At 43.1% G+C, this 65099-nt stretch overlaps 1 protein-coding gene across 2 annotated transcripts; it reads right to left on the bottom strand.

The window, feature by feature from the left end:
* Positions 1–27081: 27081 nt before the first annotated feature.
* SLC35B4 (solute carrier family 35 member B4) lies at positions 27082–62881 on the bottom strand. Of its 2 annotated transcripts, none has more exons than XM_081146749.1 (10): positions 62581–62881; positions 54767–54880; positions 37252–37354; positions 36108–36157; positions 35003–35084; positions 34764–34824; positions 32927–33036; positions 31660–31735; positions 28893–29151; positions 27082–28135 (listed from the first exon to the last, which is right to left on the bottom strand). In XM_081146749.1, the coding sequence occupies exons 1-10, from the start codon at positions 62655–62657 to the stop codon at positions 28078–28080; spliced, it is 990 nt and encodes a 329-aa protein (XP_081002875.1). In that variant the 5' UTR covers positions 62658–62881; the 3' UTR covers positions 27082–28077. The 2 variants fall into 2 exon arrangements, with proteins under 2 accessions (XP_081002875.1, XP_081002874.1); XM_081146748.1 differs by having other exon boundaries at positions 27082–28253; positions 29076–29151.
* Between the last annotated feature and the right edge of the window lie 2218 nt (positions 62882–65099).

The raw sequence follows: 65099 nt of genomic DNA, 5'->3' as shown, positions 1-65099 counted from the left end.
TTGGGATAGGTAGATGCTAGCATGCTGCCATAGTGACCTGGACATCTGTGTTTCAGTTTCTAGAAAGCACCAACTCTTCAAAAGTTCATAAAGATGTATGTATGTGTGTATGTGTGTACATGTGTATGTATGTGAAGGGTGTACCACTTCATTCCAAAAAGGTTGAAGGGCACTTACAGTGGTATATTCAATCCAATCACATAAAACATGGAAGAGTAAGGACATTGGGGGGAAGGGGGAAAAAAGCCATGTCTAATGTATAAAGCGAAAGCTTTCACTGTTAGAGATGGATCACAAAATTAAGCTTCCCAGGGGTCACAGTAAAGAAGAAAACATCAGTTCCACAGTCTTAAGACTCATAGTGACCTCAAGATAAAGTCATATCGTTGGCCCAGAGCAGCACAGTTTTTCTTGGTTAATGAGACTCAGAGACATTTTTTTTTAATTTTTACTTATCGATGGGGGAGAGAGAGAGAAACATCGATTTGCTGTTCCACTTATTTGCACATTCACTGGCTGCTGCTTGTATGAGCCCTGACTGGGGATCGAACCCGCAACCTTGGCGTATGGGGACAGTGCTCTAAGGCACTGAACTACCTGGCCAGGGCCAGGAGACATTTTTCCCCAGTTCTCCCAAAGGGGGCGCTGCATGAACGTGTGGACCAGGCTCCCAGTGCCTTACAGGCCATAAATACAGTCGAGTGGGGCACAGCCATCTTTTGAAATTTCCTTCAATGCAGATTATATAAGACCATGGCCCCCGCCCCACCCCCACCCCACCTGAAAAAGGAATTTTTTGAGAGGCCCTGTCTAAGTGTAGGTAGGGAGGCCCAGTAACATAGTGATTAACCGTGAGAAAGTGCTGTCAGAATTTCTGAGCTGCAGTTCTGATCCAGCCACTTGCCAGGAGTCTGCCCTTAGGCAAGGGCCCCACCTCTTTGTCATTTTGACTGCGGGCCCCTCGGGAGGGACTGATGGAGACGTCATTTCACAGGCGGGGGAGGGGGGAGGGTATGTAGTGAGCCAGGCTGACCCACAGCAGGCAGGTCTCCAGGCTCAAGTCTCCAGCCCACTGTGGTGGGTCTTGGAAGAAAATTAATAATCGAGTGGCGGAAAATGAAAGGGAAAAAAAGTATTCTATCAAGACTGAGTCACATTATTTTACATTTTAATATCTTTAAAAGCGGGGCACATTGAAAAATGGATGGCATGCCACGGCCGCACTGGCAGCATTGTTTTTCTTTCTTGGTGGAATATAAAATGATGGCGTATATTTAATTTATAACAGCTGAGATTCAATAAAACACAGGAATGATCATTCTTCTAAGAGGCCAGCTTTTCCTCGGGGCCGCCGAGGCCTGCTTGGAGGGGTGGAGGCCTGGAAAGTTCTGGCCGTCTAGGCGGGCCGTGCTGTCTGGCTGGGCCCTGTCAGAGGAGGTGTCCAGCGGAAACACGACTGTCCCATCTTAAACCGGCCTTCTTTCCCAAGTCCCTCACAAAGAGGGGAAAGAGCTACAAGTACCAGGAAATGCCTTTGTCAGCGAGGTAGAAGAATTAAACCACAAATAAACATAATGTGCAGCCAGAGGAAGGTAGAGGACAAGTGCCGAGCCTGCCAGGGCCCCCTCCAGTGCCACTTCCCTGGGGTTACGTATTTTTTCACCAAGTGCAGCTCAAAGTGGCTCAGGCAAGGTCACGCCCTCCTGCGTGCATTTAAGGGGAAGAGCCTGCAGTCGTATATTTTATTTATTAACATGTGAAAAGCTCCAGGGTTTTGATTAGCCCAGGCAGTTGATGGCGTGAGAGGTGAGTTCACAATCTGATGAGGCGAGTTCCAGGGCATGTTAAATTAGAACCCCAGACACTAAAGCTCCACATCTCATTTTCACCCTAGTTCATGAGGTTCTCTTGAAAACTCTATTACCCTAATGCACGCATCTCACTCCCTAACTCCCGTAAGAAGTAGTGCTTCCTACCGATTGTGAAGTCAAAAATGTTCTCGATTGCCACTGTGGAATATTTAAATTGTGTATTTACTGGGTCATTGAGCTTAGGAACAGGGATACAGTCTGTCTTCCCCCAACCCCGAAATTGTAATCCTTGAAAATTGTAGCAAAATTCCTGATCTGTCCAGGAATTGTGCCAAGGAAAGATCACCACATTTACCTAAGTGGTAACTCCACTGGCCTGTTGTTGGCTCAGGTCCTTAGAAACCCGCTAATGTGTAATTCGGGAAGCCAGATGAAAGAAGGAAGCAGAAAAGCAAGAGAGGCGAGGGAACTCGAAGTCCAGGGACGCTGGCTGGTTGCAATGCACCAGCGTTAATAAGGCGACCGTCACATGTGCAGTTAAGCTTCCACGAGCGCGTGTGCACCTCCTGCAGCTCGGGCGCAGGCTCTTCCCGAGATGACCGCGTGGCCCACCCCCTCACCGTCCAGGCCTCCCCATCGACCGTCACTCTGTCTGTCTGGGGGCCCCATCCCACTCCACCCAGTACTCATGCCCCTCCCCGGCTTTATTTGTCTCCAGAGCACGTTTCGCCATCTAACGTTATTTTAGTTATTTATCCTGTTTACTCCGTATGGCCCCTTAATGAAAATGGAAGCCCTGGGAGGGCAGAGACAACCACGATTCTGCATTTGCAGTTTGCTATTTATTACCTTGCGTGTGTGTGTGTGTGTGTGTTTAATAGCTCATATCGTTTGCCGTTGAGCTTGGTGAAAATGCTACAGTCGCCTGCTGCCTTCTGAGATTTGCTTTTGACGCTCAACGGCATGTTTCGGAGGTTCGTCTTTGCTGACAGGCGGAGCTGCAGCTCGGTCCTCCCTTTCCCACCTGCCCCTTTCGTCAGCGGCGGTGTTGGTGTGTCAGCGGGCACGCGGACCAGCTGTGGGCACAGCCAGGAGGGGAGTTGCTGGTCGCAGGGCAGCCCCGCTGGCAGCTTTAAGAGGCAGAGCCTAGTGGCTTTCCGCGTGGGGCCGCGCCGATTCACACGCGGGAGCGCTGCGGGAAAGGCCCCTTGTAACAGACCCCCGTCCGCGCTTGCTGTTTCCTGACTTTTCATGCCCGAGGGATGTAACGTGATGCATCGCTCCGGTTTCTAGGTGCACTGACTTCCCCAATTATCAGGGACACTGAGCATCCTTTCGTGGAGTGGCCGGTGGGCGTTTTTAGTCTGTGAAACACTGTGTCGTCTTTGCCTATTGTCCATCGGGTTGCTTGTCCTTGCCTTTTGGGTCAGGAGCTCTTTATAAAAGCCGGATATTAGCCCTCGGTCCGTTACATGAGTATTACAGACACGTTCTCCCAGCTTGTAGCCTGTCTGCTCCTTTCTGCTTCCCTCCCCCTTTCCCCCGGAATCTCTGTGTTTGGAGCAGGACAGGAACCCACCCGTGTCCTCCCAACCCGTCGCATCACTGTGTGGAAATTCCCAGCAGACTCCAATTTCTAATATTCCTCCATAACCTTCACTAACCGAGCACACAACTTATGGGTAAATAGCATAATTTAAGGTCATCTGACAGCAGCTATAATGCTCAGCAAATTTTAATGCCCTTTGTTGGAATTATCTGCGCAAATGGTATCCTGAGAGTCAGAGTTTTCATTTTATTTTTATTTCCTCCTTCACCCAAGCTCTTAGTGCCACACGGAGTTTAACCTTAAATCCCCAGAGATTCTTGTCCTCGGGTTGGGTCTAGACTCTCTCTCAGTCCACGACGCCAGACCTGGCGCGGCGGAGCGTGCCTAACGAGTTAAGAAATACTTGCCTAGTGAGTTACGCGAAGCACAGATCCACAAAAACCGGCCACGAATCTTTAAGAGTCTGAAACTGTTCGTAGCCTCTGGACCAATAAATCTGCTTCTCAGGATGCGTTTATTCTAAGAAAGAAATGCGATCGGTGCGGACAGATTGATATGCGAGGATGTTCACACAACCATCATTTATACTAAAGTAAGTTCGGAAACGTTAATTGTTAAGTGCTCAACAATAATGAATCTGTGCTAACAGCCGGGGAACATTCACATAATAGAATGTCGTGAAGTCATTAAAATTCACGTTTTCAAAGAACGTAAGAAATTCACACAAAACATTGTTAACCAAATAAAACAGAACGTAGAGTGTATATTTAGCGGGATCCTAAATTTGGCATATGGTCTGCAGGCACAGAGGAAACCGGAAAGCAACATACCAGTGTTTTTCAGCAGCATCTCTGGGTGGTTGGAATCGCCAGTGAGTACGATTATCACCCCGTTGGACCGCAAGGGCCTTGGAATTGGTACGAAGCTTTTTCAGCTTGACATTTCCATGGGTTAGCACAGTGCCTGTGAATCGTGGTCCTCCACAATTAGCTGGAAAAAATTCACATAAAAATAGTCAGAATTCTCATCCTTCCCAGCCTGTCATCAATAGCTCGTCACTGACCGTGCATTCTAACATGTCATTTCGCGTCATATATCCCTGCCTGCAAAGCTGGTGGTTGGCAGGCCACGTCCACAAAGGGCACTCTGGGCGCTTCTCACGGCCCCGCTGCGCGCCCGCAGCCACAGCCAGGCGTGATCGTGGAACCTGCGCCCTAGGGGGGCGCGGGAGCTGGGTGCGCGGCGGCCACGGGGGGCGCGTCCGTCGTCGTTTGACCGGGAACGGCTGTGCTTTTACTCGCCCTTCACGGGGGCTGCCACGCACAAGGCACTAAGCACCCCTGAGCTCCGTGACGTCTTCCACACGTCACCCGCGGTGGCTACATTTTGGCAAATTAAGGACGATTCGGCATCTTGTCTGTACTTACGAGCTTGCTTTGCGCGCATGTTCGTCTGGCTTGTCCGTTTGTAGCTTTCCGTTTACGTCCCACGTGAGTGACATCACGTGGCTCTTGCCCTTTCCTGCCTGCCTGGTTTCGCCGAGCCTGACGCTCTCGAGGTGCACCCACGGTGCCACAAACGGCGGCCCCGGCGTATGGCCGAGTGGCACCCCATTGCGTGCATGTCACCACTTCCTTCTCCAGTCGTTCGTCAAAGGACACTTCAGTTGCCTCCATGTCTTGGCCCCGTGAGTCATGCCGCGACGAACACAGGGGCGCGTGTATCTTTGCAAATAAATGTTTTCAAGTGTTTCGGGCGGACGCCCGGGAGAGGGGTTGCTGGGCCCTACGGTAGCTCTAGCCTCAATGTTTTGAGGAACCGCCCCAGTTTCCCACAGTGGCTGCACCAGCTCCCATCCGCACCCGCAGCGAACGAGGGTCCCCTTTCCCGCACGACCTCGCCGGCGCGCGTCATTGCCTGTGCCGTTGACGACAGCCACCGAACAGGCGTGAGGCGGCGCCTCAGAGTGGTTTGCACTCGCGCTTCCCTAACGGCCAGCGACGCCGAGCGTCCTGTCACGCATCTGTTGGCCACCCGTGTGTCTTCCTCGGAAAAGTGTCTATTCGGGTCCCAGCCCATTTTCAAAAAATCAGGTCGTCTGTTTTTCTGTTCTTGAGTTGTACGAGTTCTTTCTACTGGACAGCAGCGTGGTCACCGGGGGGGGACGGGGGCCCAACGCTTGGGGAAGGAAGGAGACTGGCTTCTGGCTGGTGAGCACACAGCGGCCTGTACGGGTGTATTATCGAGCTGTGCACCTGAAATTTATATAACGTTACTAACCAGTGTTACCCCGATGAGTCTAATAAAAAATTTTAAAATAGGATCATCCCATCTAGAGGTTAAAAAAAAAACAAACATTTTTTAGAAAAAGCGTGATTCAGGAATTTGGATATTAAGAAATATTCCGATCGTGTCATACTCCCCACTGGCTGCCAAGGTCCGACCTGGTATGTAAAGTGTGTGGCTCCAGGGGCGGCGACTGTGGGGCCCGATCCCATGTCTCCCTGGGCTGTCGAGTTGCAGGGCCACAAGGCCCCCTGCAACGAGGGCCCTCGGGTGCCCTGGCGGGAGCGACGGAGGGGACTCTGGGAAAGAGGAAATGTGTTCCAGCTTCCCCAGGACGGGGGGTCTGGAAGAAGTGCGGTGGCTCTGAGACAGGATGCTCTGGGACTGGCAGGAATTCCTGTGGCCCCTCAAGAGGGAGAAATCCTCCTTCGGGGTCTAGAGTCAAGAGACAGGCGCGATGCAGCAGCAGAGGCCAGGGCGCCCCCGCCCCCTGTGGAGGTGGGGGGGCTGCCTGGCAGATGGGGGCTGGAAATCAGTTCTTTAAATCACTTTTTTTCCTATCAATGATACGTGGAATCCCTTCACACTCCAGTTTGTGGCCCAAAATTCGCACCCACTACACTCACGCTCTCCAGGGTGGTGGGGAGTGTGGGCTCCGAGCTCGGAATGCTAAGCTGGGGTTCCCAGAGACGTTGGGGAAAAAACCCAAAGGCAGGAAGCCTTTTGTCTTCCAGCACGTGACAGCCAGGTGCTAATCTTAGCATTGACAAAATACCGCCTGCCGCTGTCACCTGCCCGGTTTCCTGCTGCCCCCCCCCCCCCACGCCAGCCGTGGTGACAGGTGCACCCAGGGGCCCCTTTGCCTAACTAACAGCCCTCTGCAGCGGGTGATGGGCGACGAGAAGGCTCCCTGGTCTGCGCTCTTCCCGTGTCCCCCGCGGGAAGGCACGTGCCTCTGTGCCCAGAGCGGACAGGACGCCGCGGGGGACCCACGCACAGCCTTGGGGGGTAATTTACCCGCAAACGTGGGCGTGTTCCCGTAAACCGCAGCCGACCGTGTGGTTACAGGGTTAAGAAAGTGAGTTGCCCGCCTTGCCAGTCCCGCTGTTTTCGTCCCTGGTGACATGTGTTATTGCGCGTCGGGTGATGAAAGATTGTAATTGGCTGTTGACACTGATTGAAGGAAAGAGATGTGGGGTTTTTGTGTTTTTATAAAAAAAAAAGAGAATTAGTTAACTTGGTGAGGGAGGCGACACCATTCAAGTCTGCGGCTCTCACAGCTGCGGAACAGAAGTGAACCGTCGAAGAGTGTTTTCATCTCTCCCTTCCCACCTGTTTTCCTCCTTTTGATGACAACGCTCCCTAAACTTAACAGATTTAAAACGGGCCTGCCAAAGAAAGAGGGTGTGGAGGGGGGGAGGCTGGGGAGCCTTCAAAAGAGAAAGAAAAACTGCAGCTTTCGGGGTTCATTTACACAGAGACACTGCGTGTCTCAATATACTGAAGGGCAGTGGAAACCTGCGGCCCAAGAGCTCTTAGGGTCCCTTTGCACCCACAGAATTAAAACGTGGGCCCAAGAATTAGGAGGTGTAGACGTCAGTAGATTCGTACCATTATCGGCTAGCAAAAGTTTTGTGCCTTGTTCCCACAGCTTTAAATGCTGCTGGTCTGGAGGTTCTCCTAGGTTCCCAGGGGGGCGCGCTCCCCCCACGGGGGCAGCAGAGGTTCGGCTGAGGGGCCGGTGGAGCCGGACGGCCGCCTGGTCACTGAAGCAACAGGCCAGGAGGAGAACTGCTGCTGCTGCTGCTGGGGGGCGATGCGCCTGATTCTCAACGGGACACAGGGGTCCTGCCACCACAGGGCCTGGTGCCGGTGGGACAGGCTCAGACGCTCCAGGGATGAAGGTCGGAGTCATTCCACGAGGTAAAGATTCCTGGTCAGGGGAGCAGCTGGCAGAGGGCAGAGGGCAGAGGGCCACAGCGCGGGGAGGGGAGTGAGTGCTGAGCGCCAGCCATGGCCTCTGATGGCCTCACGAGCAGTCGCTCAAATGGGGACTATTAAGGCGCCTGCACATTTCGCTCCCTGCGTTGTTATGAATCTATTAGCGTGTTAACGTTAGCAAATGAGCTTGATTGTCAGCAACAACCCTCCCTCCCCCCTTTTCACTTTCTGTAAGATGTGTGGCTGGTGAACTTGCAGTTTCGGGCTCCAGGCTGCAGGCTATCGAAGGGGATTGCGCCTGGACTAGAGACGGGTGCGGGACCCGGAGCGAGGGAGCGTGTCCACCTGTCGGAGACGCGCCGCATCATCGTAGGCAGAAGCCTGCGGCTTCGCTCTGCAAGCAGAAGCTCCACTGGGCTCCGCTGAGGAATTAAAGGGTTTTATTCGGATATGATTTGCAAATCAGAGGACGTAGCTTTCAGGATGAGCAGAAGACAGGCTCTGAGGTGGGGAAGGTAAGACAAAGGTTTTCAACGTGAGAATTGCAAGGAGCTGATGGTCACAGGCGCGGGTTGCTAGGGAATCAGGACGGTAAACGCACATGGTTCATGTTCCGGTTGGTGGGGACCGGTGGCCTTCTCGGGCTGGCTGACGCGGTGATCAGCACTCGGGTGGGGAGAGAGGAAAAAGAGCAGTTTCAGCTGATTCGTGGTCAGCAGGGAGAGTCGCGGGATATGGGGGGCGGGATGACAGGGCAGGACAGCGCCTCGGTTTTCCTGGGAGTCTGCAGAATAAACTAGTTAGACAAGCCTTGTGGTGAGAGACAATGGAGTCAGGTGGACCGATTCCGGTTTTAAAGCACAAACAGCCTGGTCACTTAAGCAGGGTCAGAGCCCAAACTGCAGAAGGGTCTAGATCTTCAGCCACAAGATTAGGGTATTAGAATCCTCAACTGACTGGCTCGCCTGAAGGTTGAATGTCGCTGTTGAGTCGTCAGCCCAAAGGCTCTGGGAACCCACAGGGCCCAGAAGCCTCGCCAGCGGGGCTCTGAGAGAGGCTCCCCGGTGGCATGTACCCACGTGAGTGGAAGGCGGAAACGACGGTGGGCAGACGCGTGGCCTTTTGCAAATGTGCCACCTTTCGGCAGCTTTCACGTGCTTTCCGTGATCACTCCCTTGGGTGGCTGAGCCGCCCCAAGCTGCCTGCCTCGTGAAAAAGAAACCGTTAGGCTAAGTTGCTGTAGTTTGGGTTTCCATTACATGCCATTAAGTTTAATCCTGATGAAACCTGCATCAGAGGGATGACAGTTCACGTTTTCATTTTCCGACAGAATTGCATACGCAGACACATCTGCAGAGACAAATGTTTTCTAGAAGCAAAGTTTGAGCAACACTGCAACGGCGATTCCTGCTCGGAGGGGGCATCTCGGGCCACCCAGTGGGTAATGGATAACGCATTAAACTCCGTTTGTGCCGAGGACACTGAATCATCGAAAGTGACAGCTCCCGTAATGATATCTTTGTCTAATGGTTGTAGGCTTCTTATCAAAGTATAATTCAGGGATGGCATTTATGCGGGTAGCGGAGATAACATAATTTAAATGCTTTCTGAGGCAGAAGGTGGGGAGACTAAAAGGACAGTTAACTTGGATGTTAAACATCCTGTAAATTACAGCTGCTTAAGCGAGTCGTTGATAAGCTTTGCGATTTGATTAGCTGAGCTTCTGTACCATCTATCTGATGCTGTTCGTTAACCGGAAAGTCGTGGGCTTCAGACCCCGGGAACCATCGGTAACGTCTGATGAGGACATTTAAGACCCAGAGCGGTTTCAGAGTCCGGTTGGGCTCCCTCCTGGATTTTGTTTTCTTCTTGCTTGTGTCAGACTACAGAACAGGTCACAAGCTCTTAGAGGAAAGGTAGAGACTAGGATAGGAATTCGAAGAGACACGTATAAAATGGTAAAAAGCAACAACGGACAGGGCCAAGGCTCACTGTTGACACCGAGCGTGTGTTCACACCCAACAGGAGACGGGGCGCAGGCGGGTCGTAAAGGCTCTGAGATTTTGGAGGCGCCGCGGCCGAGACAGCGTGGATTCTGGAATCGGTCTTCACGGGTTCAAATCCCGGTTCCAACACACATGAGTAACGAGGCACGTTAGCTCCCCTGCGCCTATTTTCTTAACTGTGAAACGATAATGTTCTCATGTCAGTGATTCACCGTAGGATTAAATAGATGGCCATGCCAGCCGAGCAGAGCACCCACACGTGGTGAGTATATGCTTACCGTAGCTCCTATGTCCCCATTTAATTGCTGAAATGAAGCCCATTAGTTTAACAATGTTTAAAGGTCCCAGGAAATCGATACAGACGAGTGGCCTGCATGAGAGGAATGCATTCATGCAGAAAACTTCATTCGAAGCCATCACAGGAAATAACAAAACTCCAGCCACTGTCCTCGCAGCTCCCTTGGCCGTGGATCGCATCTGTGCGCCAAGGAGTCACGTGCGGCACTGAAGCCAGATGCTAAATCCTGCAAGTGCTGATTAAGAAACCCTCAGACATGAATATAACGTTAATGATGGGATGGCTTTATTAGGTTAATTTGCAGATAAAGAACCTCACTGAAAAGCTTTGAGTATTAAACACTTTCAGGGCCAGGTGTGCTTTCTTCTTTCTTTTCAAGAGGACTTGCGACATCAGTGCACACTCCACCCGTCCGTCTGGACTCATTTCTCATCGTGGCTTCAGTGCTGAATGGAAGACAGGGACAGAGACATGGGATTTTTTCCTGACATCCGTCCACGTGCCTGAGCCCTTATTGATGAGGGACCTCTCGGGCTGAGATATTGCCGTGACCTGCGGTTGTGTTTGCAGCTGGCGTTGCAGTCACAGGGCTGCTGATGAGATTATACGACTTGCTAAAGAACTGAACTAAACCGTGTTAGCCTCCCAGAGGGTTCTTTACTTTTTTTTAGGCACGCGGTTCATAACATTTTCAAGTTCAGCAGGCCCTGGGCCTATGTGACTCAAGAACCAAGCGGCTCGGAAGCAGCCAGGATGTTCCAGCTGCAATTAGTCTCAGGGCTGTTGAAGAACAGCAAGCTCCGTTCCGATACAGTCGTGCTTCGATTTTTAAAAAGATTCATTTTAATTATGCTACATTGAAGTGCAGAATCTCTCATTTGCTTTTCCTTTTAGTGTTCTGTACCGACCGCCTACTGAATGACATGGTTGAAAAATAGCCTGGGTGTGGCAGACCGCTTTGAAAGTGGCTTTCTCTAAAAGCGATGGATTGGAGATGTAGAGCTCGGACTGTTGCAGTATTACAGAAATCAATGTTTCTATTAAGGCAAAGAGGTTTCGAGAGATTTGCTGCAGAAACTTACTGCCACAAACCTCTAAAACCTCTTTAAATGGCTGAGGTAGAAATGGACCTGTAGCCTGCGAAGTGGTTTGTGATTGATCCAGCTCCTGGGCCCTGGGAGAACAGGCTGCTTATCATTGCTTGCAGTAAAATGCACCAGCACCACAAGACCCAGGAGCCCTGGAAACGGCACTCGGCACGCGGCAGGTAATGGTGATGGGAAACACCTGCAGGGAATGGATCACTTTTATTAAGAAGCAATGATTGTACAATTCAAGATAAAAGCCAGGTGTCTGCTGAGTTGTTTCAGAAGGTAGAGAATTGCTCTTTACAAGAAATCACGGTAAAAAGACTCATTTAGTTTGTTGGCAAGACATTCTATTCGCAAAGTCTCCCTCCTCTCCTTAGCTCTGCTCAAATAGCTCGCAGGCTGGAAGCTGGTGCTTGATATTCACGCGGCTAAAAGCTGAATACTCGCTGATGTCTTTTCGCTGTTTTACATACTCCACTGCCATCCGCTCCCCTCGCCCCCAGCCTATTCTTGAGCTGTAATACTGAGTGAGGTGATCAGAGCTGGATAAATCAAATACTCACCGCCCCTGCCCACCCCCACAGGATTAGGGAGGAAACCCTACCTTGAAAACCATCCACTTTTTTGGAAGATGCTGTTGTCTGGAATGAAAGCAACTAGCAGATAAATGACTTGTGATGCGCAGGCCTTTTTATTCACTGGGGAATCACCCTCGCTCCTCTCGTTGGTTCACAGGAGCCCTTTATAACTCAAACGACATAAATAATTCAAGGTGCCAAAGGAGTTATTACAGCCTTTTTTCTTAAAAAAGTATGGGTGTTATTTCTTCTAAATGTAGACCAAGCTTTTCCCCCCTCACCTATGCCTGGTCCCTTGCAGCTTGCCTTACTTGATTAAAATTAGGGAGGTTTGGTAGGATGGTCAGTGATGTAAATAGGTAAAGCTCAGCGCGGCCGGCGAGGCTCAGTGGATGAGCATCGACCTGTGACCCGGGAGATCGCGGTTCGATTCCTGGTCAGGGTGTGCAGGAGGCAGCCGATCAGTGACTATCTTCATTGATGTTTCTCTCTCTCTCTCTCTCTCTCCCTTCCTCTCTCTGAAATCAATAGATATATTAAAAAAAAAAAAAATAGGTAAAGCTCAGGGGAGGTGCTCAAGTATGATACATGTAGACAGTAAGCTCCAGGCAGCATCCAGTACGAACCACCAGCACCAGCTGTGGAGATGTAAGGGTCACCCCGACAGCTCCTAAGGATCTTTAATGCCACCCTGCCAGGCGTCTCCTCGCAGGGAGCAGCGCGTGATGCGAGGCGCTAAACGCACAATGTCCTTCCCTGCCTCCCTCCCACCACCCGGCAGAGAGCAAAAGGTCACCTGCTGACAGCAATCCCGCCGCGCCCTCCACTCGGCCCGAATTCCCTCCCTGGCTCCGATTTGAGGTGTTTCCGCTCAATCGCCTCCTTGCCAGCAGCCGATGAAGTGTGGGAGCAGGTGTCGGGGACCATTAGAAGGTTCCTCGGAAACTGGGGGCAGGAAGTACCTTCGCGAGCATTCATTGATTCAGGTATCACTTGTTCATGTAACGCACGGCAGACACTGCGGGGCCGGCGCTGCAGAACCGAGTGAGACACGACCCGGTCCCTCCTCCACTCGTCCCCCGCGAGGAGGCTGCAGGCTGCAGGCTGCACACCTCCCTCCCGGGTTTGGTAGGGACTGAGCACATCCCAGGGCTTGCCACTGGTTCTTCACTTACAGGTAATGTTTATACTCAGTCTCGAATGTCACACCAATCGGTGATAATAATGGGTTTTATCTCTCTTGACAGTTCTTTCAACCTGACAACAAGCCACCGCAGGTGCCATTCACGATTTTTAGGATAAAGCAGGTGAGACTGAAGTGCTTTATCTGATTAGGGCAGAGTTACTCGTAATTCTCTTTACTCCAAGCCAAAGGGAACCCAACTCCAGCAAATACAGTATCTTGATTTCAGGCCCTGACATGGATCTTCTCCTGTGTGTGTTCGCGCATCTGCTCTTTCTCCCAGGTGTCAGCTGGTCCACGGCTGAGCGTCCCCAGCCCAGAGCTGACCCATTGGTTTGGAGTGATCTCTGAGCTAATGCATCCCCCCCGCATAGGCATTTGACGCTGTTGAGCGAGGTCCGCCAGAGGTAGGGTAAAAAGAGCGAACTGTTTTCCAAATACAGACTGGAATGGTGGTAAAGAGTCTCAGCCCCCTCCGAGCTGCAACAGGACTTATAAACACATTTACATTAACTCACGCTCACGCTCATCTACACATATATTCACATACTCTGCCAAATATTCTCACCCTCAGAGACGCCCCCCCCAGGGCCAATGCTTGTCACAGTGTATAACAAACACATGCCACACCCATATAAATACTCTAAAAATCCCCAAATAATGGGGACATAAACTGATCAATTATTATAGGTGTCGTTCAGTAGAAAACCACACAAGTGAATGGAGGTAGGGGTGAGAAAGTGAAGAAGAAAAAAAAAAGGCAGAAAGTAAAAAAAGGGGCAGAGGAGAGGAAAGAGATGCTTTAGAGCCCTTTAAGCAAATGTCAGGCATCTCCCCAGGAGAAGGGGCTTGTGGGCCCCTCAGGGCGGCCTGGCTGACCAAAGCGCTGCAGCTTCGCACCTCGGGTCACAGGGCGGGCGGGGGGCTTTGGATTGTGCCTAAATCCTTCTGAACTTGACAGAAACTTACCAAGTGCATTAATGGTGGTTTTAGTTGGATGAAAAAAATAAAAGATCAAAAATTAGTAATAATGGAAAACACAGCATTTATAACGTGACAGTAGTGTTGTGTAGTAAAGGCATGTAGACATTAAATTAATTCAAATATCCACTCTTTTCTCCTGTTACCTTGCCTGTGACCCTGGTGACGCAGGTCAGTGGGCGCATGCACACGCGCACGCACATTCACGTTTTCTGGCTGGTGTCTATCTGATCTCTGCTCTAAGGGTAACGATTTGGATTCTCAAACACCAGTCTCTTTTGCAAACAAAACTATACCCTCTAACCCTGGGGCACAAAATGACATGGTCCTGACCCAGAGAAAGAGGAGGCGTTTAACAGGCCTTTCTCCTCCGGTTGGGTATACACCTGGCCCTCTGCAGCATGGTTTATTTGCCCTCTTAATGAACGTTGACATCGATTTCATTAATTGGTGACGGCAAACTCCAGCTGACATTAAATGTCCGCAGTGGTGGGATCTGAGGCGACAGCCCGACCCCCTCCTGAAACCGAGGCCCTCCTGAAACCAGCTGCCGCCTGCACGGCCCCTGGCGCTCCGTGGTTTCTCCGGCGGTGCTGGAAGCCCTCGGGGAAGTCTCTCGGATGCAAGGTTTCCCACACTGTTGGCTGACGTCTCAGAGGCTTTATTCAGTTTAGGTAGGAGGCCCTCATCCAGTTTGGCCTCAGTCCATCCATTTGGACTGCGAGGGGCCTCCATGGGATTTGCATTTGGTACCAGAGCAGGGACGCCTCCAGCCGCTTCAAAGAGACACTTTCATCAGGAACCGGTACAGTGGACAACCCTTGCTCTAGAATTTTCATGCTGGCAGCGCCCCCTGGTGGCAGCAGGGGGGACTTTGGCTGATTGCATGTCCAAAAATTGCCATCCAGAGAGTTGTAATCGGCTAGGCCTCTGGACAAAAACAGAACAAAAGAAAAGCCGTACCTCGCAAAAACAGCGGGAAGCTTCCTTTTATTGGTAACTTGAGAGCTCTCCGGTAAAACAGACTGAAGGGCCTATTTTAAATGGCTTCGGAGGCCTCTTTTCCCTTCCCCATCTTCTCTGTCTCTGGGCGGCGGAGGGGAGCTGGGCAGCAGCCGGCTGGTGCTGGTGCCATTATTTTTCTCTTCCTGTCTATGAAAGCCGGCCCCCTTCCAACTTTATTATTATTATTTTAATCTTTTTTTTTTTTTTTTAAATATATCTTCATTGATTTCAGAGAGAGGAAGGGAGAGGGAGAGAGAGAGATAGAAACATCAATGATGAGAGTCATTGATCGGCTGCAGCCCGCAACCCGGGCATGTGCCCTGACCGGGAATCGAACCCTGATCGCCTGGATCCTAGGTCGACGCTTAACCGCTGAGCCACGCCCGGCCGGGCCCAACTTTATTGTGCAGACTTGCTTCCCATTTTCGTTTGTGTTAACCGATAAGTGCACCATAAGGGGCACCTTGAAGGAGCAGATCTCAGACTCTCAGAGACAAGGAAATGTATTCTTTCACTTTCAAAACAGCTCTAAAGGAATCCTTACAGCATGCAAATACTTTGGCCACTGGAGCAAAACATGAACTTAGTCCATCTGATAAAAACATAGTTTGGATCCAGTGTTTCTTTTTGAGTTTTGTATTTTTGGGCCTGGGACACTTTAAGCTAGCATTTTAAAATGAAAATCCTCTGTTTATTGTATGTTTATGTCTATCTGTGTATGTATATTGTAGATATGGTATGTTTCTCCAGCTGGATGGTATTGCCAGGATTGAACTGCAGTTTCAGAATTGGGTTGTAAAGGAACTTACTCAAGTGGCTTAAAACAAGTGAACGCTTATATGAATCAGAAATAATAGGCACTAACCCAACCACTTTCAAATGCGTGTGATCTAGGACCAATCTTCAGTGAATGGAGCAGCTTCAGGTTGTTGCTTTAATTAAAACAGGTACATCTTTAGAGAAAATGGCTAATTGCTTTGAGGTCTCACAAAACCTTCAGGAAGGAATCTAAAATTAATTGTTAAAAACAAATGAGAAAAGTGGGATAAAAGTTTTTAGGTGAAATTTTCGCTGTTTCCAAAAATCTTTGATTGCTCAAACCTTAAAGTCTGCTATTAAAATCCAGACACTTGTGACAAAGCCCGATCAGGATGTTGTGGTGACTGAAAAAGATCATATATGAAAAACAAGAGATGTGTGCTGGGTAAAAGGAGGTGTGAGGAATGAAAATACATTCTGTTGAAGGAGAAGAGTAATTCTGTCCTGGAGTAAAATGGTTGTTCTAAAATAAGAGGAAAAAGAACAAAAGCTGAAAGGTTTATGAAAGTTGATGGAAAAAGAATCTTGAAGAAATCATATGTATGGTCCTGCTGTTAGGATTGAAACCAGTTTATGTAAGTGACTGTTCTTTGATTTCAAAAGTACCCTGATACTGAATTGGAATTTGAGGTTTTCTCTGTTAACAAGGACAAGTTTTCCTGTACTAATGGTGTGCTCTTGGTAAGAGATACAATGGGAAAGTAAGGATTTTGTGTTTGGTAGGATTATTTCCTATGCTCTGTATCGTCAGGTCTTTGATTGCTTGGGTAAACCAAACCTTCTTACTATTCAAAGAGCTAAATTTTGCTTCTAACGATTTAACTTTCTATAATTGCTTGTGAAGTCTGTAAATGGACAATTAAATGGATAACTAAAATAAGGAAATCTCTCCTTATAAAAGAGAGAAATGAAACTAATCAGGCCTGTTTGATATGCTGAAATTCTGAACTTTGGAAAGTGGATTTTAATCCAATTGCCCCCTTCTCAAGGGTGAAAATGTACCAGTGAGGGTTTACATGCATCCTCATTGGGTGGAAGCATTCCCACGCCGAAGGGCTACAGTCACAACAGTTACCAAAATACTCCGCCGAGAAAGGATATTTTTCCTGCTTGGAAAATCACCAAAGAGCTCCATAGTGATCCTGGAACCCACTTTGCAAGACAAAGTCTACACCAGGTGTGCAGAATTTGGCCAATAGTGCAGCATTTCCACTGCACTTACCATACCTGGTCTTCTGGTTTTATAACACAAACATATGAGGCAGTCAAAATTCAGTTGGTGAAACTTGTTGACTCTTTTAACCTGCCTTTGCCTAAAGCCCTTGACTTGGTATTGCTTGAAATCTGTTCCCTTTGGTAAACATCAATTTCCCCCTTTTAAAATTGATTTTGGAAGACCAATGAGGCTAGATCAGGGAATGTATGAACCTGCCTTAAGGAGACCTGCAAAGGACTTATTGCAAAGGACTTATAAAAGCTCTTGAAATTAATTCACAGCTCGTAGAGCAATCTTTTCACAGCTTGCTCCCAGGAGATAAAGACATTGAAAATCATGGCCTACAAGCTGGATACATGGTTTATCAAAAGAAGACCTCTCCACAAGGATTTTCTCCAGCCTCATGGAAGAGACCATACCAGGTATTGCTAACTAATCCCTGTGCTACAAAGTTAAAAGGTATTAATTCATGAATTCATGTTTCTCATTTAAAAAGGCTCCCACACTTCCAGCTCACTCACCTGATTGAACATCCCAGCCTATAGGAGACCTCAAATTAAACTCATCCAGAGCAGACAACCGCTCAGAAGAAAAAGACACGACACTTGAAACAGACCACCTTTCCCAAGATCGGAGACCAGGCCAGTAAAGTCATATCCCACCATGCAAAATCCTTATGCTTATTTCACTATTATCATAATGATTATATTCCTGGGTGTATTAGTGATATTAATTTCTTGTGGCAAGTTGGTCACCTTACCTGTGTTTTAGGTTGTATGGTCCAGTTATTCCATATCATTAACCCTCGACTATATAGTACTCCCTAATTTTTGCTGTTTTAACCCTTGTAAGTGGGACACCTTGGTGTAGAAATATTATGGCACAATACTCTCAAACCTCAGCCTCCTCAGGGAACCGGTTGGAACGCTGGATTTGTCACCCGATGTCTGCCTCTACCTTTGGTAAAACTGATGATCCCACAGTTTTCCTGTTAGTAATTTCTCAACGGTCCCTAACTTTACTGTTGATTTTATCAAACCCCTTCTCTAAAGCCACTCTGACAGAAAACAGCACACTTTGCCTCTCTACCATCGAAGCTGACGTCCCAGTAATTTCATAGACCACCCAATGGGGAAATTATTAGATATTAAGGAAAAATTGTAGCCTGTACATTTCCCTTGTACAAGGAGCTCTTTTGGACCTTGTTTCCGATAGTCAATGAAGTCAGATTGGCATATCCCAGTAGAATGAAGTGCTACTAGTTTAAGGAATATACATGGTTTTAAATGTGAGTCATTTTATCTTGCTAGGAGGATTTTTAACCCCAATATTGATGTCGACCAGTTTTTCAGGAAAGGACTTGCATCTCAACTGAGCTGATTCAGAGAAACAAGGTAAGGCAGGAATTGATGGCTGAGAAAAACTGTTGTATACAACCTTAGAATGTGTGTCATTCTTGTCCCAATACCTTAAACTGAAAGAGAAGAGGTAATTTCAAATAGAAGAAAATTTCCTTTAGGTAGGACTGACGTCTCGACAGTAGTCAGTCTGCCAGCTTAAGGCTGTAACATTTCTTATTTCCATCCCAGGGTTGATTACATTTAGAATAGAACTCAATATTTTGAAGACTGCCTCCTTTTGTGAGTTCCTTATCTCTACCGCATGCAGTGTTAAAAACTGAAATGCATCTTAAGTGATGTCAGAGAGAATAAGGGTAAATATCTATTAGTATGGGTAACATTTAACATAACTTTAAAAAGTTAATGATTCTGTTAATTGTATTATTGGAGTTAAAATATGCCATGTGATGGATTGGTGTTTACTTTGAGGCAGAAGGAAAAACCTGTTTCCAGATATCATCCACCAAATGGTACTCGTGCCTACAACACTTTAACAGGTGCTATAAAGGACACAGGAAAGGAATGAGACCTGGTCTTGGCTGCTAAGAAATTAAATTTTTAAATTATGTTTTTGTTTTAATTGGGGTGACATTATATAGGTTTCAGGTATACAATTCTATAACACATCATCTGTATATTGGTTGTATTGTGTTCACCACCCCAAGTCAGGCCTCCTTCCATCACCATTTAGCTCTCCTTTACTCTCTTCTACCTCCCCCCACCCACCCCCTTTCCCTCTGGTGATCACCACACCATGTCTGTGTCTGAGTCTTCTTTTTTCCTTTGCTTAATCCCTTTACCTTTTTCACCCAGCCCCCCAACACCCTTCCCCTCCCCTCTGACAGCTATCAGTCTCTTCTCTGTATCTATGAGTCTGTTTCTATTTTGTTTATTTTGTTCATTAGATTCCAACATATAAGTGGAATCATCTGGTACTTGTCTTTCTTTGGCTTATTTCACCTTTTGGTGTATGGGGCTATGCTCCAACCAACTGAGCCACCTGGCCAGGGCTCCACCACCATTTACTGAGTAGACTGTCTATACCCCATTGTATATTCTTGCCTCTTTTGTCAAATGTTAATTGACCATAAAGGCGTGGGTTTACTTCTGGGGTCTCTCTGTCTTTTTATGCCAGTACCATGCTGTTTTGATTACTATGGCCTTGTAGTAGTTTGACATCAGGGAGCGTGGTGCCTCCAACTTTGTTCTTTCTCAAGATTGCTGTGGCTATTCTGGGTCTTTTGTGGTTCCTTATATGGTTTTGGAATATTTGTTCTAGTTCTGTGAAATATGCCATTGGTGTTATGATAGGAATTGCGTTGAATCTATGATTGCTTTGGATAGTATGGACATTGCAATGATGGTAATACTTCCTATCCATGAACATGGTATATGCTTCCACTTATTTGTATCTTCTTTAATTTTTCTTCAGTGTCTTATAATTTTCTGAGTACAGGTTTTTTACATCCTTGTTTAAATTTATTTCTAGGTATGTTATTTTTTTGTTTATTGTATTTCAGATGCCTCCCAATCCCCCCCCCTTTACTGCCCTCCTCCCAGTCCCTGCCCCACCCCAGGCCTTCACCACGCTATTGTCTGTGTCCATTGGTTGTGCATATATGTATGAAAGTTCTTTGGTTAATTTCTTCCCATCTACCCAGCCCCCTCCCCCCTGAGATATGTCAGTCTGTTCCATGCCTCTATGCCTCTGGACCTATTTGTCAATTTATTATGTTCATTCAGTTCCACTTATAAGTGAGATCATGTGATAATTGTCTTTGACTGACTTATTTCACTCAGCATATTATTCTCTAGGTCCATCCATGCTGGCGCAAAGGGTAAGAGATCTTTCTTTTTTACAGCTGCATAGTACTCCATTATGTAAATGTACCACAGCTTTTTTATCCACTCATTTTCTAATGGGCACTTGGGCTGTTTCTAGATCTTAGCTACTGTAAATAATGCTATGAACATAGGGGTGCATTCCTGGGCATTTTTTTTTTAAATGCAGTTGTAAATGGGATTGTTTTATTAGTTTCCCTTTCTAATGGTTGATCATTGGTGTATATAAATGCAATTGCTATCCGGATATTTATTTTATATACTGCTACTTTACTGAATTCAGTAATCAGTTCTGGTAGGGGTTTTTTTTGTGTGGAATCTTTGGTAGAAAAGATCAAACTGTTATTTCATAGGGAACAGTCTTTACTGGCAGCTGGTCTTAACTCCTCAATCATTGATCAGGAAATGTTTCAACCAGAGACATGGCTTTCTGGAAGATGGGTTTATTGTTTAATACCAGCAATACTCTGGAATCTAGAAAGTGATTCAATTCATTGGATCCTTTAGAGCACCTACCTTAGCCTAAGCACTGTAACAACAATATTATATCAGATTCATGAGATTAGGGGAGAAATAGTGAAGATATTGAAGTGTTCCCGTTCCATCTCTGAAAGTATGATGTATTAGAAGGGGAGGGATATATAAAATCTCGCTCCCAGTGGGGTAACATTTAGGTAAAACCAAGATAACAGTGAGATGTATGCTTGGGAATTTGGGAATATTGGGTCTTTACCTTGATACATTTGAGCTTCTTAATTGATATAATTTGCTACACATTAGTACTATGTTCATTAAGATTTTGTCCTATTAACCATTACAAATTCCACAAACAGCTAATTGCATGGTGAACGTTGCATGGAAATCTGAGTATGACTCTGGTACTACTGTGCATGTAAATGGTACCTTTTAAATTCCAACACTAGCTGGCCTTGGCACCACTGGTTAGACAAAACGATGTGAAATCTACCCAGAACCATTAACAGAATAGCCCACCCAGCCATTAGAGCCGTTCAAGCTCAACAAACATAATTAGATTTCCTAGCTTGAGTAGTCCTCAACACCGGGATTGCTTGATTATTTGCTTGCCACCAGGGAGAAGTTTGTGCCATAGCCAATACCTCCAGTTGTACCTGGATAAATAACTCTTCCCAGGTAGAATCAGAAACAACCAAACTTGCAAATGCCTTAAACTTGCAAACTCTCTTAAGGGGAGTTCCAGTTTTGCCTCAAGCGCCACTGGCTGATTAGGATTTAAATTCTCTGCTATTTTCTGGGCTTGGAACTATTTTGAAGTGTGGGTTGAAAATTGTTTTATTATTCTGATTTGTTCAATCTATTTCATTGTCAGGCTTTTGGTGTTCTGTATAACCAAATGTTTAAAGCCCCCTATAAAAACTCTAGCAATGATTGCATGAAGAGTGAAAATGACCCATCACACCACTGCATCCTCTCCACATTGAATATTATATCCAATAATAGTGATTGGAATGGGCCTCTTTGTCTCGCTCTTGACCTTAGAGGACAAGGCTTTTCGCCACTGAGTTAGCTGTGGCCTTTCATATAGTTCTTATGATGTTAAGTTCCTTCTATACCCGCTTTGTTGAGAATTTTTACCATCAATGAATGTTGAATTTTGTCACATGCTTTTTCAGTATCTACTGAGAAGATCATGTTTTTATCCTTGGTTTTGTTGATGTGCTGAATCACATTGTTTTGCTAATGTTGAACCACCCTCGTACCCCTAGTATAAATCCCACTTGATCATGATGTATAAGCCTTTTAATGTATTGCTGGTTTCAGTTTGCTAGTACTTTGTTGAGAATTTTTCCATGTTTATCAGGGATATTGGCCTGTAATACTCTTTTTCATAGTATCTTTTTCTGGTTTTAGCATCAGGGGAATGCTGGCCTTGAAGAATATTTGGAGCTTTCCCTCCTCTTCAATTTTTGGGAATAGTTTGAGGATACATATTAATTCTTTAAAGGTTTTGTAGTAGTCCCCTGTGAAGTGGTCTGATCCTGGGCTTTTATTTATTCAGAGTGTTTTGATTACTGCTTCAATCTCATTACTAAGAATAGATCTGTTCAGATTTTCTGTTTCTTCCTGGTTTAGTCTTAGAAGGTTGTATGTTTCTAGAAATTTGTCCATTTCTTCTAGATTACCCAATTTGTTGACATAACTATACATAGTATTTTTTGTTAAGTTCGACGAGGCTTCTATATGTTATACTGGCAGTAGGTACAAGGCCAGAAGTTTGTAAGTATTCAAACAAGTGTAAAAGAAACTAAAACTTACACATACTTTATTTACTTGATTGAAAGCCGCCTTATGGTACCTCCGATGTTTTACACTGTTGATCTCAACTTTGTTCACACCAACTTCAGTGAGTTGTATTTGGGTTTCTATGCTCGAGTCTGCTCAATTGCTGCTGTTGCCGTTTGTTTGTGTTCTTTCAGGATCAAAGTGGGTACTTTCATACAGCACCTTATTTTTAATTCCTTCTCTGGCAATTCTTTCCTGGATTCTTAGCTTTGCATAATTATACCTACAGTGGAACTAGCTCTAGCAACATATGATCTTCTAATTCTGCTAGTTAACAAAAAATGTCGAAGGCCAACCACAACAGATCCTTGTCAACCACATAATACTGAGTCCCATGCACAGGCAATGTTCTTGAAATCTAAAATTCCTAGGAGCTTAAAGGGCTTCCCTTCCCTGGTCTCACAGCTGGGCAGCCACAGGGCGAGCTAGTGCTAGTTCTGCCCTGCCTGCGCCGAGGGCTGCCTTCGTAGTATTCTTTAATGATCCTTTGTACTTCTGTGGTACTAGTTGTAATCTCTCCTCTTTCATTTCTGATTTTATTTACTTGGGCTCTTTTTTTTTCTTGATGAATCTTGCTAGGGGTTTGTTAACTTTATCCTTTCAAAGAACCACTTTTAATTTCATTGATTTTTAAAAATATTTTTTAGTATGTATTTTGTTCATTTCCATTTTGATCTTTATTATTTCTCTCTTCTCCTTAAATTGGGTTTTGTTTGTTCTTTTTCCCGGTTCCTTTAGGTGTAAAGTTAGATTATATTTGGGATTTTTCCTACTTCTTGAGGTAGGCCTGCATAGCTATGAACTTTCCTTATAATTGCTTTTGCTTCATTCTATACATTTTGAAAAGTTGTGTTTTCATTTTCATTTATCTCCAAGTAGTTTTTGATTTCCTGTTCGATTTTGTCTGATCCATTGGTTGTTTACTAGCATATTGTTTAATCTCTATGTTGTGTTTTACCCAGTTTTCTTCCTGTAGTTGGATTCTAGTTTCATGCCATTCTGATCAGAAAATATGCTTGATAAAATTTCATTCTTCTTAAATTTATTTAGGCTTCTTTTGTGGCTTAATATATGATCTATTCTGAAAAACGTTCCATGTGCATTTGAGAAAAATGTATAACCCAGAGTGTTTGGAAAAATGTTCTGTAAGTGTCTATTAAATTGATCTGTTCTAATGTGGAGTTTAAGGCCATTATTTTCTTCTGTCTGGGTGATCAACCCATTGAGGTAAGTGGGGTATTAAAGTCCCCAACTATTATTGTATTACTGTTCACTTCTGCCTTTATGTCCATTGATATTTACTTTAAAGACTTGGGTGCTCCTGTGTTGGGTATGTAGATATCTACGATTGTTATATCCCCTTCTTGGATTGGCCCTTCTCATTCTTTGTTTTAAACCCTATTTTGTCTGATATATTAATACCCCAGCTTTCTCATTTCCATTTGTAGGAATATCTTTTTCCATTCCCTTCACTTTCAGTCTGTCTTTCAATCTAAAGTGAGTCTTTTGTAGGCAGCACATAGATGGGTGTTTTAGTTTTCTTTTTTAATCCATCCTGCCACCCTATGACCTTTGATTGGAGAATTCAGTCCATTTACATTTAAAGTAATTATTATTTTGCTGTTATTACTCCTCACTGGAGGATATTTTTTCCAATGATTTTTTTTTTTTTTAAAGACAGAGTGGAAGGGTGGGAGAAATATTGATGTGAGAGCGACACATTGATTGGTTGCCTCTCATATGCACCCTGACCAGGGCAGGGGATCGAACCTGTAACCTAGGTACATGCCCTTGACCTTTGATGCACTGGATGGCACTCTAACAACTGACCCACACCAGCCAGGGCTAAAGTAATTATTGATAGGTATGTACTTATTACCATTTTGTTGATTGTTTTTGTTCCTCTCTTAATCTTTCCTTTATTGGTTTCCTTTAGTGTGTTTTGGAGGGCTTTTTTCTGTTTTATTGTGTGTGTTATTTTTATTTGTGGTTACCGTAAGGTTCGTATATATCCAACTATATATTTTAAGCTGATAGGCATTTAAGTTCAAACACATTCTGAAAGCACATTTTCACACACCTCCCACTTTATTTTTGACATCACATATTTTTTTGTCTTGAGTAGCTCCTGATTATTTATTATAGCTAATTTTGCTACTTCTGTCTTTTAATCTTTATATTAGATTTTTGGGTGGCGGATGCACTGTGTTAATTCTATATTTGCCTTTACCTGTGATTTTTTTACCCTGCATTATTATTGTTTTGGCATGGCCTTTTCTTTTCTGTGTAAAGTCTGTTTAGTGGTGATGAACTTTAGTTTTTGCTTATCTGGGAAGCTCTACCTTTCCTTTTATTCTGAATGATAACCTTGCCAGGTATAACATACTAGGTTTTAGGTTCCTTTCAGCACTCTTAAGTATTTTCTGACACTCCCCTCTGGCTTGTAAAGTTGCTTCTGAGAAATAAGCTAATAGGCTTTTGGGGTTCCCTTTGTATGCAATTCATTGTTTTCCCCTTGTTCCTTTAAGATTGTGTTATTATATTTAACTTTTGCCAATTATAGTATTATCTTGGTGTAGGCCTCTGGGTTCATTTTGCTTGGAACTCTCTAACGTAGATGTCTGTTTCCTTTCCTAGATTAGGAACGTGTGCAGCCATTATTTTTTCAAATGTACTTTCTGCCCCTTTCTTCTAGGATCCCTATAATGTGAATGTTAGTGTGCTTGATGTTATCCCATAGGACCCTCATACTATCGTTTTCTTAAATTCTTTTTGTTGTTATAACTGGGTGATTTCCCCTATTCTTTCAGGTTGCTGATCCATTCTTCTGCATTAGCCAATCTGCTGTCAATTCCTTCTAGAGTGTTTTTCATTTCAGTTATTGTATTCTTTATCTCTGATTGGTCTATTGTATTTTCTAACTCTTTTTTGAAGTTCTTTACTAAACATCCTTATGACAGTTTCTTTGAATTCTTTATCAGGCAAATTATCTTTCTCCATTTCATTAGTTTTTCTCTGGGGTTTTCTCTTGTTCCTCTATTTTGTTTGACTTTCTGTGTTTGTTCCTATGAATTAGATGAAATAGATCTCTCTCCCAGTCTTGAAAAATTGGTCTTGTGTAAAGTGGCATCTGTGTAGAGTGGGTGATTGGGGCAGGCACGTGTAGTGCTGGAGTACCGCCTGGCCAGAAGGAGCAGGTTCAGGGTGGGGCAGCATGGTGTGCAAGTGGTATTTCTCTGTTGTTTTGGTTGTCCACATCCTGACCTGTGTGTATGCCTTAGAGCCCTGCTGGTTCTACTCTTGATTCTGGTGGGGCTGCCTGGTATACACATGAGACACACCCTGTTTTGGCTGACTGCTGCTGGAGCTGGTCTGGAGATACCTGACCATGGGCACTGCAGCACTCTGCTGGTTTCCTCCTACTCCAAGCATGGCTTGCCCTGTTATTTTGATCGACTGCTGCCAGTCTGGGCTGAGAAACCCTGTGAACATGTACTGAGCACTCTGTCAGTTCCCTCCCACTCCGGTAGGGGCCTCCGTGTGTGTGTGAATGTGCATAGCTCACTCTGTTGTCCTGATAGCTGCCAGCCTATGCAGCCCACAAGTGCATGTTGCAGCATTTTGCTGGTTCCCTTACTCTGGGAGGGACTCCTCTCTGTGCACTCACAAGGCATGTCCTGTCACTTTCTTTGACTGCTATGGAGGTCTGAGCTGGACCACCCCCTGAGCAGGAGCACAATGATGACCTGCTGAGGCCCTTTAACTCCAGGTGGGGCTGCCCAGCATACATGTACACTGTGGCTCCACATTAGCTCTTGGCAGGCAGCCCTGTGGATGTGTGCAGCAGTGGCTGAGCCACAGTGCCCTGCTGGGCCCAGTGGATCTAACTCCAGATTGGTGGAGGAGAAGGCTGTGTATGCTTACTAAGGCACCCTCTTCCTGCTGGAGCTAGTTCCAGGAGTGACTAGGAATGCACTACTGTGGCCTTGCAGGTTGGCCAGAGCTCTCACCAATACTATCCAAGTGTAAGGAGAATACAAACAATGACACTCACCAGCTCCTCTAATCCTGATGAGTTCCTTCAGATTCTGGAGAGCTCATGGAGTTCCCCAATCTTCTCTAGGTGACCTCTCCCTGTCTTCTTTGTTGTGCAGAAGCTCTTCAATTGTCCCTTAGTTATCTCTCAGAGATAATACTCTAATATAGATGTGCATTCAGGATGTGCACATGGGAGGGGACAAGCTCCATGTCCTCTTACGCTGTTATCTTGGACCTGCCCAAACTCAGGCAATTAAGGGACTTCCCCAAAGTAACCCCATAGTTCTAGGACACTTACCTCAAACCCTAACATATTCCAATGCTCCAGGCATTGGAATATAAATACCCCACCATGGGGTGAACCCAGGGGACCCGTACAGCTACATCTTGACTTACAAACACAACTGCACCCAGAAAAAAAAGGCCTTTGTGGGCAAAAGAGAGGGGCTGGTAAGTTTAACTGCCTACAAAAGAGCATCTACTTTTGTGAGCTCAATTAAGGTGCAGGACTAAGGAGGAAAGAACCCTGTCATACTCTTCTCTCCAAAATGATCACACACAAACTACATGAGGACACTCACTCACCTACACAAACCACACTGACATGTCTCCTCTGTCTCAAAATTATGCCACAGGAGGACCACCACATTAGTAAGGGGGGACACCTTTCTACATGCAGTAAGACACATACAACCCCCACCCTCACAAATACTCATCAAGAACATTAAGATACTTTATAGAAAAATGAGAAAAACATTCCATTTTAGTTGTGATTGACCTGATTTATACACCACACCACCACCATATTTTGGTCTACTCATTAGCCTGTGACTATTAGAACTGCCAGGCAGAGTTAAACCTTCGTGGTTAAGAACACTTTCAAAGACTTAACCTACCCACTTGGAAGGAGCCCTGTGAATATCTGGGGTGGGAAAGCTGTAGCTCTCTGGGTGATGACCAGGGCCAGCTTCTCCTGGGCCATCCTGGTGTCACCAGCTCAGTTCTAGGCTCATGGGTTTAGACTGAGGGGAAAAATGTCTCTCTTTCCCAATTCATATACAACCTTTATTTCCTACTAACACTGTGCCATAGAGATATGCTGCAGGTTTGTTCTAAGCACAGGAAGCAAGAGATATGAAAACATATAGCTTCTGCATAGAAAACACCCGTCCTCCACTGTCACCAGTGCTTCAGCTCACCTGGTCACTTAGTTGTTTCTGGTGATGCCAGAGTGGAAAGGTGACAGAACAAAAGGACGCGGACACAGGATGAGGACTGTTGAGAGGATCACCAGAACAACAAACGGGGGAATCTGTCCAAGACCATGGATATAAAACTAGCAGCTCTGGGGCTCAATTCAACAATCAGGTACAGTACTGAATGTTTTGGTAAACAAAACAAATGGCAAACAGTTGTTCAATAGTAGATCACTATTCTGTTTTCTAATTCAGGGTTGAGAGGTTTCTGTTCAGCGTCCACAAACGCTGGTCTGTAAAGCCATGAGAAATCTGGGAAGTCCCCTCCTGAGGATTGTCTGGTATGTGGTGGTTCAGTACTGCGGGCAATTCAGCATTAACGAAGGTGAAACAGCAGCCCGACCTCTGCCAGGCCCTGGCTCATTACCGCCCCGGTCTCCCAGGCGCGCCTCAGTTCTTCTTGTCCTGAGGCTGGCTTCTTGTGGTCCATAGGTTGTTCCAAACCTCCGTGTACATTAGGGTCCCAATGAAGACAAACAAGGTGCCCAGCCAGTGCCACGGAGTGAAGGGGTTCTGGAAGTACAAGATGGAGACGATGAGGCTCACAAATTTGCGCAGAGTCACGACAAGCGTCACGGTGAGGGAGGTGCATTCTGTGGTGAGGATGAAGACTCCCCGAATGCACACGTACCTGGAGGGCAGGGTTAAGGTGGTTTTCTGAGATGACCGAGAGATCAGCTGGGGAGAACCTGCTAGCAGGGGTCTTGGCTTAAATGTTCCTTTCCAAGAGCCAGAAAACTTGGGGGTTGGCTACAGCTGCTCTGAGGCTCCTGGGTAGAACATTGTGCAGGACTCCTGGCCTGCCATTCCATTTGTGGATCCCAACTCAAACTGCCTAAAACCTCTCACTATTATTCTGGATCCTTCCCACAGTTTACAGTGAAGGTCTCCTCCCAAGGAACGACAGAGGGTACACTCAGTCAAGGTCATCCGATCTGGTCCCCAATCCTCCCACCTCCTTCCAAAAAGAACTCTGTGGGGCACATCTACGAGGTGAAGTGAGAGGAATGCGGTCAATCTCCATCTGTTTCACTGTTTCAAAGACGTAAGTTTTTATAAAGGACTTAAGGTCATTCAAACGAAGCATTTTTTTTTTAAAGTTAAATTTTAGTTAATTTGACATTTCTTTCAGAATTTTGTGGTGGCTTGTGTAATATCCCAGGATGGTAGAAATCACAGAACATGCATGTCATACACTAATTCTTAATTATCCACTGACTTCTACACCTGCTCCCAGAGCACTTCCTGCAGTGCCCTGTGACCTACTGACCTATATAGCACCACTATCATGTCCTTGGCCCTCCACAGGGAGCTCGCTGGATGGGCCTTTCTCCTGCTTACTGCAGAACAGACCAAAGCAAGGGTGAAACTCTTGTCACTGCTGTCAGAGGAATAAACATTCCTGTGCCAAATAACGCAGAGAAGACCATGGGCAGAGCAGGGTGAAGGATACTGAGTGATGACATTCATGAGGAGGTAGAACCACATGATGGGCACCGTCACACTGACGACTGGAACTTGATATAATTCTGTAAAGATTAAGAGGGGAAACAGTTGTTATCACTTGTGACAGCTAAAGTTTTCATCTTTTTGAAAAAGTAATACAGACTGAACGTCATAGAGATAGCAGTGTTATTTTCCTTGCAAACAGATTTCGACCACACACCATTGCTTGCCTTGATTCAGGGCTACATCAGCCTCAAGAGTCATTACATTGCTTTCTTAAAACAAATGACTATTTTAATTTTAAACTCTTTACCACTCACCTGAATAGGACCCCACTTTACAGAGAAGTTCAAATATGATGTGGTCTTAACTGACAATCAACACAAGAGGAAAGACAACCAGTAACTAGATGCCATTTGGAAATACTGTCCATCCTACTAGTAACTGAAGAATTCTAAATTAAACTAGGCTGTAGAATTTTATATCTATTAAGTTAGAATATTATTTGTAGATTTTAATTGCTAACAAATAATATTGTATTATGGCAAGATAAAAGGGGAATTGGCAGCCATTCAGTTGGTGGTAGTATAAATTGTGTGTGTTTTTTAAGTCAACTTCACAATTCTTATTAAGGGGCCATAAAAGTATTGATACCCATTCTTAGGAATTAATCTTAGATAATTCAAAAGAAGGAAAAAGTTCTTCATTCATTGCCGTATAACTTATAATAAGGGAAAACTCTGACTCAATCTAAATGTCCAACGACAGAGCAATGGCTGTAAGCAGAGGTGCTCTGACTGGATGAGGCATTGTGCACTTAGCCTATTTAAAAAACCGTAAGGGTTAGATATAGTCACCAAAAAACTCAGAGTGAAAGTGAAGCAGGAAGTATAAAAATATATCTACACAAGGATTATAAAGATGTAAGAATTTATGTAAATAGCATCTGGAAGGAAACTAACTTTTCTTCTTTTAAATACATTCTTGTGTTAGTTTTGTATAATGAGGTTTGCACAGTGAAGATCTGGGAAGAAACAAAACACCCAAGGTTAACAAGAATGACACAGTAATCCTCTCGGGCCATTTCTTTCATACTGCTTGAAACATACAGCAGAACTTAGGAAATTCCAACAAGGTGATACTGACGTCTGGTTAGGAAAGATCATTAATTTTCTTTTGCAAAAAATAAAGAGAATTTGTTAGAAGTGTATGTCTGGACCAGTGGGAAATCCCAATAATCTGGTATTCTATTGTCTTTGAAACACTTAGCAAGCACTGAAACAGAAAGTTAACAACTGTTATTTTCTGTTTAATAAATTCAGAGACCCACTGTATCAGTTTGCTGAGGACAGAGACAATCAGTAAGATGTAAAATATTGAGATGGATATTCGGCTCTCTTAGAAAAATCAAGGATAATAGGTCTGAGACACTAAAACTCAAGAAGAGAAAAAAATGTATATTTAAGCCCCAGCCAGTGTTGCTCAGTGGTTAGAGCGTCGGCCCTCGGACTGAAGGGTCCCGGGTTCGAGTGCAGACTCCATCCCCAGCCCCAGTAGGGGTGCGTGCGGGAGGCAACCCATCGATGTTTCTCTCTCTCTTCCACACTCTCTGAAAAGCAATGGGGGAAAAAAGTATATTTAACTGAGGGATGATTCTGAAAAAGTTAAAGGTAGAATCTTAAAAAAAATTATAAATACCCAGCACTACAACTTAAATAGCTCTTTGCTATGTGGGGACTGTCAGAAACCTTAAAAACCAATGTGTCAAAAATCAGCTATATGTCAATTATCTCAGTAATTTGGAGCCTTAAAAACTTTCTTCATCACACATTTTTGGGAAGACAGAATGGGAGAGGCCATGTTGCTAATTCAGAGAGCAGTCCAACTTCACAACTCATGCTCAGAAAGCAAACAAATGTTTACTGAGCGCCTACTGCCATTGTACAAAGTATACTTTTTAGGCATGAGCAACATAAAGCCTTATATTTTAAAAATGTTTATTGGTTCCTTATGTGTTCATTTTTCTATATAACACTATGTCTTTTAGTAGCTAATCAGATCATATCCGTAATTTCTTTCAAGTTAACTGGCAACTGACACGCTGTAGATTTTTGAATTAATTTTGCTCATTCCTGCCGCCTATCTAACTTGTGTCCTGGGAAAAACGCCCTGTCATTTCTGCTTCTGCTTCCCCTTCCCCAGGTAGCAAGGACTAGATGGACCCCTCAGGGCAGCACAGGGAGGGCTGGACTGCCGCCCACTCCCCCTCAGGGCTCCAATCTCTGTGGTGTGCTAGTACCATTTGTCTGCATTCTCAAAATGCCAAACCTTCCACATTCAAATGCAAACACACAAATTCCAAGGCAAAACAGAAAAGTTGAGGATCTTCTCAATAATTTGCAAATGAAGTAAGAGAAGCACCAGTAAAAGCTTTTGCTACTGCAACTACAGATAAATGGCACTATATTCCAGGAAAGTGACATGGGGATGGGTTCAGGTGGGCCAGGGGATTTGGATAAAAAAGCAGTGGTCAAGTCCAGAGTAAAACTGAAACTCTGTCAGGCTGTTCTGCTGGGTAACCCCAGACTCACCAGACTTGTTGAAAAGAACTGCGTGGTCATAAATGTCAGAAGCCAAGAAGATGAATCCAGGCAGTGGAAGGGCGTGCTGAGGGAAGAAACAGGTCACAGAAACTGAAATGCAAAAAACACTACAGAATAATGGGAGTGCTTTTACAGTGATTCAGTTTCACAAGTGGTTTGACAAGCAAGTGAGACTAAGTTAAATGTACCCAGGGCTTCTAACTACGTGGCACTACCTGGCACAATAACCCCCAGATTAGGGTTTTTACCCTTATAGAGTGTGATGGTCATCACACGAAACAAACTAAAATGGACTAGCATCCTTTCTTCAACGAAAGGGAATGCTCAGTCATTCTGCCCAAAGGATTTATTACGTTTTACTAATTTTGAGAACAGTTAAACAAACATAATGGATTTTAAAATTATAAAGAATGTGGAGGCAGATTTCAGGGAGTTTAGAAAAGTAGTGAGAAAAGAGACTGGAGGACACTACGGTGTCAGGGAGAAAGGAAATGACAAGAATTAAAAGGTTTCAGAGGGAACGACCAGCGAGCAGAGGTTAATGTGCTTGACAACAACCACAATAATTTATAAGGACTCGAGGCTCCGAGGAACATTTACTTGACAGCTACACGTGCCCCTGTTATAAAAGAAAGGTGTGGAACGAATGGAGTGTTTATTTTTTAAATTCCCAGCCGTGTCCTCTCAGCTCCAACTAAAAGTGTCAAACCGCTTCAGTACAAACAGCTGGCAGTGAGGGAATCCCCGAGGTTAGGGGACCTGGAGTTACACGGCTCGGGCATCGTCACAACCGGAGAGGGAGAAGTTAGAGGCGCGGCCCCAGATCAGCCCTTTAAAACAAAGGAGCTGGAGCTGTATAATTGCTAAACTCTCCATAAAATGAAAAGGCCCACCCGAGGGACTCACTCCTCGCACACATCCCCTTCGCATGCTGCTTCTGCAGCTGAGTTTCCTTTCCCAGCTTCCCCAGTGCTCTGAGCCCTTCACCTGCAGGAACACAGGGGCAGGTTCCCGGTGGGCAGCCGCTCTCATGCCCGACCCTGACCCCCGACCTGAGCAGAGAACGTGGCTCCCGTGCGCACCAGCAGCCTGTGAAAGGCGCTCACTCCGGTCTGGGGGCCCAAAGCCCTTTACTGGATGGTGAACCCATCCTTCAACTACACGGAAAGGATGGCATCTTACAATCGAAAACACGTTACATTAATACTAAAAACTCAGTCATTTTGACCCTCCCCAGGTTCAAGAAATTGCTTACATTATAAAACAAAGCCTCCTTAGAGTGTTTTCCAAACTGTTTGTATAGAGTCTCTTGGAAAATGCCCATCCTCGCTGACATCAGAAGGGCGAATGTCAGTGCTCCAATACCTGCAAAACAAAGATCCGGTTACCAGGCACCTGCATTCACTAACTTCCAGATATTTTCTTAAAGAACATTTATTGTTTAAATGTATTACAAATATTACAAACTAACTGTAGAATGTATACAAAATTTTAAAAAGAAATAAAAATCAACCATATTACTATCCAGTCCTTTATAGTTTTCTACATCTCTCTACATTTATGTATATTTTATGCTAAGCCAGGATCATAATGAGTACACAATTTTATATCTTGCTTTTTTTCATGATTTTTCTCCTAGATTTTCCTTCAGGTTACTCATTAACATTTTTTCAAAAGCATGATTTAATGGCTCCATATTACTCTACCATGTGGATGTACCATACTTAAATGTCTTACAATGTGAGAGTGATTAGATTACTTTCAGTATTTCACCATTAAAATCAGTGTACATCCTTGTACATAAATCTTTTTTAAAATGTTGATTATTTCCTTAGGATAAACTCTCATAAGTGGAATTACTCAATACATAGTTTTTTCCAGAAAGGCCATGTCAATTTATACTGTAAACTGTTCATGTGAAAATGGCCATCCTGCTGCACCCTCAGCAGAAATGAGAATAATCATTATCTTGCCAATATAATAGATCAAAAATTAAAAGCCACTGCATTTTGGTTTCAATCTGCATTTCTTTGATTATTAGATCAGTAAGGCTAAACATAAAATTATTAATTTTCCCACCCATGAATGGTATGTTCAAATCCTCTGCAAATTTTTCTTATTGGATAAAGTATTCTTCTAATAGCTCATAAAGATCTTTCTATGTTAAGAATAGCAATCTAGCCCGGCCGGGTATGGCTCAGCAGTTGAGTGTCGACCTGGGATCCAGGGGATTGGGGTTCGATTCCAGGTCAGGGCACATGCCCGGGTTGCGGGCTCGATCCCGTTAGGGGCGTGCAGGAGGCAGCTGATCAATGACTCTCTCATCATTGATGTTTCTGTCTCTCTCCCTCCTCTTTCCTCTCTCTGAAATCAATAAAGATATATTTTTAAAAAAAGAAAGAATAGCAATCTAGAGGGGAGCAGAGTTTCAAAGCCAAGCAGCAAGGAGAATATAATTCTTTCCCTGCTATTTCTCTGTCACTTGGTCAGTCTCAATCTGCTACTGCTACTGTTACCACTGAATGTACTTGGAAAGTTTCACTTCTGTATCTCACAATGTGAGGGCAACGCTCTACAGGACTGTCTCATTACTTCCGCAGAGAGATACATTCCCCAGGAGATTCTGCTAAATCAGTCAGGTTTGGGAACACTGCCGTATGGAATAGCTAACTCCTCAAGAAAATAAATCTCAGATTTAGAAATGGGTCCCTTGGAGATTCAGAGTCAACTACTGTAACATGCCCTTCTGAGGAAGCCTGTACTCAGCAGACAGACCATGAAGAATTGGGTGACACCCTAACCACTACTCCCACAGAGTGTGCTGGGCAAGCAGCAGTTACTTTTCTTCCTAGACCAGCGGCAACCAAGAGAAGCACTGATCCAGGTCCCAGAACACACCACCATGGACCTGGAAGTTTTCTTTTTGTCATTTTTTGAACACCACAGGCCAGAGATTTATGATCCCAGGTGCCTCTCTTCTGTGGCATAATTTGTTTAGCTGAAGCTTCTTGCCAAGAAACATGTCCCTTAGGAGAAAACTCAGCAAACAGAACTGCAGAGGCAATTATCTTTATTGTAATTAGCATACTTGCCTAGTAACCACCTCGTAAATGCCTGGAATCCATCATCCTCACTCAAGCTGGACTGGGAAGTCTAGGAAATAAGAAAAAAATACTAAGTACAGAGACCAGAACTGCATGCAATGGGCCTGGACACAGGGAAATATTTGTCACCCTTTTCCCTCCCCTCTTCTTTGCATCATGAATAAGTATCTGGAACCTGGGCCCCCATGCAAGCAGTGAATGTAAATGATTTGTGAGCCGATTCTTACCACCTGCTTTGCTGACATGGAAGTGCAAATAAATATCCCCACAGACACCAGGGCGATGGAAGCGTATTTGAATACACTGTATCTGCAGAAATGGGAAGAACACGTTAAGAAGGCACAGAGACCAATTTCCCCATGAGTCCATGCAGATTCCCAGCTGAGTCCATGTAAGTCTGTGTGTGGAAGAGTCAAGGTGCCGACTGGTCGCCACAAACACCCTTTCATGGTGTTGCTTAAATTAGTTTCTAAGAGTCTGTGGACCAACAAATTGTTTCATCTAAAAATAAAAAAAAAAAAAGAGCAGCCTGGCCAGGCGTGGCTCAGCAGTTGAGCGTCAACCTAGGATCCAGGTGATCGGGGTTTGATTCCTGGTCAGGGCACATGCCCAGGTTGTGGGCTCGATTAATGACTCTCTCTTCATTGATGTTTCTCTCTCTCTCCCCCTCTCCTTTCCTCTCTCTGAAATCAATAAAGAAATATTAAAAAAAAAAAAAGAGCAGACATGACATTCCATTGGTGACAGTCATGTAGAATAGTCCTGATACCTTTGATTCCATCTTCTTGGCCATTAGGAATTTTCTTTTTACTAAGTACGATATTCCTTAGTCCATTACAGCACTGTGACACCTATGAACACCTATGACAGCACTGTCCCACACAACTATGAGGCTGGAAATGTTCCATGCTAGGCTCTCCGATATGGTCACCACTAGCCACATGTGGCTACTTGAGCACATCAAATGTGACCAGTGAGACTAAAGAACTAATTATTGAATTTTAAGTCATTTAAATGTTAAATGTAAATAGTCACATGTGACTAGTGGTAACCACATGGGGCCAGTGAAGTTCTAGACCAATTGACTTCATAGGTTAGTACGGATCTAAGGATTCAGTGGTGACAAGAGCTACTTCTACACAGAGACGTTGGGAAGCCACAGGTGGGATCTCTGACCTGGCCAACCGCATCAGGAGTGTGCGTCACTGTCACAGAGAACTAACAGGAGGCCAAGAGCAGGCCCTCACTAGGAGAAAAGGAATCACAGGACTGGCTGATGCAGGGGCCCAGGATGTGCTTCCTGTACAGAAATTATATAAAGTCACTGTTTACCTTTTCTTCAAAATGATAATTCCTAGAATCATGTTGGCAATTAGAGAACCCTGCAGAAGGAGACGAGAGAAAGTTTTAGTGCACTCAGGAAAGACAACATAATTCAAGGTAAATATGAACATGGACAAGAGGGAAAAACAGCTGGGAAGGCGGCGGTTAAGAGGAATAAATTAGTAAGGTCCAGGTGTTCTTATGATAGCGAACATAAACCATAAAAATCTATCTTGCATGACAATGAAAATAAAAATGATCAATTCTCAGTAACTAGTTAGGGCTAAGCAAGAATAAATTATATTATGGACTGATTTTTGTCAAACTTTCAATCTAATGTATAAGAGCTTTTACTAAGCTTCTCCTCGCCCCTAGTTCTAATGAAAGAAGTTGTGCAGAGATCTCCTCTCTGGAAGGGTGTCTGTCCATCATCAAGGGCTTACTGAGGGTCTACCATGTGCTCAGTGCTTGGAAGGTCGTCTTAGTTATTACAATCAGCTCTGGAAAGTCGTTTTAGAAATAGCACACTGGATCTCACAAAAATCTCAGACCACACCAAAATGTTACCATTCCAATCCTCAGCCACTTTGTGTAATCTTCTGCAATCCTAACTACATTTCCCTTGAGGTCTTTCCTGCCCTTTAGGGAAAACTGTTCTTATTTACACAGAAACTAAACACAGATCTCTCACCATACTTGAGGCAAAGAAAAAAACCTCTACTGCTTTGGGAGAAACATACCTCCATCAAGAATTTCCCTTTATTTATCTCAAGTCTCTGCTTAAAAAAAAAAAAATCAGAAAGGAGAAGGGTCTCATTTACTAGAAGTAAATGTACTTTTATGGAAGAAACAAACAAAAAGGCATGAGAAATAAGTTAAAATGACAGAGCATAACAAGTGTAAATATAACATCAACCAGATGAAGGAAATTAAAAGGTAAAATCTATTTCTCAAGAAATTTTTAACTTTCCTTTTATGAATCACCCATAAGACCTCAGATAAATAAAAGTAAACACCACTTTCACATTACTCTCTTTGCAGCCTTCTCAAATGACATACAACTTATTACAAGCCCTTTCTACTGAGGCTCTGTGTTTAATCTGCCCACTTAGTATCTTTCAGAGGAACAGCCTCGCGTGGCCAGCGGACTCACAGATCTGAAGATCATGTGCAGGGGCATGGCGATGCTGAGGTTCAGGGCATAGTTGTTGATCACGCTGACAGTGAAGAACATGGTCACCATGACGGCATAGTATCTGAAATGCAGAGGCCACAGCTCATCACACAGAATCAACTACTTCAGGAAAACCAAACATAGAAGGACATACACAGTTTTTAGTTAAAAAGTATTTTGCTCATTTCCTCTTTATTAGGACATAATATTATAATTTGAAGTCTAATAATAAGTGCCTATAAAAATACTTCATAAAACCAGACTAACATGGAAAAAGTTTATAGAGTATGTTTCAAGTATATATAGCAACTAAATATTAGGCTTCAAAAAATGTTACCTAATAGACATCAATAGGTTTCTAAAAGTAAATGGAGAGGTGACATCAGCATCATGGCAGAGTGAGAAGACTCCATTGTTTCTCCTCTTAAATTTATAAGTCAGACAATTATAGTTCAACAAAGGATCCCCTGCTCAACACACAAACACTCCTGAAAGATCCTTACATCAGGACATCTGAAGGTGGGCATGTTGGAATGAATAGGGGAGGTGTGATGGGGGGAGGACAGATACGGTGGCGGCAGACTGGTGGCTGTAAACAGTTTGGTGCCCCCTGGCTCCAGCAAGCAGTGAGCACAATAGTACAATAGTGGGGGGGGGGAGGGGTTCGTGTGGCTGTAGCCCTCATTCTGTAACCTGGAGGGTAGAAGCAGTTCCCTTCCTAGGAAAGGCCTCTCCCTTCTGCCCCCACACTGCAGCAGAGCTGGGAAGAGGTGGCTGGGAAGCCATTACTGTAAGGGGGTGGGGCAGAGCCATAAGATTGTGAACTTGCCTCCTCTGCCCAATATGCCCCGGCAGAGCCTGGTAAAGCCAAAAACACAGTGCAAAAAGGGAGTTGCTCAGGGAGCTTGCAAAACCAGTTCACCACCAGTCACATCCCCCATCATAGTAGTCATGCCCCATAACTGAGGCAAGCTGGTCAGGGGAGACACCCAACATCTCAGTGGGTACATGGCGTTTTCCTTGACCTAAGCAATGCCACTCCACCATGATCCCAGAGGCATAAATAGTACAAGTAATACAAAAAAAATAACAACCATGTGCTATAACTATCTATGGGAAAAGAAAGTAGCCTGCCTACTAACCTGCTGAATTGTTGAGAGCAAAACAGTATCTAAACAAGAGACCTCTACCGCAAATGCACACACACAGAAACAATCCATCAAATACCATGAGCAACCAAGGTAACCTGGGAGCACAGAAAGAAAATAAATAAAAATCTCCAGCAAACAAACTCAAAGGCACGGAAGACTGTGGTTTCAGTGACAGAGAATTCAAGATTGCAGTTATGAAGAAAGAAAAGCAGTTCAGTGAGCTCAGGAATAAAACTAATGCACAAAAGGAGCACTTTGCCAAAGAGATTCAAACTATAAAAAAGAAATTCCGGAGCTGAAGAACTCACTAAATGAGATGAAGAATGTACTAGGGAGCATTGGAAACAGAGCAGACCAGGTGGAAAAGAGAATTATCAAACTTGAAGACGGAACCTAGAAATGACCCATGAGGAAAAAGAAAGAGAAGAGTTAAAAATTTAAAAAATGAAACTCTCTGACCCCATTAGAAAGAGCCACGTAAGGGTAACAGGCACAGTACACCAGACAGAGGAGGGAGCAGAGATCCTACTTAAAGAAGTAACTGAGGAGAACTTCCCAAGCCTGTGGGAAGAACTAGACTTTAGGATAGCAGAAGCTAATGGACACCTAATTAATTGTATCAATGCAGAAGACCTTCTCCAAGACACATTTTATTCAAACTGTCAAAAATTGACAAAAAATTCTTAAGGCTGCCAGGGAACATAAAGACTAACCTACAAAGGAAACCCCATTAGGTTATAGTCACCAGATTTTTCTGTAATGTTTTCAGTAAAAACATTACAAGACAGGAGAGAGCAAAAAGAAAACATTCAAAATATTGAAAGAGATGAACTATCAGCAAAGGATAAGATATTCAGCAAAGGGATCCTTTAGCCATTAAAAAGAAATAAAGGCTTTCCCAGACAAACAAAAGCTGAGAGAATTTACCACCACAGGACCTGCATACAAGAAATGTCAAAAGGAGCTCTTCTGCTAGAAACAAAAGTATACAAACTCTGAATAAGATGACTGACAGATAGAAGCAGGAAACTGAAAATCTATTTCAGAATAGGTTAGTAAATAATTATAACATAAAGGTTAAAGGGGAAAAAGGGCATTAAAGTAAGTATAACTACTGCAATTTGGTAACAAAGGCACAACATAAAGAGGGATAACTTGTGACAAAATCATAAAAGACGAGGAGGAGGAGAGGACTGGGCAGGTCCAGGTGACTGAAGAGGCAACTAGAAGAACAAGGACTATTGTGTGTAGGTAGGGGACATCTTACACAATCCTAATGGTAACCACAAAACAAAGTCCAAGGCTGAAACAAAACATTTTTTCTTATATACACCTTTATTGATTTTAGAGAGAGAAAGAGAGAGAAACATCAACAATGAGAGAGTCATTGATCGGCTGCCTCCTGCACGCCCCCGAATGGGGATCAAGCCCGCAACCCGGGCGTGTGCCCTCACCGGGAATCGACCTGCGACCTCCTAGATCCTAGGTCGATGCTCAACTGCAGAGCCACACCAGGCTGGGTGAGACAAAACATTTAAAAAAAGAGGAAATGGAGAAGAAAATCATAGAAACCTGCCAAGCAGACTTACAACGGAAAACAAACAATGGCGATACAGAGCAAGAAGAAAACAAAAGATAAAATAGCTGTAGTACATCTTCATATATCATTAATCACCCCAATTATAAATGGACTTAATTCACAAATCAAAAGTCACAGAGTAGATGTATGGATTAAAAAGCAAGACCCAACTATATGTCACCTGCAGGAGACTCAGCTCAATTACAAAGACAAACACAGGCACAAAGGAAGGGGTGAAGGCGGTACTTCAAACAAATGGCATCCAGAGGGAAGTGGGTGTAGCAGTCATTATGCCAGACAAAATGGATTTCAAGATAAAAAAGGGTAACAAGAGACAGAGATAGACATTTTATAATGACAAAGGAGAGAATTCATCAAGAAGACATAACACTTATTAATATATATGCACCCAACCTGAGAGTACCAAGATACATAAAGCAATTACTAACAGACCCAAAGGGAGAAACTGACAAAAATACAATTACAGTAGGGGACATGAATCCCTCATTGACAGCAATGAATCGATCATCTAGACAGAAAGTCAATAAGGAAATATTGGCCTTAAGTGACGCATTAGATCAAATGAACTTAGTATTTATAGAACTTGCCATCCCTAAGTGACAGAGTGCACATTCTTTGCAAGTGCACACAGAACATTCCCAAGGAGACACCATATGTTGGGTTACAAAACTAGTGTCAATAAATTTAAGAAGACTGAAATCATACCAAACATTTTCTGACCATAATGGTATAAAACAAAACTAACTACAAGAAGAAAGCTGGGGAAAAACACAAACGTGTGGAGATCAAACAACATGACACTAAACAACTATTGGGTCAAAGAAGAAACAGGAGATAAAAAGATACATAAAGACAAATGAAAGTAAAAATACAACATACCATAATTTGGGGGATGCAGCAAAAGCAGTACAAAGGGGGAAGTTTATAGCATTACAGGCATACCTCAAGACACAAAAAATCTCAAATAAACAACTTAGCATTCATTACACATTTAAAAACTAGGAAAAAAAAGTCCAAGGTGGTGGCAGCATAGGAGTCTGAACTTGACCCCTCCCATGAGCACACTCAAATATACACATACACTGTATACAGAACAACTCCTGCAAGACAGCGAAGGGCTTAATGAACAACTTCTGAACAACAAACAAAGAGAGCAAATAGAGAAGGCTGGCAAAGTCACAGGAGCTGCAGGAACTCTACGGGCAGAGAAGCCAGTGAATAGTGAATGCCTTAGGGCAGGTGGGATCTCTGTTCAGGTGCTTTGGCTTGGCTGCAAAATCACAGCAGCTTTCCCAGGTCTGCTGCCCAGTCCTTTTGCCTCCCAGCAAAGGGAGCAAGCAGAAACAACAGGGTGGTACCACTTACACCTGGCCTCCCTGCTGGGCTCCAACTGGCTTCCCAAAACTAGCTGGTGCTAAAGCCTACACAGAGGTCACTTCTACATATGACCACTTTCTGTACAACAAACAAGAGAGACTGTATAGAGACGTCTGGTGACCCACTGGAGCTCTCTGGAAACTGCAGGAATTATCCGGGGTTGGAGGTGCCAGTGAGCACTATTGTTTACACCCCCCTCTGCCTCCACAGGGTGGGCAGGAGCTCTGTCCAGGTGTGCTCTGGCCTACCAGCAAGGTAGCTGCAGAGTGCACTTGAACACATCACCCCAGCCCATTTCAGCCCCAAACAAAGGGAGCAAAAAGGATCAACAGGTCATTACTACATGCACCTGGCCTCCCCACCTGGAGTCATTTCAACTCAGTGGGCCAGTGGCCAGGACACCTTATACACATATTCGGCTCCTCCCAGCTGACCAAAACCACCTGGCAAACACAGCGTCCACAGAGGACCCTTGTACATAAGGCCACTTTTTAAAGACTGGGAGAGATAGCTATTTTGTATAATTCATATAACAAACATAGACAGTTAAACAAAATGAAAAGATAAAATATCTCTCAAATGAAAGAATAAGAAAAATCTTCAGGGGAAAAAAAATCCCTAAGGAAATGGAGATAAGTAATTTGCCCGATAAAGAATTCAAAGAAATGGTCTGAAGAATGCACACCAAACTTGAGAGTGGAATTGGAATACTTAGAGAAAACTTCAACAAAGAGGTAGAAAGTGTAATAAAGAACCAAGCAGGTCTGAAGAATACAATAACTGCAATGAAAAGTACATTAGAAGGAATCAACAGCAGATTAGCTAATACAGAAAAACAGGTCCTGGAAGTCGAACTAGTGGAAATCAACCAATCATAACAGTAAACAGAAAAAGAATTTTAAAAAACAAAGACAGCTTAAGAGACCTTTGGGATAGTATCAAGCGCCCAAACATTAGCATTATAGAGATCCCAGAAGGAGACGAGAGAAAGGAACAGAAACTATATTTAAAGAAATAACAGCTGAAAACATTCCTGAGCTGGGAAAGGAAAAGGGACGCAGGTCCAGGAAGCACAGAGTTCCAAACAAAGTGAACCCAAAGAGACCCACACCAAGACAAATTGTAATTAAAATGGCACAGGTTAAAGATACAGGCATAATCTTGAAGGAAGCAAGGGCAAACCAATGTATTACATACAAAGGAAACTCCATAAGGATGTCATCTGATTGCTCAGCCCCAACTTTATAAGCCAGAGGGAGCAGGGCATCTTTAAAGTTTTGAAAGAAAGGAAACTACACAATAACTTACCCAGCAAGGTTATCATTCAGAATTGAAGAGATAAAGAGTATACCAGACAAGCAAAAACTAAATAAGTTCATCACCATTAAATCATCTTTACAAAAAATGTTAAAGGGTCTTCTTTAAGCAGAACAAGACAGGCCATATCCAGAAATAAAAATATATGATAAAGGAAAAAAAACTCAGGTAAAGCCAAATATTAAATAAACGCAGTGAATCAGACATTTAAAAAGCTACTAAGATAGAAAGAAATATCAAACTCAATTCAAACTACAATAAGTGGTAGGGAGACACAAAACATAACATCAATAACATATAACAGGGAGGAGGTAGTAAAATGTAGTCCTTATAGAATATATTCACCTTTAAATGCCTATCAGCTTAAAACAGGCTGCTATAGATATATATAAATCTCATGATAACCACAAACCAAAAACCAAAAACCTACAAAAGATACACAAGTAAAGAAAAAAAGAAACTGTGAAAGCCAGCAAACCACAGGGGAGAGATCAAGAGAAGAAAGGAATACAGGAGAACTATAAAAACAACTAACAAATGGCAATAAGTACATACTTATCAACAATTATATTAAATGTAAATAGGTTAAATGCCCCAATAAAAAATACAGGGTGGCTGAATGGATTTAAAAACAAGGCCTGAGTCAACTCCGGCTGCTGAAAATAGCTCAAATGCTCTCAGAACAGTAGCACCACCCAGCAGCTGCGATTCTTCCCCTCTCTTATTTGCCTTCTCTCTTGCCTTTCCCCCCCCCCTTCAGACACTTGGACTAGACTTAATCTGAAGTGTCTGGAGTTCAAGACCTTTTAAAAAGGGCTAAATAAACAATCTCTACATGTAAAGGCCACTGACTCCTGTTTCCTCTGTTGAGAGCCACTGCTGAGCCCAGCTGCCTAGAACACCCATACAACAGCTTACACGACGAGGTTGGAGCTGAGACACAGCTAGCCAACCTGAGAGGAGAGTCGTCCCAAGGACTGATCAACGACAATCTAGACCCAACCACAACAGAAGAACATAAAGAAACCACAAAAGGGACACCCACAAGAGGGGCACGCCTAGAGGAAAGAGCTCAGAAGTATAAGGAAAGCACACCTCTGGGATCCACTAGACCCACAAGACAAAATCCCACCCCACAAGACTGGGAGACAGAAAATATATCTAATATATAGATACAAACACTAAGACCTACCAAAATGGGGAGACAAAGAAACAACCCCCAAATTAAAGGAAACACTGCCAGAAGAAGTCTTTGACGAGATGGAGTTAAGCAAGTTATCAGAAACAGAGTTCAGAGTACTGATGATGGTGTTCAAGGAACTTAAAGAGAAAAGGCAATAGAGGATAAGATCGAGGACTTTAGGGAAAACATGAAAAAAAGATACATAACAAACAAAAATCAGACAGAAATAAAGAATGCTGTATCTGACATCAAGAATACACTGGAAGGAATTAAAAGCAGGCTCAATGAAGCAGAGGATAGAATAAGTGACTTAGAAGACAAGGTAGAAAAAATCAGAGCAACAAAAAGAAACACTTAAAAAGCATGAGGACAGTCGGAGCTTTGGGACAACATGAAGCGAAACAACATTCGCATTATAGGAATGCCAGAGGGGGAGGAAAGAGAGCAAGGGATAGAGAACTTGGTGGAAGAAATGATGATAGAAAACTTCCCTAGGCTGGCGAAGGAGAAAGCCACACAAGTTCAGGAAGCACAGAGGGTTCCAAACAAGAGGGATCCAAAGAGACCCACTCCAAGACACATCATAATTAAAATGGTAAATGTCAAGGACAAAGAGAAAATATTAAGGGCTACAAGAGAGAGTCAAGCAGAGACCTACAAGGGAACCCCCATAAGGCTGACAGCTGATTTCTCAACAGAAACTCTTCAGGCCAGAAGAAAGTGGCATGAAGTTCTCAAAGTAATGAAAAGCAAAAAAACATGCAACCAAGATTGCTTTATCCAGCAAGGCTATCATTTAAAATTGAAAGTGAAATAAAGAGTTTCCCAGACAAAAAAAGGGCTAAAGGAGTTCAGTACCACCAAACCAGCATTGCAAGAAATGCTAAAAGGACTGCTTTAAGAAAAAGAGGAAGAGTAAGAGAAAGGCACATCAGCATAAAGGGGAAAAATGGCATTAAATAAGTTTACATCAAAAGTAACCTTAAATGTAAATGGAATAAATGGTCCAATCAAAAGACATAGGGTAGCTGAATGGATAAGAAAACAGGACCCAAATATATGCTGTCTACAAGAGACCCACCTGAGAGCAAAAGACTCACACAGGCTAAAAGTGAAGGGATGGAGTAAAATATTCCATGCAAATGGAAAGGAAAAGAAAGCTGGAGTAGCAATTCTTATTTCTGACAAAATAGACTTCAAAATAAAGACCATAACAAGAGACAAAGATGGTCATGACATATTACTAAAGGGATCAATCCAACAGGAGGAAATAACCCTTATAAACATTTATGCACCCAATATAGGAGCACCTAAATATATTAAAAATTTCTTGGGGAACTTTAAGGGGGAGATTGACAGTAACACAATCATAGTGGGGGACTTTAACACCCCACTGTCAGCACTGAACAAATCATCAAGACAAAAAAATCAACTGGGAAACACAGACCGTAAACGACTCACTAGACCTAATGGATTTAATTGACATTTACAGAACATTTCATCCCAAAGCAGCAGAATACACATTCTTCTCGAGTGCACATGGAACATTCTCAAAAACAGACCACATGTTAGGGCACAAGGCAAGTCTCTACAAAAAGAAGAAGACTGAAATCATACCAAGCATCTTCTCGGATCACAATGCCAAGAAACTAGAAATCAACCACTATAAAAAAACTCAAAAATATTCAAACACATGGAGGCTAAATAGCGTGTTATTAAACAATGAATGGGTTACCAAGGAGATCAAGGAAGAAATCAAACACTTCATGGAAAGTAACAAAAATGAACAGACAACAACTCAAAACCTATGGGACACGGCGAAAGCAGTCTTGAGAGGAAAGTTCATATCGTTACAGGCCTATCTCAAGAAACAAGAAATAGATCTAAAGAACCATCTAACACAACAACTAAAAGAACTAGAATGAGAACAGCAAGAAAAGCCCCGAGGAAGTAGAAGGAAGGAAATAATAAAAATCAGAGCAGAGATTAATGACATAGAGACTAAAGAAACAATACAAAAAATCAATGAAACCAAGAACTGGTTCTTTGAAAAGGTAAATAAGATTGATGCACCTTTAGCCAGACTCACTAAGAAACAAAGAGAGAGGACCCAAATAAATAAAATCAGAAATGAAAGAGGCGATATAACAACTGATCCAACAGAAATACAAAGGATTGTAAGAAAATATTATGAGCAACTGTATGCCAACAAATTGGACAACATAGGGGAAATGGACAAATTCCTAGAAGCATAAACCTTCCAAAGCTGAATCAAGAAGAGGCAGAAAACCTGAATAGGCCGATAACAACTAATGAAATTGAAGCAGTAATCAAAAAACTCCCAGCAAACAAAAGTCCTGGACCAGATGGATTTACAGGCGAGTTTTACCAAACATTCAAAGAAGAATTAACACCTATTCTATTCAAACTATTCCAGAAAATTCAAGAGGAGGGAAAACTCCCAAATTCTTTTTATGAGGCCAGCATCACCCTAATCCCAAAACCAGATAAAGATACTACAAAGAAAGAAAATTACAGGCGAATATCCCTGATGAACATAGATGCTAAAATCCTCACTAACATACTAGCAAACCGGATCCAGCAATACATTAAAAAGATCATACATCATGACCAAGTGGGATTTATTCCGGGGATGCAAGGCTGATACAACATCTGCAAATCAATAAATGTGATACATCACATAAACAAAATGAAGGACAAAAATCATATGATCGTATCAATAGACGCAGAAAAAGCATTCGACAAAATCCAGCACCCATTTCTGATAAAAACTCTCAGCAAAGTGGGAATAGAGGGATCATACCTCAACATAATAAAGGCCATATACGACAGACCTATAGCCAACATCATACTCAATGGGCAAAAACTAAAAGCATTTCCATTAAAAACCAGAACAAGACAGGGATGTCCACTTTCACCACTCTTATTCAACATAGTACTGGAAGTCCTCGCTATAGCCATCAGACAGGAGGAAAACATAAAAGGTATCCAAATTGGAAAGGAGGAAGTAAAACTGTCATTATTTGCAGATGACATGATACTGTACATAGAAAACCCTAAAGACTCCATCAAAGTACTACTAGATTTGATAAACGAATTTGGCAAGGTAGCTGGATACTAAATCAACATCTGGAAATCAATGGCATTCTTATACACCAACAATGAACTTTCAGAAAGAGAAACTAAAAAAGCAATACCATTTACCATTGCAACTAAAAAAATAAGATACCTAGGAATAAACTTAACCAAGGATGTAAAAGACCTGTACTCAGAAAACTACGTGACACTGAAAAAAGAAATAGAGGAAGATTTAAACAGGTGGAAGAAGATACCATGCTCATGGATTGGGAGAATTAATATCATTAAAATGTCTATACTACCCAAAGCAATTTATAAATTTAATGCAATTCCTATGAAAATACCAACAGCATATTTCACAGACCTAGAACAAACATTTCAAAAATTTATATGGAACCAAAAAAGACCTGGAATAGCTGCAGCCATCTTGAGAAAAAAGAACGGAGTGGGAGGGATCACATTACCAGACTTCAAAGTATATTACAAAGCCACTGTAATCAAAACCGCCTGGTATTGGTACAACAACAGGCTTATAGATCAATGGAACAGAACAGAGACCCCAGAAATAGACCCATGCCACTATGGTCAGTTAATATTTGACAAAGGAGGCAAGAGTATCCAATGGAGTAAGGACAGTCTCTTCAATAAGTGGTGCTGGGAAAATTGGACAGATACATGCAAAAGAATGAAACTACACCACCAACTTTCACCATACACAAAAATAAACTCAAAATGGATAAAAGACTTAAATGTAAGTCATGAAACCATAAAAATCCTGGAAGAAAACATAGGCAGTAAAGTCACAGACATCCCACGTAGTGGACTTTTCACTGATACATCTCCTAGGGCAAAAGAAACAAAGGAAAAAATAAACATATGGGACTACATCAAACTAAAAAGCTTCTGCACAGCAAAAGAAAACAGCCTCAAAATACAAAGGAACCCCACGGTCTGGGAAAACATATTTGCCAAGGATGAATCTGATAAGGGGCTAATTTCCAAAGTGTACAAAGAACTCATAGCACTCAGCAAGAGAAAGACAAACAACCCAATTAAGAAATGGGCAAAGGACTTAAATAGACACTTCTCCAAAGAGGACATACGGATGGCCAAGAGACACATGAGAAAATGCTTGACGTCGCTAATCATCAGAGAGATGCAAATTAAAACCACAATGAGGTATCACTTCACACCTGCCAGAATGGCTGCCATCAATAAATCAACAAACAACATGTGCTGGCGAGGGTGTGGAGAAAGGGGAACCCTAGTACACTGCTGGTGGGAATGCAGACTGGTGCAGCCACTATGGAAAACAGTATGGAGGTTCCTCAAAAAATTAAAAATGGAGCTGCCTTTTCACCCAGTGATTCCACTCCTAGGAATGTATCCTAAGAATCCTGAAACACTAATCAGAAAGAATATATGTACACCTATGTTCATAGCAGCACAGTTTACAATAGCTAAGATCTGGAAACAGCCCAAGTGCCCATCAGTAAATAAATGGATAAAAAAGCTGTGGGACATATACACCATGGAATACTATGCAGCTGTAAAGAAGAAGAATCTCGTACCCTTTGGGACAGTATGGATGAAGCTGGAGAAAATTATGCTAAGTGAAATAAGCCAGGCAGAGAAAAAAAAAAAAATCACATGATTTGGCTTACATGTGGAATCTAAAGAACTTAATAAACATGAACGGAATAGATTCAATGACATGGAAGCATGGATCAGACTGACGAATGTCAGAGGGATGGAGGAGGGTGGGTGGGTGGAGGGGGAGAGAGTAACCAAAGAATTTATATGCATATGTGCACAACCCAAGGACACAGACAATGGTGGGGAGAGGGACTGGGGAGGGGAATGGGATGGGGTGGAACAGGTCATTGTGGAGAAAAAGGGACATCTGTAATATTTCAAACAAAAAAATTAAAATAAATTTAATTAATTAATTAATTAAAACAAGGCCTATTTGCTGCTCACAGGAGATTCACTTCAAATCTAAAGATGCAGAATGAAAGTGAAGGGATGGAAAAAGATATCCCATGCAAATAGAAACAAAAAGGTGGGGTAGCAGTATCAGACAAAATATACTTTAAAACAAAAAAATTTTAACAAGACAAGGAAGGACAATACTTAATGATAAAGGGGTCAATCCAAAAAGAGGATACAATATAATAATCATAAATATCTACACACCCAGCACAGGAGCACCTAAACGTATAGAGCAATTATTAACAGCATAAAGGGAGAAATCCACAGTAGTAAAATAGTATGAGATTTTAATACCCCACTCACATCAATGGATAGATAATCCAGACAGAAAATAAATATGGAAATAATGGCCTTAAGTGTCACATTAGTCCAGATTGATTTAATATAAATTTTTAGAACATTTCATACAAAAACTGCAGAATACATTTTTTTTTCAAGTCTATAATCTCTAGAACAGATTTCATATTAGGCCACAATATAAGCCTCAATAAATTCGAGAAGACTGAAATCATATCGAGCATCTTTTCTGATCACAATAGCATGAAAATAGAAATCAACTACAGCAAGAAAACTGGAATGCTTCAAACAGGAAATTAAAGAGGACATTAAAAACAATCATGAAACAAATAAAAATGAAAACAAAACTTTTCAAAATTTATGGGATACATTAAAAGTAGTTATAAGAGGAAAGTTCATAGCTATACAGGCCTACCTCAAGAAACAATAAAAATCCCAAATAAACAATCTAAGTCTACACCTAAAGCAACTAGAAAAAACAAACACCCAAAGTAAACAGAAGGAAGAAATAGTTAAGATCAGAGAATAAACAAAATAGACATTTTAAAAATAGAAAAGATCAATAAAACTAAAAGCTGGTTCTTTGAAAAGATAAACAAAATTGCAAACCTTTAGCCAAACTCCTTAAGAAAAAGAGAGCCCAAATAAATAAAATCATAAATGAAAGAGAATTTACAAGTGATACCGCTGACATATAAAGACTCACTAAAGAATAATACAAACAATTGTATGCCAACAAATTCAACAAAATAGAAGAAATGGACAAATCTTCTAGAAGTATATAACCTTCCAAGCCTGAACCAGGAAGAAATGCAAAATCTAAATTGATTACTAGCAATGAAATTGCAGCAATAAAAAAAAAATCCCAAACAAATAAAAGTCCAGGGCCAGATGGCTTCACACGTTAATTCTACCAAACTTTTCAAAGAAGAATTAACACCTACTCCTCTTAAACTATTTTAAAAAATTGAGGGGGAAGGAATGCTTCCAAACTCATTTTATGAAGCCAGCATTATCGTGATACCAAAACCAGACAAAGACATTACAAAAAAAAAGAAAATTACAGGCCAATATCCTTGATGAACACAGATGTAAAACTTCTCAACAAAATATTAGCAAACCAGATTCAACAATACATTAAAAGGATTACACATCATGATCAAGTGGGATTTATCCCAGAAATGCAAGGATGGCTCCACATCCATAAATTGATCATGATACATCACATGACAAAATAACGGGTAAAACCAGATGACCATCTCAATAGATGTAGCAAAAGCATTTGACAAAATTCAACATAAAAACTCTCAACAAAGTGAGTATAGAAGGAACATAGGCTATATATGACAAACCCACAGGTAATATCTTACTCATTGGTGAAAAGCTTAAAGCTTTTCCTCTAAGATAAGGAACAAGACAAGGACGCTCACTATCACTAGTTCTATTTAACATAGTATTGGAAATCCTACCTACAGCAATCAGACAAGAAAAATAAGTAAAAGGCATCTAATTCAAAATGGAAGTAAAGCTCTCATTATTTGCAAATGACATAACCATGACATAAAAAAAAACACCCTATTAGAATAAATGAATTCCGTAGTTACAGCCAAAGAAATTTTGAGAAAGAACAAAGAGAGAGGTATCATGCTACCTGATATCAAACTATATTATAAAGCTACAGTAATCAAGACAGTATTGTACTGGCATAAAAACAGATATATAGATCAATGGAATAGAATAGAGAGCCCAGTAATAAATCCTTCCTTATATGATCAATTAATCTACAACAAAAGAGGCAATGGGGTAAAGACAGTCTCTTCAGTAAGAGGTGTAGGGAAAACTGGACACACTAAAAAGAAACTGGACCACTTTTTTATACCATATACAAAAATAACTCAAAATGGGTTAAAGACTTAAATATAAGACCTGAAACAATGAAACTCCTAGAAGAAAACATAGGCAGTAAACTCTTTGACATTGCTTTTAGCAGTTTCCTTTTGGATATGTTTCCTCAGGCAAGAAAAACAAAATAAAGAATACACAAATGTGACTACATTAAACTAAAAATGTTTGCACAGCAAAGGAAACTATCCACAAAACAAAAAGGCAGCTTACTGAATGGGAGAAGATATTTGCAAATGATACATCCTATAAGGGGTTAATATCCAAAATATATAAGGAACTCATACAACATAACACAAAAACAAACAAACAAAAAACAAATCCAATTAAAAAATGGGCAGAGGATGTGAATAAACATTTCTACAAAGAGGACATACAGATGGGCAACAGATATATAAAAAGATGTTCAAGATCACTAATCAGGGAAATGCAAATTAAACCACAATGAGATATCACCTCACACCTGTCAGAATGGCTGCCATCAGTAGGTCAACAGTTAAGGGCTGGAGAGAATGTGGAGAAAAGGCGCCTTCACACACTACCCGTGGGAACGTAAACTGCTGCAGGCGCTGCGGAAAACAGTATGGAGGTTCCTCTATTAATTAGAGCTACCATATGACCCAGCGGTCCCTCTTCTGGGTATCTACCTAAAAAGCTGGAAATCACTTATTTATAAAGATGTATGTACCACTACATTCGCTGTAGCATTACACACACACAATAGCCAAGACATGGAAGCAACCTTGTCCTTTGTTAGACGATTGGATAAAGAAGATGTGGGACATAAATACAATGGAATACAACTCAGCCATGAAAAGGGAAAATATTGCCATTTATGACAACATGGATGGATCTTGAGAATATTTATGCTAAGTGAAATAAGAAAAAAAAAAGACAAGAACTGTATGATTTCACTCATATGTAGAACATAAGAAAAAAACAAACAAATAAAAACCCCAAACTCTAAGATACAGACAACAGAATGGTGGTTACCAGAGGGGAAAGGGGAAGTGGAGAAGACAAAGAGGGTAAAGGGGGTAAAATATACAGTGACAGGAGCCTAGACTTGGGTGGTGAACACACAATAGAGTATACAGATGTCAAAGTTGTACACCTGAAATTTATGTTATTAACCAATGCTACCTCAATAAATTTAATCTTAAGAAAAAAAAGTGAATAGATAATTTTTATTATTGTATCAGTTCTTTGTATAATTTTCATATACTTCTAAAGAACTTGAAAATTGTTAATTCTCTCTAACATTTCTTCTATACACTTGTTTATATGATTAATTTTCACTATTTCTAAAGAAAATATTTGGTAAGTCAAGGGTTACTTTCAGCCTAGCAACTGTTAATAATTATCCCACATTCTGAACCACTGGCCTCCAAATTAATGAGGACATCATTTAACTTGTGTAAATTTGTATTTAAAAATTAGGGCCCCTATTTTTAAGAGTTATAGGTCTTTAAATAAATAAAAAACCAAAACCAAACAAACAAAAACACTAAGAAGAAAACCCAGTAACTCTAATACCTTAGAAAGATAAAGGGATAAATACAAGTGAACAGTTATGAGCAAATGAATTAAATAATTTTACATCTGTACGCTCCCATTTTGAACTACAAAATATTTAAGATGCCTGCTCCATACATACTAGGTTAAACCATATAAAATTAGGATTCCTTTCATATATATCAGGTTCAATCATGTGAAATTACCTATTTTTGTCGGTCAAAAAGGTTGAATAATAACAACTTCATTTGATTCAACATAATATTTAAAATAAATGGCTAAAGAATGCAGGACAAAGGTAAATAAGTGGTCCCATGTTTGTCATGAAATGCCCACAGGTCCCCCCTGGTTCTTCATCTTCCCACATCTAAAGAATGTGATAGCACCAAGTCTCAAGTTAGCTCCCCTATCAACGCAGAACACGGTATCACACACGTGAAAAAATTACTAGCAATAGCTGTTTCACAGCTTTAAATCACATATTACTGGTGACTTCACAAGGTTTCTTGCCAAATTTTCTTAGTCCTATCTTGAAAAGATTCCATTTAGAGATAGAGTGAGTTCACCGAGGTCATACAGGATAATCAATTCCAACTATATTCCTCACTGTTGCCAACACAGCACTGCCTAGAAATTGCTCACGGGAATGAATGACATGAGCAAGGTTTTCACTATGGCTTCACAGATAGGAAAGAAAGAGCCAGCACAAACGGGACGCATGGATTATGGCTGCTGGAAGGGTCATGGTGAGCCTCTAAGGGCAGGTTAGGGACTTCGGGCTTCGCTCTGATGACCCCTGGGCACTTGTGAGAGAGGGACCCATGACACAAAGGCAAGAAGCTGAAAGAGAGGATGAGGAGTGGCAGGCAGGAGGTCATACAGCCGGGATACTATTATAAAAGCTATGGTGAGAGTGAGTACGTTCCTGAACTGCGCCGGCAGCCAGAATGCAAAGACAGAAAGGGTCAGAGGAATCAGAAAATGCTGGAGCTCCCCCTGTGATGTACATGCTGGTGCTGAGAGCAAAAAGTTTTATGCGGATACTAAAGCCAACAGAAACAAACAAAAAAGTACTCGGATATTTAGCATCACATTGGGAAATTTAAAAATACAATATTAATAACAAAATTCAGCCAGATTTTCTACAGCAAGCTACTCAGGAATGCTGCAAAATAATACCAACAAGGACGAGCCTTAACCAGTGCCTGCATCCAAACATTCATACCACAAGGTCCCCCTCAAAGGGATTAAGTAACACTATCCTATCCAAGTCACAACTGGATGGGCTACATTTATTTCAAGTCTCTCACAGCAAGAATACTGAGTTTTCAATACACTGCTTATTATAAGAACTGCTGTTTTCTATTTGGCCCTATGAGTACAGTTATGTAAATCTGGACTAATGGAGGTCTGGAATCAGTAATTTTGCCTTAGCTTGCCAATCATTTTCTGGAACCACTTTACAGTGAACAATTCAGTGGCATTTAGTACGTTTGCAATATTGTATAACTACCACCTTTATTTAGTTCCAAAAGCCATTAGTTTCTTAAGAGAAGCAGTGATACCACTCCTTCCATATACGGTAACATGAGGAAAGCACCCATAACTATTTAAAAAACTGGTGATCACACTAGGCCTTTAACTGAATACCACTCAGACAGACAGACAGACAGACACACACACACACACACACTCACATATACAGGGTGTCCCAAAAAAATATATACACATTTTTTTCTGATAGTTCAATTGATGTTTCTTTCTTTTCAGATTTAACTCATTGGAGTTAATAATTATTCAAAGTGTATATATACTTTTTGGGACACCCTGAATATACATTGTTGTCTCCATCACAGTTATTTGAAGTGTTGTGGCAGGAATTTTATTCTAAATATAGGCTCCCTGGAGTTTCACAACATATTAAATTCAGAAAATAACTCTACAGATATCTTTGATACAAATCTTATAAAAGGATGTCTCAGGTTCCTTTTATATAAATACCAGAAAAGCTCTTAACTTTAAAAAGACGAAAAGGGCTAAAAGAGACTTCAATGTACATACCTTATTGGGATAGCCGGCTGCTTCCTCCCCAAATTAGCTTCAAACAGGAAGCCTTCCACAGCAATAAATAAAAATTGTGCAAATGTCACAATGTTCCCGCATCCTGGATGCTTCCTGCATAACAAAAAGAAAAAAAGGCACAAAAACCTGAGATAAAGGCCACTCTGACTTGCTATATTGACAGTTCAGAACAGGGGGATAGATTCCATTACCACTGTCTGCTCAGTTTTCATGACCCATGGATCCCACACATTTAGCAATACTGTACACCTCACAGAGAATGTCCGGCCTCATCTCACCCTTCTGTTGCACAGCAGGCCACCAGGAAGGATCACTGATACACTCATTCCAGAACTAGGACACAACCTTCCTAGCCAACTGTGGGAAGTCAGTCATGTTCTTTCTGGGATCTTCACTTAACCAAGAAGACTTTAGTCAGGACCCTAGTCGGCTTAGGCAGCAAAGCCCAAGGATGGAGATGTGCTCAGGTCTCCTGGAAATGTGTATGTATTCTCCTGCCCAGGAATCTCCAAGACGACTGTCAATCGAAGATCTGTATCCAGTGTTGATGACAGGGACATTACCTCAGCTCCCCTGTGGGGGCAAAAACTGGTTCCTGGGTTGGGGGAAATCTTACTATTTTGTACGTGTAAAGCACAGATGTATGTACAGTACATAAACCATATACAGTATATCGGGGGGGTGGCTAGGAAAAAAATATCTAAAAAGGGGCCTTTGTTGGGGTGGGGTGAGGGGAGGGGTAAGAGCAATAATGAAAAGACAGAGGACAATGCTAGTCTACTATTCTCCACAACCTTTAACACAAACATATTAGGCACTCAACAAATATTCATGAAATTCAATTGAACCTCTTCAGTGATCTACGTGAGGAATGGGAATCTTTCACGGTGACTTAGGAAAAAATCTGCAAGACAGAAGAATTTCTTCTGACATGCCTCCTGAGGCCCTCTGAAATGAGTCCCTTAAAACATCTGGTTTTCTTGAGCGTGTCCTCCACAGGTTCTGCTCAGTCACTGGAGGAAGCTCAAAGTGAGCAGCTGCCCCATCTTCCTGGAGCTTCCAGGTTTCCCATATTCCCTATATTCCCGGGTGATGAAACTCAGCCTGCATATCCTGTCTTTTCACCTTCACCAAGACATGTACCCAAAGCTAGTGACTGGAGGGATGTAATTTCTAAACATTAATATAATGCTATCTATTACAAACAACTTCATCCTCTTTTGGTGGTATTAATATTAAATAGCAGTGCCAAGTATACAGATTCTTAAATACACCCATCAGGCATAAAAATAAAGACCTCCAAGCGTAAGCCACTCTCGGACAGAGCTATCCTGAAGCAGAGCCGTTTCTCCTCTTCAGGCTCCACTGCCTATGGCTTCCTTGAAAACTGCTTTATATTCATTTAAGTGATTCCTTTTAGCACTTCTTACCTTCAAGGGACAGGGCTACAGGTTGCAGGAATCCATAAATAACCATGTAAGACATTTACCTCATTCAAGGAGCTAATTAAAGCCATTAGCCTCAATATGAGTGACGGGAGAAGGAACCTGAGCTCTAGATAGTTCCTGGCACAGTCCACGCAACTCTGCATCAGCCGCTCGTTAAAAACCACGTGTCTGGGGAGCCTCCCGTCCCAGTTCAGATTGGGTTGGTCTGGGGTAGGGCCCTGGAATCTGTACTTTTGAAAGCTTCCCACTTGATTCTAATGTGCAGCCAGAGCTGAGAACCACTCTGACAGGTCTGGGGGAAAGGCCAGGAGGGGTACGTGTGCGTGTGCGTGCGTGTGTGTGTGTGTAAGATGCACAGGTAATCATGTGCTGACACAGTGCTGAGAAATACTGAGCTCCACAGTGGCTAAAATCGCACATTGACATGCAGGATGCAGCTCTGTCACTTACCCTGTGACGGTGGAAGGTAATTACCATCTACATCTAGTTTTCTTATCTTTCAAATGAGAACAGTATGAGTGCCTATCTCGTTGGTTTTATTGCAGAGCAAATAAGCCTACCCGTGGAAAGCACTTCCCACAGTGTCTGCCAGGGAGGGAAAAGGCAGAGACTAGAACTCCAGAGCGACTAAAATGTAGGATCCTGCATATCAGAAGGCCTTCAGTTGAAGTCTAGTAACATTTTAAAAGATATTTATATTGACCATTTTCCTCACCTATAAAACAGAAGTGACATATTTTTAACACTGTAGTGAGGATTCAATGAAAATATATATATAAAGTGCCAAGCCCAAGACTTAGCCTAAGGGAGTTCATGAAACTCCCTTGCTTTCCTTTCCATTTCCTCATTACCAAAAGCTTAGGTCGACTCAGCTAAAGGACACTTACAGAGTACCTATTATCCTACTATGCATAAACTCAGGGGCCAGCTGCCGGCACGTTCCCCATGTGAACGAGACCTGAGCCCTGCCCTCAAGAGAACAGTGTGATGAGGGAGCCACACTTGGAGTAGGAGATGCTAAGGACCCAGTGCCACAGAGGGATGGTCCCAGGACGGTGCCCCTGCTCTCTGGGCACAGCGTCTGGCCTTCACTCAAGCACCCGAATGAATGCAGGGCTGCCTCACTTTAAGCAACCACGATCTAGAAGATTAAAATTGTACAAAAGATATAAAGAAACAATTATCAATTTTTTTCAAAAAAGACTCACTTTACAAGTGTATTCACCATAAGATTTTTAAAAGGCATCACAATTTTTAATTGTATCTTTATTTTTATGGAGGCAGGTATTATTATGCCCGTTTTATTGCTACCTAACACCGAGTTAGGTAAATCTCCCAAGGCCACTTGACAAATAAAATGGCATTTGCAGACCCCATCACCATCACTACCATCATCACCATTATTATTCTTCACAATTCAGTGGTGTTTAATATATTTAAAGTCATGCTGCTATCACCATTATTTAATTTTAGGACACCTCAAAGAAATCCCATACTCATTAGAAGTCACTTCTTAGTGACCCCTTGACAACTTGAATCTCCTTTCTCTATTTCCACAGGACTGTTAAATTTCCCTAATGCACACACATAATTCCATTTTTAAAAAATCAAGTTACAGAGCTTTTTAGGAGCATATTGTTGTATAGATACCAATGGAATTATTTACTTTAACTTAAATAATTCATTTTAAAACTTCAGAGTAAAAACTTGGACCCTTTTCCCTAAATCATTTGTTTTGTTGAAATTCATTCCTCAGTAATTATAATCACTAACTGCAGTTTCTCTGACTTTGAATTCTCTCTGGCAAGAATCCAAATTTTTATTTTTATATCATTCTTTTTTAATCTTCACCCAAAGATATGTTTTTATTGATTTGAGAGAGAGAGAAACATGGACCAGTTGCCTCCCGTACATACCCTGACAGGGAATGAAACCCACGACCTTTCGTTGCATGAGATGCTGCTCCAACCAACTGAGCCACACCAGCCAGGGCAAATTTTTATTTTTTTTAAAAAAGGCAACAACTTTGAAGAGAAAGATTGGGCAGATAGTTTATGCCTTTTGTTAGCGCTTATTCTAGATTTAGGAAACTTCTCTATTTGATTCAGCATTAGGCACCTGACTGAAATAAAAAGGCTAAAGAAAATGTTTCAGGCTGTTTGCCTCATGTGAGACACCCCGTACCTTGCCTACTCAGCTGATGCACGGCCCTCAGTCATTCACATCTGCTCTTCACACTGCACTGTGGCTCTGTATTTTATTTTAGATCCCAATTATACATATGAACATCAGACAGAAAAACCTACATTTGTTTTTCAATTTGGGAAAAATGATTTAAAATGTTCGCTTCTCCTGCAAGTCGCTTCAGCATTTCCGTTTATATTTATAGTGTTCTACTTGCCACTTATTAGGGCACCCAATGTTTCCAAGGAAGCCATATAAAAAGCACAGTTCCTGCTCTATAAAAATTTATGAGCTGTGATGCCCCAAGATAAAGTCACAAATTCTGAGAAGGCCAAAACTAGAAAGAACTTTAGAGACCATCCAGTCCAACCAGCTCTTGTTTTATTGACCTGTAACATGAGAATTCATGAGTTGCCCAAGCAAACCAAGAAAAAGCTACCATTCATCTGGTGTACTGTTCATTAAATTAATAAATGTACCCTCACCACCTTATGAAAACCCACTGCTGTATGCAAAAACCCAGATTTACAAAAAAGATAAATGACATGATTTATTTCCAAATTATTCAAAGTGTTCTAAATAGAAGCTCCCGTAATACATGAAAACATTCTGTAAAGTCAGATTTATTCACAATGTTCCAGGAACAAACTCATAAAACAAGGTATATCTGTACTGAAATAAAAGTTGTGAGAGAGGAGGGGAAGCCTGAGCATGCTTCAGGATTTGCACAAGTATCCCATGTAATCCTTCAAAACCATGTGAGGCTGGTAGAGCCATCACCTCCCCCGACCCACCACCGCCCCTTTTACTGTTGAGAAAACAGACTGGGGAGATCAAGTAATTTAGCCAAGTGCTCATAACTAGTAAAGAGTGCCTTCAGCTGCTAGCAAAACTGACATCACACCACCTTCGACAAGGTTTAATTTAATGGCATATTCAACACAAGTATGACACGATTATTCTCTGATCTTTATTTGGCTGGCCTGATATCACTTTTTATAATTTAAAATCAATTTCCAAAGTAACTTTCCTTTGAAATGTACCAGCTTACAGCAGGATGCATTGTTTTTTACCCCCATATCCCTCACCACCTACTCTCAAGAATGACAAATGGCCCTGGCCGGTGTGGCTCAGTTGATTGGGCATCATCCTGAGCACCGGAGAGGTTGCCGGTTCAATTCTGGGTCAGGGCACATGCCCAGGTTTCAGGATGGACCCAAGGTAGGGGGAAGGCAGGAGGCAGCTGACTGATGTTGTATTCTCCCTTCCTCTCTCTAAAAATCAATCAACTATTCTTTTTTTTTAATCCTCACCTGAGGATATTTTTTCCATTGCTTTTTCAGAGAGAGTAGAAAGGAGGGGAGAGAGAGAGAGAGAAACATTGATGTGAGAGAGACACACAGATCAGCTGCCTCCCATTCTCCCCAGGAGTGGCCGGGTATCAAGCCTGCAACCAAGGCACGTGCCCTTGACCAGATTCCAAATGGGAGGCCCTTCAGGCCCCGGGCCAACGCTCCAACCACTAAGCAAACTGGCCAGGGCTCAATCAACTACTCTTAAAAAAAAAAAAAAAAAAGATCTTTATCAATACCTTCTGCATAATAAAATTTCCAGCTCAGTAACTGCAAAAATTAACCCCCTACAGAGCTGTAGGGTCAAGCAAGGCTATAGCCCGATTCCCCCTCCCAGTCAGTGGAAAGGTGTCTGCCTGACCAGCAGCCACAAGCAACAGAGCAGCGCAGACCCAAGTATTTCCCATGTACTTGACGGCTAACAAGCCTCTCCAGACTGTCTATCCTTGGCCCGCACATAGGCTATGCCCAGCGTGACTCCCATCCTCTCCCCTCTGCCAGATAACCCCCTGCAGGACCCTGGCCGGCGGGGAAGCTCACCCTGCCCGCTGCCATCGGGTCTTCCTCAGGTGTAAGTAAGAAAGGCTATGTCTTTCCCCTCTGATCCCCCTTGTGGGTTTTTCAGACTAGCAAAGAACAGCATGGTGCTCCCGGGGTTGGAGCTCCTACAGTACAAGAGTTTACCTTAAATAAGCTGGTTGCTTCCCAATGACTTAATCAATGGTATCGGGAAAATAAAATACATTTCTAGTAGGTACCACAGGTGGGACTGGGTGACCAAAACCTATAGGCTGCCCAAGTTCAAAACTGACAGGGAGGTTGAAAAAAGATATTGGACTAGGAGTTTAGATATCCTGGATTCCTGTTCTGCCTCTGCCACTTACAAGGAGTAAAAAACTATCTAACTTCTTGGGAACTGTTTCATTTTCAGTAAAACAGAAATTAAAATTCTTGAGCTATATTGCACACAGATTGTTGTGGTGATCAGTGGAGATAAAGTGTCAATTCAGAAACATGGTGGTAGATAGCACCAGAGACAGCATTTTACAGCAGGAAATGGAAGCCCAGAGAGGCTAAATGACTTGAAAAGGTCACACAACCAAGGTATGGCAAAGCGAAGAATGAAGTTCATAATTTTGAGATTTTTAGTCCTGAGCCTTTTCCAGGACACCTGTTGCCTTTTCTGTAACAGCTTCTACCCACTGAACTTCGCACATTATTACTCAACATTATTTGCATGCCATTTCAATAAAACCAACCTAGTCTCCCTTTGGTAAAGCCATTCTTTCCTTTCTTTCTTTTAGATAACATTGTATAAGTAAGTTTCAGGTGTGCCACATTCACCACCCTAAGTCTAGCTTCCATTCCTCTCCCCCTCCGCCGGTTTCGCCCTCTCTTCACCCCCACCATTCCTTTTTTTATTGAATTTGTTGGGGTGACATTGGTTAATAAAACCATACAGGGCTCAAATATACAACTCAATAAAACATCATCTGCATCCTGCATTGTGTGCTCACCACCCAAAGTCAAGTCTCTTTCCGTTCCCATTTATCTCCCCTTTGCTCACTTCCACCCCCCCAACCTCCCCACCATTTCCTCTGGCTATCACCATATTGTTGTCCATGTCTGTGAGATATGTGTGTGTGTGTATAGTTGTTGCTTAATCCCTTCATTTTTCACCCAGCCCCCCAACCCCCCTCCCCTGACAGCTGTCAGTCTATGTATCTTCGCTTCTGCTTCCATTTTGTTAAATTATTTTTTTGATTAGAATCCACAAATGAGATCACATGGTATTTGTCTTTCTCTGACTGGCTTATTCCACTTAGCACAATAATTTCCCGGTCCAGCCCAGCCTGCGTGGCTCCGCAGCTGAGCATGGACCTAGGATCCAGGAGATCCGGGTTGGATTCCCAGTCAGGGCACATGCCTGGGTGCCTGTCGTGCAGAAGGCAGCTGAGCAACGACTCTCTCATCATGGATGTTTCTGTCTCTCCCTCTCCCTTCCTCTCTCTGAAATCAATAATGATATAAAAAATTAATAAAAAATAATTTCCAAGTCCAGCCATGCCATGGCAAAAGGTAAGATTTCCTTTTTTTTTTTTTTTTACTGCCGAGTAGTATTCCACTATGTAAATGTACCACAGCTTTTTTATCCGCACACATGCCCATCCTTATACATGCTTCCAAATTTAAAGGCTAATATCTTAAAGCTGGAAATGTTCTTTTGGGTCAATTAGACGGACCTTATACATAAATAAGAATCGGTTCTCCTACATCACTGAGAGACAATGTTTGGGCACAGTACTCATGCCCATCTATCTATAATGGTAATAAAATGCTCTGCGGGCCACTTTAATACACATGAAACTTTCCTCGCAGCGTGCACAAAATCAGTCTGCCTTGTAAGCCAAACAGCTCTGCCCGAGTCAGACGTGGCATTATTATCAGGGTGCAGAAAAGAGCTGGGGGGACCCTGGATTGCGCCACCAGCTCCCTGCCAACCTGGGGCCAGTCACGTGAGAAATTCACCCGGATTCAACCCCCCAATGTGTAAAAAAAAGGGGTGACGACAGCAACACCCCAAGTGTTTCCTGCAAGGGATGCTGTGAAACTACGGGACAGGCCCGCGGACGGAGCGCAAGGTGCAGGAGGGGCCGACCCGGCGGGGCCCCGGGCGGCGCAGAGCCGACCCCGGGCTCGGGCCTTCGTGCCGCCGCCTCCGGCCCCGGGGGCGACGCGCGGGGACGCCCCCCCTCCGGCTGTTTTTGGGCGACCCCGGGAACCGGTGCGGCCCGCGGGGGTCACTCACCTGACCAGGAGCTCCAGGAAGATCACGTTGCTGCAGCAGCCGGCGAAAACCAGGCCCACCGCGAAGAGCGGGCGCATGGCCGGCGCGGGGGACGGGGAGGAAGTGCCCGCCTAGACCGCTACCCCAGGAAGCCGAGCCGCTGCCTCGGCCGCGGGACACAACATCGCCGCTTCCCCGGAGCGCTGACTCGGCCCCGGGGCCGCCACTGGGCCCCCTTCCCCGGCGGCCGCCAACAACGCCGCCTGCTGAGGAGCTGTAGTTCGCCGTCCGCCCCCGCCCCATTCATTCGAGGGGGCGCTCTGGTCCCAGCCAGACTACACATCCCAGGATGCCGCGCGCCCTTACGTCAGGCTGGCACGTGTCCCGCGTCGGCAGGGCAGCTCCACTAGGAAAGGGAGAGGGGCGAGGTGACCGTCATGCCTCGCGCGATAGGGGGCCGCGGGGCTCGCTGGGAAGTGAAGTTCCAACCCCGTCGATACTGTTACTGGCGAGGGCGCCGAGGTCGCAGAACGGGATCCGCCCGTCGCCGTGAACAGGCGCAGCTGGCGGCGCGGGAGCTGCGGCCCCGACCGGTCGCTGCGGGCGTTCTGGCCTCTGGGACAATTCTGAATTGCGTGAAAGTAGAGCTTCCTCCGAACTTACTTTTCTACCTTTAAAAGGAAGGTTGCAGTCAGGAAGTGCTGGAATTGCACCTTGACTCCGCTGCTGCTGAGCTCAGCTGCCCCAGGCAGCTTCTTGGAGCCTTAGTCTCATTATTGGTGAAAATGGGAGCAGTAAGGCCCATTTTACCGCTTGTTGCGAGGGCTGCAAGCGATGATCTCGTTAAAATGTGGATTCCGATTCATTACACCTGCAGTTTGCCCCCGGATTCTGCATTTCTAGCAAGTGCCCAGGTGCTGCTGCTGCGGATGATGATGATGATGATGATGATGATGCTGGTCTGCGGGCCACTCTTGGAGGCACCGGCGCCTCTAACACAGTCGGCTCTGGAGGCTTCTCTGCCCCACCCTCCCACTGGCTCAGGGACCCAACTCTTCCTTAGGTTTTTTCCTTCCCCTTCGCCTACGATCATACTCAAACTGATTTCTCTTTCTCCTTCGCTTTACCACCAAATATCTTTCAGGACTCATTCATATTCATAGTCTTTGCTTTTTTATTCTGATCAAAGCCAGATTTTTTTTAAAAAATAGCTTCATTTAGAGTACTGACCTCTTAATTGTCAAAACCACGTACAGCAGGCCCCTGAATAATGTGTCGCTCAATGTCGTTTAGTTATAATGTCGGTGAGATGCCGGCACAACTTAACTCTGGCTTATATCAGTTGGCCTAGGGCAGTGATTTTCAACCCGTGGGCTCCAGGAGGCACCCTGGTGCGCCGCAAGAATTTTTAAAACACGCAACACCTGAGCGCTTTCCCCTTAGATGGTCAAATAAAGGTGACAGCAGCCAACACAACAATAGCCATCTGGTGTGAAAGAATCAAAATTATACCTTTTTTGTGTGTGTCAGATTGGCAAAAAATGCATTTTTTGGTGTGCTGCAGAATTTTAGTAATTACTTTATGGGTGCTATGCGAGGAAAAATGTTGGAAATCTCTGGCCTATGACAAAATTGGTTTCATTACATATATTGTTTCTCTTAAAGTCACAGTTTCTGAGAACCAGTCAATGGTGTTACGTGAGAACTTACTGTACCAGTCTTACTTGACCTTGCAAATGGCTTTTGACGATGAAAGCTCAGTCCTCTGACATTCTCTTGTCCCTCTTCTTAGAAGTTACGAGTCTCCTCTTTCTAGTTCTCCGACTTGCCTTTTTTCAGTTTTCCTTGCAGGCTTTTCCTCCCCTGCCCACTGAATTCTCCTTCCAGAGTCCCATCGTTTGCCCCCTCCTCTTTTGCCCCGAGCACATTCTACTGGTGATCTCATCTCCACAATTTCTACCATCACCCTATATAACTGGGATCCTACACGTACCTATCCGTACAGCCCCAATCTCCCTCATGTCTCAAAGTTTCCACTTGCTTATTTGACATCCTCAGCAATGTGATGTCTGAGGAGGGGAACTTTCTGCTCACAAAAGCTGTGTGTAGCTTTTCAATGAACCATTCACAGTTCCCTCCTCTACATCTCCAGCACCCCATCCACACCTAAACTGTTCCAGGAATCCTGTTCCCCTGCAGCTATCTGTTTTCATGTCAGTCTCCCTCCCCCTCTAGACTGTGCCCTTTGTGGACAGGAATCAAGAATAACTCATTCGCCTCTAGATCCTTAGCATAATATAGAGTGACTGGTATGTAATATGTACATATATTTTTGTTGTTGTTGAATAAATGAAAGAGCTTGACTTTTTGTTTGAGTAAAATAATTCACACTTCATAAAGCCAATAAATATGTAATATTTTTCAGCCTAATGAATTTAAAAAATGCAAACATCAAAAATGCACTGTGCAATGAATTTGCAGAAACAATTATAACCAGTACCCTACCCGGGAAACAGAACATTACCAGCATCTCAGCAGCA

This window comes from Miniopterus schreibersii (genome assembly GCF_964146895.1).
Source record: "Miniopterus schreibersii genome assembly, chromosome: 9".
Taxonomy (NCBI): domain Eukaryota; kingdom Metazoa; phylum Chordata; class Mammalia; order Chiroptera; family Miniopteridae; genus Miniopterus; species Miniopterus schreibersii.
Note: the sequence above shows the minus strand (reverse complement) of the source record. Positions and strands in the feature narration are given on the sequence as shown.

Excerpts from the sequence above, each read along its gene's own strand:
- SLC35B4 (XM_081146749.1), bottom strand. The coding sequence starts at position 62,657 with ATGCGCCCGCTCTTCGCGGTGGGCCTGGTTTTCGCCGGCTGCTGCAGC. Across the intron at positions 29,152-31,659 it reads AGTTCTTTTCAACAAGTCTG|AATTATATCAAGTTCCAGTC; the intron begins GTGAGTCTGGGG and ends TAATCTTTACAG. Across the intron at positions 28,136-28,892 it reads ATGATAGTGGTGCTATATAG|AACCCCTTCACTCCGTGGCA; the intron begins GTCAGTAGGTCA and ends TTGTACTTCCAG.